Source organism: Pinus tabuliformis, chromosome 4_2, assembly GCF_031772625.1.
Source record: "Pinus tabuliformis cultivar Carrire ecotype Pingquan chromosome 4_2, CPIR1, whole genome shotgun sequence".
NCBI lineage: Eukaryota > Viridiplantae > Streptophyta > Pinopsida > Pinales > Pinaceae > Pinus > Pinus tabuliformis.
This window is the reverse complement of record NC_142304.1, coordinates 668,062,314-668,134,402: the sequence shown is the minus strand read 5'-3', so window position 1 is coordinate 668,134,402 and position 72,089 is coordinate 668,062,314. Positions and strand designations below refer to the sequence as shown.

Genomic DNA, 72,089 nt, shown 5'->3' with positions numbered 1-72,089 from the left:
ATACAACACAAATATAAGCATATAAAATTTATCATAATCAAACAAATAATAAAATTTAGGACCTGCAACGGTCTTAGTGATGCCCATAATCTGTAAGTACTCATAAATCCATGAGTACCAAGCACAAGAGGCTACTTTAGCCCAGAAAGGGACTTCTTCAACTTGCACACATGGGTATCCCATCCTAACAAAGATATTATATTTGAACCCAAGTTGAAACAAAACCATGAATCACTCTTCTTGCCACCTGCATCTCTGGCCCTGTCAAAATCCACTAAAGCATGCAACAACTCAAAGCACTGTGCCCATGTGCCCTTTAAGTACCTCGCATACCTCAGACCATGGAGCATATTTGCAGCAACCTCAGCTCAACCATATATTAGCATCCAAGCTGGATAATAAATTGGTGTCTGAGCCCCCCTTGTTTGTGAGACAATGGATCTCATGCACACAACAATTTGACTGCTAAATTCTACCAGATATGTTAGGGAGCCTATATACTTTTTGTACGCTGACAAATCAACCAAATTTGAATCTTAATCTACTGATAACTTCAAAATATGTATCATAAAAGTAGCCTATGGTTTATTGTCCATTATTGGAAACTTCTTCAGAATCTCAATTGCTTACTTACCCCTATTCGAGGACCACCTCACCTCAACTCAGCCAAACCTCCAAGACCAAGAAATAACACATGAGGTGTATGTCCTTCATGTTAACTTCACTTGCCAGTTTCTTCTTACACCATGGGATAGAATTTTTTAGCTAACTTTTAGGACTAGGTCATCTACATACAACACAAATATAAGCATATCAAATTGATCATAATCAAACAAATAATACAAGTTAGGACCTGCAATAGTCTTAGTGATGCCCATAATATGTAAGTACTCATCAATAAAACAAAGTATCTTCAAAATTTGTTTTGTTGCACACATAATTAGTTTATGTTTGGACCCTCACAACCTAGTGCACTCCTTAGAAGCTAGAGCGATGCACGTTCAAGTTATTAAAATTTAACACATATAAATCCTTTTTGTCCTCTTTTTAGGAGGCGCTACATTAATTGTGGGTGTGGGATGCTCATCACAATGAACACCCTCCTCATTATTTATGTCTCCCATTCGTTGAAATTTGACAATGGTTTCCTGCCAAGGTTCAGGAATGACTATTGGATGATTTTGTGCAACAAGCAAATAATCATGTGTGCTTGTATCTCCTCCCCATGCTCACTCCGAGATGTTTCACCTGATTCCTATACACAACACACTTTAACTTGTTATAATAACATTAAAACCTCCAATTGATTTATTGCACTATTCATATAATATTATAAACAACTAACCTCAGATCCATAACTAGTAATTATTTTTTCCCCTCGATTTATCATGTGTTGGCGAAGACCTTGGGAACCATGTAATATAGCATATTTTAGGTCTTCCTCTGAAGCTTCCTTTTGAAACTGGTAAACCTACATCAACAAAGATAATCATATCTATAAGGTAAAATAACTAATAAGATACAATTAACTCAACATGACCATGGTTACTTTGCCTAAAATAGAAAATATAATAGATGGAAATATCACTTACCATACCACCACGAATACTATAATATTCACCAGAGCCTAATTTGTGAGATCCAATTTTTGACACCCTAGCTCGGGTTGCTTTTCTTGTATCTCATAGGCGTCTCTTAGCTCCTCCTTGTGCAGATGCCGTATAGTTTGGATTTCTGAGGACTTTCCTCTTAAACTTGGCATCTTTCATAAGTTCATCCCACGTCACTTGGTCTGTGATCCAAGCTGGACGTGGATACATCAAGTTTTTTGTCAACTTTGTCTTTAATTTGGACCTCTTTGAGTGCATGTATTTACTTGCAATCTGTAAAATAAGTTCCTTATCAAATCCAGGATTACCAAATGCTATTACTACATCTTTAAATAGTTCCTCTTTTTTGGCATTGGCTTGTTTCCTCCAATCCATTTGGATGGTATTTCCAAATAATTGTTCTACACGACGAAAAAATAAAGTGATAAAATTTCAGCCCTGTTTCATCCTTCAAGACATTTCCTTCTGAAGTGAGCAGGATTGTAACTTCTTGCATTCCTTTTGTGGTCACCGATGATATTGTTGTAGTCTTGGGGATTGAGGAAGGTTCCCTTATAGATACATTAGGCACTATGTCACTTAATTCCTACATTTACAATGAAATTGTGGAACTATTAAGAACCCAACCAAAATATGAAACTATTTTTCATATCTAAAATAATGATCCTAAACATAACAAATGAAATTATAAAAAAAATAAAATAATTTTACCTGTTGATCTCTTGCAGGAGCTACACTCTCCAACAATCACATTTCCCATAACTGAATTTGTTCAATTATTTCCTGTCTGATTTGAACATTTGCAAGAATATCTGGTAGGAGCCTTAACATTCTTGTTTGTGAGTCTATAAGACTCAAAGAAACTTGTTCTGGTCCTGGTGGGAGAATGCTGACTAGACCCACATTTGATGTAGAGGGCATGTTATGGGGTTCTGGTCTAGGTGTAGATGGCATATCATGACCCTCTATACCAACAGATTGTGTAAAGGGCATGTTATGGGGTTCTGGTCTAGGTGTAGATGGCATAACATGACCCTCTATACCAATAGATTGTATACTTGTTGGAGTCACCCTAGAAACATCCTGCAAGGCACAAATATAAATAATAAGATGGAATAAAAAATGAATAATGTTGAAATATGTAACTAGGTTCGGTCTTCATAATGACATATCTAATCACAATGCTATGTAATTTATGTAAAAAAAGGAAAAAGAAGATTATTTTTGTTATGACTGAGGCATGGGTTTCATGAACACATGAAGAAGCAAGTCCCATTATAGAATGACAATATCTCGAAAGACTCATTAAAAGAAGGTCATGAAGGTGGCAAATGATCAATGAAATGTATAGTAAAGTTGCAAATAATCATGGTAACCAAAATACTAATCAGTACAGATAGGTGTCCATGAGGTATGTATAATAACTTTCTTTTAAAGGGTCCATCATAAGATGTAGTAGGGTTGAATTTATGGGTTTAGTATTTAGAAACCTTAATCTTAAGGTATTTGTTCCCTATGATTTGATTTCTAGGGCATGGGATAAACTCTAGAATGACATAAAGGGAATAGAGTATGATCTAAGGTTTGAATTTAAGAAACCCTAAAAGGGCCTTTGGATTACATAAAAACCCTAAAAAAGTAACTTGACATCATGTTTTGGAATAACATATTGCTTGGGTTACTTGTTAAAATAGTATTGTATGTACAAGAAGAAAAAAATGGATGGGGTGATCCATTTGAAGGCATGATGTAGCTCTTCGTAACACCTCATAAATCATGGAGTCGTTGTGCAAAAAATTTATTAAATATATGCCCTAGATTTCTCAACAAATAACATTATGAAACTCACATAAATAAATGGGGTAATCTTACATCTTTCATAACATTAGATGTATATGGGGGCATTAATGATCCTTGCATGCCAACATTGGTTGTATTGAGGGGCATAAATGAATCATGCATGCCAAAAAAATGCACGCTTAGTAAAAAACAAATATTAATAAATATATATAGTGAAATAAGTTAACTAAATGCACAAAAATATTGATCAAGTTTTACCACTATCATTACCTTAGATGTTTTATAAGGTGTTATAGGGGTTGGAATGACTTTAGCGATTTCCTGCATTCCACAAACATAAATTAGCATAATATAATGAGGAATATAAGATAATTGAACATATAAAATACAACATTCAAGCTTACCTCATGCATCATCATAGCAACATCTTGCCCTCGTGCATTTGTTAACATTTCCATAAAAGTAGTGAATATCATTGAATCCCCCATAGTAGCATCAGTAACACCCATGGGTACATTCTTAGAAAAACACATAATAACATAAAAATAAGAAAACCTTCATCAAAAAACTGATAAGAAAATAGAATCGGTAACACCAAATATGTGTTGAGTGAGCATTGAAGATCTGTCCAACACTTTGAGGCAAGCTTATCAAAGTGTTCCAACAAGCATTTAACTAGTCACAAACAAACTTTTGAAGTATCATTTTAAAGTTATTTCTAAAAACAAATCCAACATCTAACTAAATCAACAACATAAATAATACAAATACCAAAAGAAACATAAATACCTGGTCTGCCATTTTGTATAGAATAATGTAATAGAAATCTGCGAAGAAAAGTTTGTGGACACTAGTTAGGATCATTACATAAATAAATGTTGAAATATATGACACATGTAAAACCATAAAATTATTCTAAAATATGTTGGTTTAAACTTCTATGCATGTAATACTAATTCCATTGAGGAGTTCTCTGGATTATATTACAAAGGGTAATGCACTGTCTTAAATTGTTGTCGCATAATGCAAAGTAATCTCTGTAGAATATCTCCTTGCTACCTATAAACATTACTTCACTATCTCATTGCAGCCACAATCAACTCCAAACCAAACCTTGCTTGCCTCAAAACCCTATACCATACCTCAAGATGATTTTTTGCCACATAAAAACCTTAGGGGTGATTTTTTGTCACAAACAATCCCTTATAGGTGGTTCGCTGCCACAATTGATAACTCAGATGATCTATTGTCATCAGCAGTGCCTCAGAGGTATCTTTCTATCTCAGAATTGCTTCATAGACATATTGCTGCCACACTGAAGCCTAAGATTTAATGTGTTGCTATAGATAATGCCTTAGAGATAGGCCAATGCCTCAAGTAATGTCTCAGGGATGATTCGCTGCCCAGATAATGCCTCAAGATAGTTTGTTGCCACAGTTAGTGTCTGTTCGATCATTTATATAACAAGATTCAGAAGTTGGATTAAAGTGAGAGATTTTAGAAAATTAAATGAAAGTTTGGTTGGTTGACTCTCTGCAATTATGGATTGAAACCAATGAGGTTCCATATATGGTGCTCAAAAAATAAACAATGTTCCTAACAAACAAGCATCATTTTGTATATAAAATATTTAAATAAATTATCACCGATTTATATTAAACTGTGAAATCAACATTTGAAAAGCAATGCATATGAAGCACATTAAGCATGCATGGAAACTACTAATCGGAGTCCAAAGAATTATTATGGTAGATGAAGCGATATGGTGTGCTGCCTTAGAAGAGCACCAATATGCAATAAAGAACCCTGAAATATGCTTGGAAAATGAAAAGACATAAAATAATGTAGAGCACTGGTGGCAGAGAGGGTATAAAAACTCAGAATTATGTTTAACCCTCCAATATAGTTAACCACACATGGAATAAGTGAATTCAAATGAATGACAATGCAGTGAATGCCCATGAGCTCTGGTTTCATCAATTCATGAGTAAATGTTGGTGTGGGATTGAACCAAATAATGCCAATTTCATGCCTCATACTTCTCAAAGACCCAAGCTACAAATATCATGGCTTGTTATTATACCTATGCGCAGATTTGTGTAGATTTAAGATGTTCAGAGGAGAATCAATCATATTTCCATAACATCCCTCTCAAACCTATTTCATGCTAACGAATTAGAGTCTAGTGCCAAACACATGATCACATATCCAAGCAAAAGATCATCCCAGTGCATTTCCTAGAATGGTGGATATCAAGTGACTCAATGTGGCCATTTATTGCACAAAAGTTGAAATACATAACAATGAGCCAATCGGGCGTGCATTTTCATAAAAGGATGACCTCATTTCTCAAAACACACCCAAAGGAACTAGGATTGTTACAATGTTGTATGTTGGGTTAGGGTGCAACACTATCATGTTATAAGACACAATTGCATATAAAAGGTTATACTCCATGGGATACATAAAGAAAATTCCTTTTCTTGTCTTAATTAGAAAGGAGACAGTTTTTCATTGACAAGAAAGAATTGTTATTTAGAAAGGAGGCATCATCCAATGAAGTTTGAGATGGTGAAGAATGCACCATACAGTACATTTCAACTACTTCTGTTTAGGAAAAGGTTTTCTTTTTTTATTGGTTGGGGAGGGGGGAGATGGTGGGGGGGGGACCTGTAGGTGTTTATCTAGGTACCAGCATCCTCACCTTGAACACCCAATACGCAGGCGCAGGTAAGTGAGGAACTATATTTCTAAGGAAAAACAGAATTTAAAGATTATAAGAAACACTAAAAAATACCAAATAATGAAGAGAATGAGTGAGGAAAATAAACCCAAGAAGATATGCATGTCTACAATACACAGACAAAATGCCTTAAAATATGCTCTGTATTTCAACCCTGGGTATTCATAATTTCGTATGAATACAATTTTTATCTCCAAAAATTGTCCTGTACACTTCTGATTTCAAAGAGGGCTCAATATTGATGTAATAGCACCAAACAAATTCAAAGATAATAAATATCCATGTGAAGCTTGGGACCATAAATTATTTGGAATTCATTGGATTTAAATCTAATCTCAATAATCTCATTAAAGAGAACTGCTTTATGATAAACCTATATTGAGTCCAACAACATTAAATTCAAACCCATAAATTTGTAATCCACTAGACGAAATTTTTGGTACTAAAAATATCATTAAAGAAATTTCTTTATTAAGAAGCTCGTCAGCTCTCTGGGCCCTGGGGTCATAACAACAAGCCAGACAAGGGTCGGGCAGCTATGTCAACAATGGACTGGCCAAACAATCAGGGAAAGAAAAGAAATTTGGCAACTCGACCAACACTCCTAGGGCCATATTGGACTGGCCAAACAATCAGGGAAAGAAAAGAAATTTGGCAACTAGGCCAACACTCCTAGGGCCATATCAAAGGTGATCTGTAATTACGAAGTAGCCACATAGGCATTGGGGCCACAATGGCAAAATGACTCATTGGAAAAAACAATTATGAAGAATAATGGCTAAGAAGTTTCCCATTTAGGGAGTTTGGGCTCAATTCTTTGCCAGATAACCACTGGGAAAAAGCATAGAGATAAAGGAGGAAGAGATTTCAATCAAGACAAGATGCAGATTAGTGGAAGAGAGAAACCACCAAAGGAAAGATGAGGAGGTTGTAGTTAGACCAGCATAGATCCATCGCAACTCCAGATCCATCAAACACAGAAAGGATCAAATCCTTCTAATACAAACCTTTTTGATAGTGAAAAAACTTGAGGAAAAGTTTGCATCTGGAAGGATTTTCTCCTTCAAAAGCACTTGATAGATCCAGAGTTGAGATATATCTACTCTTGGTTTATGTATATGGCTAAACCAAAGGTGGTGACCAAGGTTAAAGTATGGAGACTAAAAAGAGAAGTGGGGGAATAGTGAAGAGTGGTGTGAAAATGAACCTTGAAACCTAAGATTTAGAGCTTAATGAAATGTTGCTACTAAGAAACTAGGATTTCACAAAAATAATTTAATGGTTATTGGGATGGAATTGTGTAAGGTTAGTTTTGAGAGTTGGGTGGATGAAAAATCACATGGATATGGAAAGTGCAAATGAGGTTGGAATGACCAGTCAAGGTGAGATGAGAACAATTCATTGTTGGGTGGATGTAAAGGAGTACATGAAAATTATGGATTGACACAGGTTCAAGATATATAGTGAGAAAAGTCTCATAACTACATGGGTAAAAGAAAATAGATGGAGTTGATGGTGGTGATGCCTAGCGAAGAAGTTAACATGGAGAGTTGCAATGATTAACACACTAGAGTGTTTAGTCCAAGTTGTAAAGCCTAGACACAAGTAGGACATATTCCTCAAGGTTTTTGAAAGACTTGTTATTGAGGCATGCATGTTTAAGTGTGGTAGCACATGGTGTCATCCCTCACATTCATAGAGAGGATGGAGTGTCAAGTTGTGGAATGAACCACTTAAATAGGTACAATAGCAGAAGGTGGATTTGTATGCTAATTTAAGCTTAATTTGTTGTAAGATCTATTATTGGAGTGTTGTGGCTCATGGAGTTATGTATGGAAGTTGTGGAATAGTCCACATGAATAGGTACGAGGGTGTCAAGATTATTATTATGTGAGCTTGAGGAGAGAATGTGAAATCTATAGATAATTGGAGCATATAAAAACTTGTTATCCATGTATTCAAGTGGTTAGTAATTTTTTTACATGAATATCAACAAAAATATTAAGACCATATTAACCTCCCTAAATGAAACTTAAATAGAAAAGTGTTAGGGTAGTTAAGCTAAATACAGATTAAATGAAGCTTAAGTAAAAAGGTGTTAGGGTAGTTAAGCTAAATAATGATTAACTGTTTAATATTAGCTATTTATGAAATTTAAGTTCCAACACCCATAATTATACTTCTAATATTTTAAACTAATATAACTTATTAAAATGCTCTACGACTTCATTATAATTATGAAAATTATGTGAATGCCCCATAGACTAACATAATAAAAATACATACAGAAAATTTTACTCACTGCTAATAATAAAAAGTATTGCCATTCTGCATGGATGACATATGAAAGCAACCACATATATTTTGTTTTTTTGTTATATCTATTATATCGTGTCCTTTTACACAACAATCTCGAGGATAATTTGTAATTGTTTCTATTATGTCGCTTTTTTTTCCTCTTTCATTACAAAACACTCAGTCCCATTAGAAATCCACCTACAATGTCAATCATATTAGGGAACGTATTCTAATTTTATATCCAATGACTCTCCTGTCCATTTTTATCTGAGCAATGATTTTATTGAACATTTAGGAATCAGGAATGTGTTTCCGATGGCATGGAGAAAAACCATGATAAACGAATAAAATTTTCAAAATGTCTTCATTTTGAAGCAAAGCTCGGGATAGAGATAAACATTAACTTTTAATGGAGAGATGCTAAAATCAGATGAAGCAAAGGCAGAAAGAAAATAGCATCCGAAGAGATAATGCTTTATCAAAGCAGGTGACAAAGTGATCTGATATATTGATCAACTGTAACAGAACTGATATTGCTAAAGTATTCGGTAAAGGATCCTTCAGATCAGATATACATTTTAGTACCAAGGTTACAGACAGTCGGAGTTTCCTCTACATAGAGGCAAAGTTCCAATGGGATTATCATGGTTCCCCACTCCCTTATTCAACGATATCTTGGCTTATGCAGTGACAACAGTTTCAATAGCTGCAGTTGCCCCTGTTGACTGTCGAACATTTATGGAGCTCTCTGCATCTTCTTCCCATATCTCAGGCAAAGCTTCTCTAATGTTGTGAATACTTTTGAGGGAAAAATCCACACCTTCTGTACGGACTGGAGTGCCCACCTATTGACAGTGAAATCTAATATTAATATTAGAAGAAGAGTGGATGACTTATATTTTGAGACATTATATTTTGAGAAATTATATTTCGAGATGGTGAAGAATGCACCATACAGTACATTTCAGCTACTTTTGTTCAGGAAAAAGTTTTTTTTTTATTGGTTGGGGAGGGGGGAGATGGTGGGGAGGGAACCTGCAAGTGTCTGTCAAGGTACCAGCATCCTCACCTTGAACACCTAATACGCAGGCGCAGGTAAGTGAGGAACTATATTTCTAAGGAAAAACAGAATTTAAAGATTATAAGAAACACTAAAAAATACCAAATAATGAAGAGAATGAGTGAGGAAAATAAACCCAAGAAGATATGCCTGTCTACAATACACAGACAAAATGCCTTAAAAGATGCTCTGTATTTCAGCCCTGGGTATTCATAATTTCGTATGAATACAATTTTTATCTCCAAAAATTGTCCTGTACACTTCTGTTTTCAAAGAGGGCTCAATATTGATGTAATAGCACCAAACAAATTCAAAAATAATAAATATCCATGTGAAGCTTGGGACCATAAATTATTTGCAATTCATTGGATTTGAATCTAATCTCAATAATCTCATTAAAGAGAACTACTTTATGATAAACCTATATCGAGTCTAGTAGCATAAAACTCAAACCCATAAATTTTTAGTACCAAAAATATCATTAAATAAATTTCTTTATTAAGAAGCTCATCAGCTCTCTGGGCCCTGGGGTCATAACAACAGGCGAGACAAGGGTCAGGTAGCTATGTCAACAATGGACCGGCCAAACAATTAGGGAAAGAAAAGAAATTTGGCAACTCGACCAACACTCCTAGGGCCATATTGGATTGGCCAAACAATCAGGGAAAGAAAATAAATTTGGGAACTAGGCCAACACTCCTAGGGCCATATCAAAGGTGATATGTAATTACAAAGTAGCCACATAGGCATTGGGGCTAGAATGGCAAAATGACTCATTGGAAAAAACAATTATGAATAATAATGGCTAAGAAGTTTCCCATTTAGGGAGTTTGGGCTCAATTCTTTGCCAGATAACCACTGGGAAAAAGCATAGAGATAAAGGAGGAAGAGATTTCAATCAAGACAAGATGCAGATTAGTGGAAGAGAGAAACCACCAAAGGAAAGACGAGGAGGTTGTAGTTAGACCAGCATAGATCCATCGCAACTCCAGATCCATCAAACACAGAAAGGATCAAATACTTCTAATACAAACCTTTTTGATAGTGAAAAAACTTGAGGAAAAGTTTGCATCTGGAAGGATTTTCTCCTTCAACAGCACTTGATAGATCCAGAGTTGAGATATATCTACTCTTGGTTTATGTATATGCATGTCTGTGTGAACTGATAATTTTTTATTTAAATTAAATAAAGGTAAATAAAAATAAAATAAAAGAATTGGCCATGTAAGCTAAGTGCAAATCTCCCCATTAACTCATCAATCGAGTCTTTTTACCCAGTGGAGGATTTTCTCCAGTTATCAATTTGCTTTATATTAATAATAGTGTAGAATACTATGTCTTCCATTGCTCAATATTTTCATTTCCGTAGCAGAAGTTTGATTGCGTATTTCAATTAGTATGAAAGCATGTTCACCATCAATGCCCAATATCTTTCAGGAATATATAGATTTCCAAACAATCGTATTAATCCCCACTATGTTTAAGTTACTTAAAATGAACTGCAAATAGTAACAGTTCTGCCCTGTTATGGGCATCCTGATAATGTTGGTTTCAGAAACTGGCTTCTATTACAGCCATTAAATTGGCAATACCTAATCGTGCTGTTAGTATGCCCTATTTTGGACGTTTTCACAATATGGGTTAGCTGTTTGGCTTTCCTATTATGTTCTCAGTACATATAGGTATTTCCAAAATAGACTCATTGTGTGATTTCAAACTAAGTGTTAATCTTGCTGGAGTTAAAACAACAATATTTTTCTCTCCCATACTCATCAATTTGGTATCCCGAAAATCCCATCTCACTTGTTAATAATGAAACTCACGAGTATGGGTTTAAGAATTCAGATGCAATTGAAAGATATCAAGATCATGTAGTTGAAAAAGAAGAGAAAATTGAACAGGTTTACAAAAGTGAAACTCACGATGATGAAGAATGAAAATCACATAAGAATTATAACAGTAGCCAAAATGATGGTTGTCCCATGTTGTCTAATGCAGTTTATTTGAAATTTGGAGATCATCAACTAATTCATTCATCATACAATGAACCTCAAGAAGCTTATGAGAATATTTGAGTTTCAGATGTTGGTCTGCAACCTCATAACTCAGCTATTGAGGATGAAGTTCATGAAGACAAATTTCATTATTCAGAGTCCAGACAATGACAAACAGTTTTATGGCCTTGATGAATTACATGGTTCGAAAGTGGACAGTGTCTCTAGTATGTATGAGCCAATGCCTAGTGTTTCCCAACATGCAAGTGAGTCATCTCATTACAAGGTTGATTGGATTCATGTCTACACACAAATAGAGAGCGATACTTCAAAGCAGAAATTAAGTTGTTCATGTAATTATAAAGAAACAGAACCAGACGCGGCTCAGGAAATTGTTGATTCTTCAAATAGTTTTGAAGGCAGTATTGATGTGTTCGCTAGTTCGGGAATGCCTTGACTCTATTCTAGTTCCCCTAGTATTAATATTAATGATGTGTTCCCTTTGCTATAATGATTTCAATACTCCATTAAACAAGCCCAACCTTACCGACAGTAATGATGTGTTCCTTGTTCAAGTATGGATGAATCTATTCTTGAAAAAGTAGCCACAACTGAGGAGACTGTTCAAAATAATCCAAATTCCTACAGCTATACCAATGAATACAGATACGCAAGGAAAATAATACCAATGCCAACATCTTTGCAAGGGAAATACATCAAATTGAAAGGAAAATACCTGTGGGAAATAAACCCTTTGTTGTCTTCCTTGAAACTTCTAGTTCAGCTTCGAGTTCCTTTGCAAAATAACAGTGAAAGCCCCATCATATAAAAACTAAAACAATTTAGTGCCAAAAATATTTTTGGCCTCTACACCAAAAACGTTTCGGTGGTTTCAGCGGTCTTGGTTCCATTTTAGGATGGCCTAGCCCGTTGTTTCCTGCTATTTCCCACCCATGTCTCCCACTTTTCATAATAATGAGGGTCTTAATATCTATCTCCCGCCACCCATGAATAAATGAGTATGTACTCTACTGCCATTGGGCCTCATGCCCTTAATGCCGATCACAGAAACCCTAGGCTCATGTCTTTAATAGATCAATAACTTAACACAAGCACATTATTGGCAACAAAACTGCAATTTCATAACAAAACCAAAATTCTGAAAACGAGGAATTATTCCTCTGAGTTTGGCCCAGTTCCTCTGAGTTATTATAACAAAACCCTCAGCCTTAAGCCAAAGAAACCTTTTAAAAATACATTACAAGGATAGTGTTCTGTCCAGTTCACGAATGAAGGATGTTAACTAATATCCCTAGCCTAGTTCGATAAATAAACACATACCTGGTAGTGGGCGCCAAGAAACTGGTAGACCCAACCGCAATTCGGCATGACTCCGAGGACTCACACCATAGCCAACCAGGGCTGCACATTCAAGTAGAAAACAAGATGAGTATGTGATGACGAAACAAGAGAAAATTTATAAAACTCAGAAACTATTTAATTTTAACACCTAAAACGAATATGCGCTTACCTGAAGAGACTATCCAAGTTGGAAACCCTTTCTGAAAACAGAGACTGTGTCTCAGCGCACATTGTGTTATACCACTGAAAAGAACCAATTTTGAAGGCAACCTGAAGTGGGCAGCTTGATCAAAGGCAAACTGTGGCAAGGTAAAGCAGCGGGTAGAGAACCATAACAGAGAAAGACAAAAGTGAACCATTTGAGGACTCGACGGACTAACACTCGTGGCTCAACAACCCTGGGAGATCACCTCAAGACACACAATGTACCAGGATCTAACACCACGACCGTTGGATTTGGAAGAGGCATCTGCACCATAGAACCGATGCATATTCCCATGGAAGGATTCCAACTGTAGGCTCCTTGGCAGTCGAACCACGCATAAACGTAGGCATACGACAACCAGGGTACCAACTGGAGGCTCCTTGGTAGTCGAACCATGCATAACCCTAGGCATATGACAACCAGGGTATTAATGTAAGGTTGAAAGTAGGCGGTATGGCCATAATTGCCATAACACTTAAACATTTATGGAAGGTTAATAAAATATCAGGTTATACGTTAAATCACACCAATAAACGTGAAGTTGCCAGCTGGATTATGGAACTTACAGTCATGTATAATGGTAAATTATATATGTGCTGAAAAACCATAGTCCAACATTTCATTGCAATTTAAATTAATGAATTACGCCATGTTCTTTTGAAAGTGAAAAACCATAATGCTATTGGTAATTCATGGATTATTATTAATACAGAAAATTTTTATTTTACTATAAGTTACCTTATTAGTTAGATGTGTGACATTAATACTTTTATTGTTTTTATTGTACCATAAAAAATAATAAAACTATGATTGAAATTACACTAATTTTATATATTTATATATTCTCTATCTATTTTACTATTTACACTCAACTTAATAATAATAATTAATAATTAGCACATATTTAACTTTATATATTTAGTTTATTTTCACTTATCTTAATACTTAATATATTCTAATTTAAATATTTTATGTTAAATTTATTAATAACAAACATATATTTAACTTAATTTGATTTCTTATAGGTTTAAGAATATTAAATTCCATAAGAATTTTTAAATGTTATGTTATTTTACATAGGTTAAGGTTCCATAAAAATAAGGTTTGAAGTTGCTTTTTTGAATTGAGTTATTATTGATCTACTTGTTGTACTATAGGTAGTGTATCTATTTTATAGTAAGTAATCATTGTACTATAGGTAGTGTCTAGTAATTTTTAAGGAGCATTCATCAAAACAAAGAAATCTAATGAACCATAATAAATATCATATTTATTGAAGGGATTTTATCATCATAAATTACCAAAATGTAATTTGAGTGACTAATAAAATTCTACTATTACAAATATATTAAAAAACTCATTCCACATTCATATACACTTCAAGGTGGAATGTGCTATTCTTTAGTAATTACACCTTATTATCTTAACATCTTTGCTTATGTAATGATTATCAATCCTTCACTCTTTATTTGATTATTGTGATTTATTGTAATTTTTTTGCATGTAGGTAAATTATTTAAATAGAAATGCCTCCAACAAGGAAGGGTCAATCAACTAATTTTTTTTTTTATGTATATTTTAAAACATCAAAGACTTATAATGTTAAAGATATTCCATATATACCTCATTTGAATGATGATGCTAATGAAGATATGAATGAAGAGTATTTTGTTGATATAGAAATTCTTGGCAATAAAAAGGAAGGACACGATGGTGGATCTAGTAGTTCGAGGAGGAAGGCCTTCTCAAAACGTGAGTTCCGAGAAGAGTGGATGATAAAATATCCTTGGGTGTATAGTATCAATGTTCAATGTCACAAGACTCATATGAAGTGTAAAATTTGTGAGAAATACAAGGCTCAAGGTCCATGGGGTATTGGAGATGGATTTAATACGATTCAATATGATGTTGTGAGAACTCATGCAAAATCCATTATTCATCAAACATCAACTCAGAGAAATTTGTATGACACTGAAAGGTTTGAAAATCCCATTAAAGAACACATAGTGGCTATAAGTGAGGCTAATAAGTAAATGATCAGAACTACCATTTAGTTAGCATATTTTATTGCAAAAAAAGATATTTCAATTTTTATTTATGAAGATATTTGTCATATTCAAATGCATCTATAGACGCCCAATATGCCTTCTCGAGTGGAGTATTCTTCCTACATAAATAGAAAAGAAGCTACTAAATTTATTCACTCTATATCAAATTATCTTGAAGAGGTGCAAACTAGAAAAGTGTTAGAAAATCCCTTTTTCTCTATAATGTTAGATGAAAGTATAGACAATGGTTTGGAACAACACCTTGTTGTGTATTCTACATATCTAGATTTAAAAGGTTTGGGCCCTCCAGTCACACAATTTATGAAAATGATTATTGTTCCTAGTGGAAAAGGAAAGACTATATATGATACAATCGTTAATTTAAAGGAAACAAGGTAGTTGGAAAATGAGAAACTAATAGCGGTTTCGACTGATGGTGCTTCATCTATGGTTGGATGTGAAAATGGATTTGTCACACTGCTAAAGAATGATTTAGCAAATTTGATTGGCACTCATTGCATTTCACATATTGAAGCACTTGTAGCATCATATGCTTTGAAAAATATACCTGAGTATTTGTATGTTGAGAAAATAACAAACAAGGTATACTCATGGGTTGGAAATTTAGCAAAGAGAAATAATAAGCTCATTTCCTTATTAGAGATAATGGAATTAGAATCCTTGCAGGTTCTTCAAATCCATGGGATTCTATGGCTCTCTATTTTGAGTGTGTAGAAGAGAGAAAGAAAGAATTCATTGTATCATAAGGCAAGGATTTGTATCATAAGGCAAGGATTTTTTTAATTCAATTTTGTTTAAAAATGCTTGCTGATGTTTTGAAGGAGTTGAATAATATAAACGAAAAATTTCAAGAAGATAATGTGGATGTCATGTTTCTTGGAATAGCTATTAACCATGCACTAAATACTCTTAAAAGATATTTTTGTATAGTAAATTCTTTTGCAGAAGGTGTTTTACATCTTACTAAATTTTTGAAAGACTCCAAAGATGGTTTCCTTGAAAATGCTGACAAAGAGGGGAATACCCATAGACATGATTTTTTGTATATTTCAATCCATGATGAACAATTGTCACAACCAATGGTATCTTGCATTGAGGGCTCCCTTCAGAGTTGCATACAACTTACAAGAAATTATGTCCAAGAATTTATCAAGAGTTTCGATTCAAGATTTATAGATCTTCATCTTTTTAATCCACAAATTTGTTTAGTCCTTGTCATTACCCATCAGATATTTATGTCAGAGAAAATAGTGTAAAGCATTGGCTTGAAATACGTTTTTCACATTTGCAACATAAAAAATGTAATGAAGGTGAAAATGTACTAATGTTTGATATTACAACTTGTAAAAGAGAATTATATCAATTTATTAACGTGGTTTATTTTAATAGAGAAAGATTCTCAATGGAAGATGCATGGAAAGTATTTTCTCAAACAAAGATTGGCACTTTAGGTATCCAAATATGCTAAAATTATGGCAAGCAATGCTTGTCATACCAATGAGCACCGTCGCATGTGAATGAGGGTTCTCTAAGAAAAATATGATCAAAGATATAAGGATAATAAGACTATCAATTAACACACTTGATGCATTGATACATATATCATTAATAGGTCCTAACACGACAGAGGTGAAATGGGAACAAATTTATGAGATTTGGAAAGTTACAAAGGAAAGAAGGCTTTTTGACATGTGAGGATTATTAAGTTATATGTTTTTTTACTTAGCACAAAGTTTATGTATATATATATGACTTTTGTTGTCCTTTACTATATGTATATTTTTGATATGAAATTTTAATATTCTTTGTGTATTGATGGAAGGTGGAATACATTCATGAATAATTACATGGATGATGGCTACTATAAGAAGAAATTGAAGATATCATTTGAAAGTTTTTTCATGTGCTATTGTTATTGGTTGATGACACATGAAAAATTCCATCAAGTTTGAAAAATGTCCACATCTTACCAACCTTTTAGAAAACGTAGTAAAATATGTGATGCATTTGGATTGAATCATTTTGGTACTATGGCATAGCTTTTCTACCTTTATGCTTCTCAAGATGCATTTAAATATGAGGAGATTCTTTTGCACAAATATTCAATTCCCCTCTTTCTTTGGCTTTAATGCATACCTTTCATGCAACTAGAGCCATTTCATTGCTTTTATTATCATTGGAGCAATAGAATTTAGAAACTTGTAAGTTGTGACATTATTTTGGTGTAACTGGATTTTTTAGTAAACCATCATTTAGAATAGTATGTATATGTATCAATTAATAATTTATTTCCTAATTCCTTTCTCTTATTGGATGGATTTGAAAGCTAAACGTTGGTGGCATGCTATTTTTCCTTCTTAGGGTGTCATATATTTATATTTTGTATCAAATATTATATTAGATAATGTCAAAAATTATCTTTGAATTTTCATGGAACTTAGTATTATTATGAATCTAAATATTTAGGTGACATAATATAATTTTTTAGTTTTAAATGATGATTTAAAGATATGCAATGGATAACCATCAAGTATTTTACCTATGACTAATTATATACTTTCAATAAGAAAATGTGTTCTTCTATGTTGAGTTCACTGACATTTATACTTCTCGGATTCTTAACTGAGATGATCTCAAGGGCAAGACCCCTTGCCTTGGTGCAAATGCTTTTAACAGTTGAGTCCTTATCCTTAAAAAGCTTATGGTTTCGTGCCAACCAAATATTCCATAGCATATTGTGGGGAAGAATGTCCCAGACTCTCTTCACTGTGTTATTTTTCCTGTGCTGCCAGGGGTAGTTTTTTTTCCATTTGTAAAGAATTTCTCCTATGGTGTTTTAGGTGTTCCATGGGATTTGATTGTTATGAGACAAGTTCCTCCAGTAGTTGATGGAAAAAGGGCATTCAATAAAGAGATGATGCATTGATTCTTCAGCAGCTAAGCAGTTAGGACAACGAGAGGGGCCATTAATTCCCCTCTTTTGCAAATTTTCGGCCGTGAGGGTTTTCCCTTTGAGGAGGGTCCAGAGAAAAAACTTGCTTTTTTGGAATTGCCTTGGATTTCCAAACCACGTTCCAGTGGTGCCAACTTGGCATGGGGTAGCTAATGTTGCAAATATAATGGTGAGCAGCTTGGATGGTGTAAGAGGATCCGGATGGGTCCCAACGAAACACATCAAGATCGTTTTTTTTGACAGGGGCTATATTGTGAAAAATGGATTGAAGGATAGAAATAATTGCATTAAGACTATTGGGTATGGCTGGGAAGGCCCAACCTGACCAAAGAAGGGTGTGAGGATCCCATTGGGAGATCTGGTCCAGGTAATGAATGACTGTTATTTCAAAAAGGGAAAGGATAGGGTGGACTCCGCCATGTCTGTTTATTTGTTGCTGACCCATGATTTTGTCTGCTCCAATATTGATGCTTGCACCTCCCTTGGGGATTTTTGAAGTATTTTGAGCAATTAGTGGAATTTCTCTCTTGCATAATCGCCAAATTTTGGAGGATTCTCTATTCAGAATATCTCGATCAAGAAGCTGTTGTCTAGGAAAATTGAGGTATTTAATTTCTAGAACTTTTTTCCACCATGCTGGGTGTCCAGTAATGAGTCTCCGGACAATTTTGCCTCCAAAGGCTAAATTGAGAAATTTAGGAGACCTAATTCCAATACCTCCTTAGTCTTGGGGCTAGATCACCTGCTTCCAGTTAAACAAGTTGAATTTATTTTTATCATTCCCCCCTCGCCATAGGAATTGGCGAAGGACGATTTCCATTTTCTTATGGAAGGAGGCTGGAGCTTGAAGAAGAGAAAAATGATATAGGGGGAAAGAAGATATACTTGACTTAAGAAGAGTGAGGCGACTAGCTGGGTTGAGCCAAATAGGTCCCCACTGCTGAACTTTTCTTTTCATTTTGTCGACTACTCTGTCCCAGACTTCTGCTGTCAAAGGTCCAGCACTTACAGGCATGCCCAAGTAAGAGAAGTGAGTCCAATCATACTTGCATGTGACTCCAAAGATGATGGAGATATTGTGAATCACCTGTACTGTTGTGTTCCAACCATATATGTATCTTTTCAAATTATTTACCATTCTTCCAGAGTAGCTCATGTATTTGTCAAGGAGAGATTTGAAGCGCTTGGATATCGTGGTGTAGACCCCTCCAATCAGCAGGGTGTCATCGGAAAATCGTGAATGATTTATGTTCTTGACCCCATCCCCAAATTTTATTCCTGTGATTAAGCCAACCCTCCGGCTGAAGTCCAACGCTCTACTGAAGGATTCAGCCATTAGAATGAAGAGATAAGGTGAGAGGGGGCAACCTTGTCGGAGGCCTCTGGAGGATTGGAAAACTTCTCTAGGCCTGCCATTTACAAGAGGGGAGATCTATGGCCCTGAAATGTAGGCTCGAATGAGGTTGAGAAAGCGGTCATCAAATCCCATCTTCTTCAAAGCTGCCAAGAGGAAGGAGTGTCTCACTCTGTCAAATGCATTGGCCAAATCAATCTTGAAGATAAACCCTTTCTCATTCATGGTTTGACTCGAATGGATGACTTCTTGCACAAGTAAAATGGAATCAGTTATTTGTCTGTTGGCTGAGAATCCCCCTTGATTTTCAGAAATGAGAGAAGGGAGCAAAGGCTTTAGGCGGGTAGCAATGATTTTTGTCAATATTTTATAGTAAGAGTTACAGAGTGATATGGGCCTGAAACAAGCAAAGGAAGATGGCATGTTTTCTTTGGGAATGAGTGCTAGATGAGTAGCATTGGTATATCCTCCTATTTTTCCTTTTCGTTAGATCAAATTGAGAATTTTTGTCAAGTCCTTTTTAATAATTCCCCAGAATGCTCGATAAAAGCAGATGGGAAAGCCATCCGGTCCCAGGGCTTTATCAGGTTGAAGAGTCGAGATTGATCTCCTGATTTCCTCCTCATCTATCTCCTTGCTTAAAATGTCATTCATTTCCCTGCTTATCCCTATTGAGAGATGCTGCAATAAATCTGTATAATCCTCTGCTTCCTTTGTTTCAGTTAGCAGGTCCCGATAGTGATTTATATCAACTCTTCAAATGGCTTCCCGAGTGCTTTGTCTATCACCTTCTGCATCTAGGATGGAGATAACATTATTCCTTATCTTTCTGCCTGTCGTTTGCTTGTGAAAAAAAACTGAGTTCTTGTCACCCCCTTGTAACCATTATTGTCTTGACTTGAGCCTCCATTTTGTTTCCTCTTCTCTGTTAACTCGGTAGAGCTGTAAGTAGAGTTCATTTTCTTGCTGTTTGTTCTCTTGGGAAAGGCCATTATCCTATATTACTCTTTGGATACTCTCCAGATTGTTCTTAATTTCTTTTTTTACCTTCTCTAGTTGTTGATACTTTGTTTTAGCCCATTCTTGATTGCTTGTTTTATTTTTTGTAGTTTTGTTTCCCAAATGAAACTGGGAGAGCCTTCGATGTGTTGGATCCAAGAGCTGTAAACAATTCCTGCAACTGCTGGTATATCATTCTAGAGAGAACTGTATCTGAATGGAATGGACCCAAGTGGCCCATGATTTTCGAGCGTTAGAGTTATTGGGAAGTGGTCAGAGGCAGAGCATGTTGATTTATTGTTTCTAGCAGTGTTGATTTATTATTTCCGAAATACAGTTCCATATACCTTGATTCCAAATTGTTGTTATTCCTCCTGAGGCTCCTCTTGCCTCACTAATGCTTCCTCTATACTGTCTCTACTGCTCAATGACTTTATTCATTTCCTTGTGGTTTTGTTTTGTTTCTTGTAACATAATAATTCCCGGCTTCTCAGAAATGATAAGATCCTTTAGGGCTGCTACCTTAGAGGGGTGACCATGTCCCTTGATGTTCCAAGATAATATTTTCATCATCGAATATACGGTATGCGGGGATGTGCTCGCCCCCCTTGGTCCTTGTTGATTTCTTTTTTGTCATGCTCCCCAGGATATAAGTTTCTATGGGTGTATGCGTTCCCATTTCTATGTCCTTTGCACGTTCTCATCCCTCTGCTGCTTAGTAGATTTCTTGCTTGGGCCAGGTTTCGTGGAGGGTTCACTAGAACCCCCATGATCTTTAAATGAGCTTTTGGTGATTCTGTTGAGGGAAGGATCAAGAAGAGGCTGAGAGGAAATAGTAAGAGGCAATGAGGATTCGATAGTGTCTTGGCATTGGATTTCAGGGAGAGGGGGCTCCTGGGGATCAGGAGGAGAGTGGGGGGATGAGGGGTCTTCTTCCTCCAAAGATTTGAAGGGGTCTGATGTAGAGGGTAATGACTGAGTCAAGATGGGAGGGGAGGAGAAGGATGCAGCTTGGATTTCTGGGGGAGGCTTTGGTTTTGGGCCAGACCATTTGGGGTTTGCTTTCTTTTTCTTCACTTGTTCCCATATGTCTTCATTCGCTTCAACATTTTCATTCATTTCATTTTCTTTTAGTTTACTACACCTATTAGCAAAATGACCATATTCATGGCATACCTTACATTTGAACGAGATTTTTTTGTAGTCCAGCTACTGAATATGGGTCCATTGGTCCACTTTGATCTTGATTGCTTCCGGAAGGCCCTTTCCTAAATTGAATTCAACACAGATCCTTTCACATGCATGCATGTTGTCCTTTGGTTCACATCTGTCGATGTATTTTCTAACAATGTTCCCAATGGCTTTGATTGATTCATCTCCCCAACAATGAAGAGGGAGATGGGGCAAGCGAACCCAAATCGGGACTGCATTAGGTATATCCATTTCTGGGTCGAAGTCAGGGGACCATCTGTTCAGATAGAGAGCTCTCAAATCCATGAAGTAGGGACCATTTCTAAAGATGATATTTTGGTATTCTTTGGTTTCAAAGAGGAATGTGTAGTAACCCCTTCCAAAAAATCTTATTGCGATTTTTCCTTGGATGTTCGTGTTCTAGTTGAGCTCCACCCATTTCTATATAGCTCTGGGAGAGGGCCACATGCCAGTAAATTGTCCAACCAGACCTCTCTCTGCTAGATATATTGCTGCCTTCCTTGGGAGACTAGGGGGAAGGGAGATTTCTTGGATGTCAGCCAATTTCTTAACGAACTTTGAAGATGTGGGTTTGTTTCAGATGGTAGCATTTTCAGAAATGAGAGAGGCGAAGATCTCAGCCTGGTTTTCATTGTCTTGCATCTGGGAGGGGTCGATCCTCGCCATGGAAAGGCTAGAAGGGAGCCAGTCATAGCACTGGTCGGAGGAGGAGGGCAGAGCCTGACTGCAGAGATGCTGAGGGGAAGACTGGAGACCCAACAGCAGGGGCTGAGAGGTAGGAGGCCTGCGGAGGGCCACAGGAGACGAGGTTTTAGGGGCGTGTGAGCTCCGGTTCAAAATCTCGCGCGTGATCAAAAGGTCAACATTGGAGCTTGTACATTTTTGCGCCTTCTCGTGGTGTGAAATTTCTCCATGTCTCTGTTATTAGGTTATGAAAATCAGGGTGATTCAGCCAAAAGGCTTCAAAGCGAAAGGGTCTGCGAACATTGTCTCCCAGTCTTTGCCAGTGAAGCCTAATAGGCCAATCGTCCGAGCCAGAGAGTGGCAATATAGAGACCAAGAGATCCCCGCCAAGATGTATTGCATTATCAGAGATCAGGAATCTGTCTAACTGAGATGCAATTTGGTGGGCATTTGCACACTTGTTGTTCCAAGTATAAACACCATTGTTGAATTCCATATCTATAAGCCTGTTGTTATGAATGTAGTTTTTGAAGTGCATGCTTTCACAGTCCAGCTTAATCCGTCCTCCTCTTTTTTCCTCCAATCTTGTAATCATGTTGAAGTCCCCACCTATGATCCAAAGTGGGTGGGATCTTTCTGAGTTGATCTGAGTTAGGGTGTTCAGTGTGTCTACTTTGTTTGTTGCCTCTTTGGGGAAGTAGACATTAGTTAAGTGTCCATGAACATTTGTCCCTGTTAAATGAAACTTGGCCTGAATAAAGTGCTTAATAGCATGTATTTTGGTAAGTGTTATAGCTCTATCATCCCAAACGATGACTAGCCCTCCTGAGGCTCCCATGGCTTCCACCGCCACTTCTTTGCTTCTTGGCCATGCTTTGGCAAGGATCTGATACAACGTTGTGGGAATTACGGTTGGTCTCCTGCAATAAGAGAATTTGAGGCTTTTCCTGTTGTAGCATGTTCTTTATTAATCGTCCCTTCCCCGAGCTGTTGAGCCCTCTGATTTTCCATGAGATGAGCTTCAAGATTCATGATTGGGATGTAGGTTTTAACCCTGTACAGAAATTACCTGCATACAAATTCTTAAACAAAGAAAATAAACAATGCGAGAGCATAACCCATAAAACACATATGCACAAAGATTTTTCCCTGGATCCCAAAATTGGGACTACCAGCTTGATTTTTCATTATATTCCTTTCAATGTTACAATACATATTTATACATGCCGAAGCATCCAATACCATGGACCGAAAACCATCGCATCCAATACCATGGACCGAAAACCATCGCATCCAAAAAACATGTGCGAAAATCATGCACAAAACCATAGGTGGGTCCGCCCAACCTAACATATGGTCCAAAACCAAAATTTTCTGGGGCGCTTGTTACACTAAAAAATGTCACCATGACTATTTACAGTTAGTATGGCTCAATCAACAGTCATGCTACCCTCTTAGGCAAGTCTTATGCCTCTGCTATCCATCTCAAACTCAAAGAAGAGAGAAAGTCTTGTAAAAAATGTGTTTATCTCTGGGGACGCAGGTTCTCTCAAGCCTTACCTGTGGGGACGCTCACAATGTTCACAAAGGCTGCGTCCTTGGACGCTCTGTATGTTAAGGGACAGGTGCGTCCTTCTGTAAAAGGCAAAATGCGCAAGTTTCATCTTAAAAAAGTTACTTGTGGTTACTTCTAGAACTTTCTAGAGGTCGGTTTGATGAAATGGATGCGCCTCCAGTTGGTTCATGTATCCCTATTAAGGAGGAACTTATCCCATCAATAAGGGAGCTATCCCACCCAAAGATGGGGATTATCCCATTGATGGTGGACCTGAATAACCTCTTTACAGCACTATAAATAAAGGCATTGAGCCAGAGGGAGAGGAGGTTGAAGCTATACATTTTCTTTGGGTAAATGCTGCAGGAATTAGGACTCCCATTTAGAACCTTGTGAGGAGAGATTGTCTTTGCTTGATTCTACTTGGAAGTGGGTGAGCTTTGACAAAGTAGAGGAAAACCCTTGATGGACCCTGGGAGGAACTTGCACAACACCAAGGCCAGGTTGTAAGAGTTTCTTTGTTTCGTTATTAATACAAACTGGTTCATTTTTCTCAATAGCTTGTGTTAATGAGTTATTTCATGTGTTCCTTTGTCTGCATGTTGAATATATGTTTTATTATATGAGATGCAAGTGCTTGGTAATTGTTTGATTGTTTGTGGTTGCAGGAATTGATGTGAAGGAGGATCTCATCCGGATCGGCAAGGACGGACTACAACAACAGCGTTTTGGAATAAGGTAAGCCTAAACACTTGTAGTTTTCATGTTTTAAAAGGTGTATTTAGAGAAAGATCGCTCCATTTTGTCTTGTTTGTCGCTAGAGAGTTTAGACTCCTAGGGAGGTCAGTTGTGTCCGCACAAACGACTTTTTCCGCCACGACAAATTGGCGACTCCACTGGGGAAGCCATTAATGTGAAAGTCTTTTCCTTTGTGTGAACTTTGCTCTAAGAAAATCATTTTTATTTTCTGGTTTTTGACTGTGAGAATTAGTATTTGGGTGGCTTAGCTTTAGATTTAGTTAGATTTGGTTTTTCTTAACTTTTCCAGAAGGACGCACCCTCTGAGTACTGCACAGTGCGTCTTTGGACGTGCTGTTGCCGTTTGCACAGAGCGGGCCCGCGCCTGTTCTAACGGGTTGCCTGCGTCTTCCTGTAAAAATTTAGGAAAACTCCATTTTTGCTTTAATTGCTTTTAGATTTTGTTTTTTCTTAGTGTTTTCTGCCCAGATCCTTTAGTACCCTGTCAAAAATTTTCACCTGAACTTGTTTTGTGAGCTTTGAGTGTTTTAGTGGATTTCAACGAAGTTTAGGCCTAGGGTTTGATTTTTGAATAGGTCCTGTAGTGACTTTGACGGTAGAAAGTTGTCCAGCCTTAGATCTCTCTGGTTTGTCAGCCTTCTTAGAAGTCGGGCCTGTCATAAAGTCTCCTTGTGTGAGCAGCTTGCCATTTAAGTTGTCTTTTGGGTCAAATTTCGAATTACTTGTTTATAAAGTGTTGATTTCCATTTTACAAAAGAACAAAAAGATTAGAGTTTTGTTTTGACTAGTTTTTGGTTCTGCAATAAGCTAGCCCTTGATTTGATTGTGATCAAGTAAAACACCTTAGAATAATCATTGTTGGCTTTGCCTCATTAGGTTTAATTAAGGTAATTTCCTTTTGATTTGTTTTTTTTTAGTGAATTTTCATAGATTTCATAGTTTGCAATTGATTTTTATTAAAATAGATTTATGTTTTTCGTTAAATAAGAAAAATACAAAAACATCTCCTTTTAAAAGTTTTGTTTCAAGTAGCATTTAAAGTTTTTGGAAGAAAAAGAGTTTTTTCGTGCAAGTAAAGAGCGGTCATGTTTTTATGCTTGGAAAAGACAAACGAATTGTTTCTTTGATTGTCTTTAATTAAGAAGTTGCTTTTATAAAAATTGCATTCTCTCAACTTTTTAGTTAAGCAATTCATCGAAAAAGTAAAGTAGTGGGTAAATCATCCTAGGTGCATTTTGTAGTGGTTTCGAGTCGAGTCAACACACCACTGGTTTCACTTCCATCACCTTTTGACTTAAGAAACAACCTTAAAAGTAACGCTTAAATTAAAATCAATCTAGTAATTTTTATTTTTCTAGGGCTCTGAAACACCAACATAGCTTAGGCTAGGGTCTTGGAGTAGGTGAGTACTTAACTCTCCAAGACTACAAAACCAAACAGATAGTTTATCTTGAGTAGAATAAATCCAATTGTTTCAATTGCACTCTGGGAAAGCTCCTCTTAAAGGAGAAGCACGAGCTCGTGTCCGAACCAGTGAGGGGATCATTCCCCCCTCGTTGGGAACGACGCCAGACAGTACGTATTACAAACGGTAAACCTCGGATTAACCATTGTCGAGGAGCCAGGGGTCACTTATCGGTAAACCTTGGATTACTGTCAAGGAGCCGGTAAGGGGATTGAGCTTGTTACTCTGCCCTTGCGTGCTGTCGGAGTTTAGACTGTTCCCCCAGGTGTAATTGTTGTGATTGGTAACTTTAGTGACCATAATCTTTAGGGTTCTACCGAGGTGACGGTGGAGGGAAGGTCCCACTGTACCTGGAGCAGACGTCGGTTATACTCACTTGGATTTTCCGGGGGGTTCACTTCACTTCGAGACGGTTAAAGTGGAGGAACTTGTGCCGGTCTATTCATTAAGCAGGTTGCCGGGTAACTGTTCCACCCGCCATTTCTGTACTGAATCCTGCGAGGTTGGGCCTAATCACCAACTAGCGCTTTTGGTCCGGAATACTACTGTTTGTGTTTGGTTTGACGCTCTAGATTCTTTAGGCGTGTGCTTCAAATTTGTTTGCTTCTTTAGAAGACTTTAGGTGGTTTGATTTGAAATTTTTACTTTGTTTTCGTGTGTTGTAGTTAAAAATCTTTAATTGTGGCGGAATTACCGAGACAGTCCCGTCGACTTCGGGGCAAGTCTCCTGAGATTGTTACCGGAATAGATTTGTTAAGAAAACTCCGTAAATCGCGGGGTGAATCTCCTGAAGACATTCCGGGTCAGTACGAAGGGTTAAAGGTCCTTGTAACTCCTCCTAGTGACAGTAGAGTAGGTTCACCTGAAGAAGGAGAATCTTCCTTGGTAGTCCATCCAGATTACCAAAGTTTAGAGACAGGTTATAATCCCGAAGCTGTTTCAGTTTCTGAGCTTGTTGGTAGTTTTTCGTCTGCTAGTGATACAGGCGAAGAACCTGAAATATCTGAACCTGTTACTCCAACTTCTAGTGTTCCAGATTCACCAAGAATAGAAAGAATTATCACCGAAAATCTACCTTCTGGTTTGATTGCTATAGAAGAACTTGCTCCAGAAGAGGATATAGGTGTCTCTCACCTTGAAGGTCAACTTACTATTGATCTAAAGGAGCGTGAATCCATCTTTTACAGTCCTCCTAGAAGTACTTCTTGGTACCTTGCGTTAACCAATTTTTTAGACAACTCAGTAGGTTTTTCTACACCTCGTACTCCTTTTCCACCTGGAGGTATTTATACTCCTGTAAATATGTCTGGTCAGTCGTCCGTGTTTACTCAAAGTCCTGAATCTTTTTTACACGGCGGTCCTTCTGTTCCCACTGGGTATCAGTCACTTTCTGGTACCTTTGCAGGGGCATCTCCTCAACCCGTTGATCATGGGTTATTTGCTGGAAACAGTGGTAATATACCATTTGGTGTAGGAGACATTTACATGATGTCAGGTTCAGTTCCCGTTTCCCAACCTCAAGGTGGCCAATTACCGCCTGGGGGGCAACCGCCGTTAACGCCTGGGGGGCAACCTCAAGGTACACAAATCGTGTCTGGGGGGAAACCTCAAAGTCAGTATGTACCTATGGTGCAATACGTGCCTCAAGGTCAACCTCAGCCTCAATATGTACCCCAAGGTCAACCTCAGTATCAATATCAACCTCAAGGATGGCAACCTCAAGGGTATCAACCCCAAGGTTATCAACCTCAAGGGTACCAACCTCAAGGTCAAGGTCAACCCCAGTATCAGTATTTACCCCAAGGTTATCAACCCCAAGGTCAATACTCGACTCAAGGTTATCAACCGCCTCAAGGTCAGTCATATGTTCCAAGTATTGGAACTGCACCTTACAATTATCAATCCTACCCTCAATCTGGTTATGGATCTCAGTATCCTCAACCTGTTACGGGTCAATACCCTGGAATGTTAGTGTGGGATCCATCACAGGGTCAACAGGTGTTGCAGCCAAGTGTACAGATGGTTCCTCAAGCTGGACAACCCGTAGTTTCTGGTCCAACCCAGCAACCGCAACCTGTCCAGCCAAATGTTCAAACTTCTGTAACTTCGGTAGTTACTCAGCCGTCAATTGCACCTAGTACTCCATCTCAAACGGCTGCTGCAACTACCGCTACATCTACCATACTTACTTCTGGAGTATCGACGGCTCCAGTTTCTACTGTCCCTGTTACCACACCTCAGACATCTTTACCGTTGTCTGGATCTACGATTCAAACCACGGTCCAGATGCCTGTAGGTCAGCCTGGTATAAGTACGGTTGTCACTACTCAACCTCAATTTGTTCAACCTCCGTACCAGGGACAGTACCAACATGGGCAAGCTGTCCAACAACCGGTTTACCAGTATCAACCGTATCCTGGGTACACTTATCAACAACCTCAACAACCCCAGTACGGTCCGGTTAATCCTGGTTTTCCAGGAGGATATAATATCCCAAATGCGACTCCTGTTCCTAGTTATCCTGGATATCCTCCTCCTGGGGCTGGTATTGTGACCCAGAGTTTTAGAGATCCTAACCGGCAGTTACCGTTTATTGCAACTTTGGATTTACCCGACTTGACGCGCCTAACGAACGATCCAATTCAATATCTTCAGTTCTGGCCGCCAATGCCAAATAAGTTGCCCAGCGATATACCCAAGTTCGAAGGTAAGTCTGGAGAGGATCCGTCCAATCATGTGATGACTTACCACCTCTGGTGTGCTTCGAATTCTATCTCGGATGATTCGATCCGCTTACGTCTTTTCCAGCGTACACTCATTGGTCTCGCGGCCAAGTGGTACATTGAGTTACCACGGGCCTCTTTTTACAACTTTAGCCAGTTAGCTACCTCGTTCTTAACTCACTTTCAGTTGCCGGTCAGATACGATAACGGCACGGAGTTATTAACTTCACTAAAACAATCGACGTCCACGTATATTTCTGATCACATTCATGAGTGGAGACGTCGAAGGAGATTAGTGAAAGTTTTTATCCCGGACCAAATCTTAGCTGAATGGTTTGTCAAATCATTATTACCGAAGATTACTGAAGATGTAGCTAAGGCCGGAGTAGTTACTGAGGAGCAAGTCATTGCTCAGGCACAATACCTTGACTTAGTTTACACTCAGTCGGGTACGTTACACGAGAAGATTCCGGATCTTCCAAAGTCGAATCAAATCGCTGCTGCTCCTTCGGGATCTCATGCCGCTGATGGTATGATTGGTATCGTGACTACGAAGAGCAAGAAGAAGTCTTCCAAGGCTTCAACTACTCCAATTATCACTTTGCCTGATTCTCCGACAGGAGAGTCTCCTCCTGAACTTACCGCCGACATTCACGCTGTAGAGTCATCTACGGCCAAATCAAAAAACGGTGGGAAGAAGAAAGGAAAGAAGAAGGCTAAAGCAGACAAGGCTCCAAAGGAGAAAACTGAAAAGTCGGAAACCAATGACGAAAAGCGCAAACCTCGATATCCTTGTCTTATTTGTGAAGAGGATCATTTTACGAGAGATTGCCCTCATCGGGCCGAGGTTGTGAAAATAGTCAAAGGTTCTCCCACTCCTGCTGTGTTAAAAAATCCATTTCCAGAGCAGGAAAATAAGATGATAGGTTCTTCTTCGAATGCCAGTGAAGAACCCATTTTGATGATGTCTCATGTGAGGATTGCGACTCGATCGCAAGATTATGGTAGTAAGGCTCCTGTTGATGGTAAGGAAGCAGAATCTTCTCACTCTAACCCATCAACCTCAGCTCCTGGTTCCGATCCACTACAGATCGAAAAACCTAACCCAGACTTAGTGATTAAACCGCCCGCCAAGGGTGTACTTCGAAGGTCTGCTTTCAATCCACATGCGAGAGCAGCCCAGAATTACAACATTGTTGAGGACTTAGCTGTTTCACCCTCAGCAATGTCGGCGTTAGAAGTGCTGCAATCATGCCCAGCACAACGAAAATTGCTTTTGTCGGCTATCGGAGCTGTTGATGTTCAGGACCCGAACCTAATGATCTTTGATCTAGAAAATAGTACGCCACGTCTCCCCCATCAAATGGCTTTCCAAATTCCAGTGATAGTCAAAAACAGGCCTATTCATCGGACTGTGATTGATGAGGGAGCTTCTACGTGTATTATGTCGATTCAATGTTGGAGATCGCTTGGTTCTCCTTCGTTGAACCAATCCCCCACCATCCTTAAGGCCTTTGATGGCCGTGGGTTCCGTCCGTTTGGTATTCTACAAGAATTGCCTATAGGGGTAGAAGGTAAAACCGTTAGTCTGGATGTGGAAGTGGTTGATGCCCCTCTAGACTACAACCTTCTTTTGGGTCGAAGTTGGTCATATGCTATGACAGCGGTCGTTTCATCGGTCTTCAGAGTAATTAAGTTTCCACATAACGGTAAGATCGTGACTATTGATCAGCTGACATACTTTTCATCCGACCCAGCCTCTTCAGAGAGTATCCAGCATGTCGGTAAGACGACAATCCCTTATAGGGACGTTGGTGTAGGTTTAGTTAAGGATTCCGGTTTACTGGGAACTTTTCCTCTCCCTCCACTCAACGTAGACCCTTCATTTGCAAAATTCATATGATTACATCAGAAAACATTATTTATGATGATCCTTGGATTGTCCCATCTGACTCTGAGATAGACTCATTCGGTGATGCTATGCCTTTGAGTCCATATGAAATTGCTTATGAAGCTGTCATGTCTTTTACCGACTCGCATTCAACCGAAATCGACCAAATGAATGTGGTCAGTGAAGAATCACTTTTCACCTCAACCTTAGAACGGATAGCGTTTCCCGAAGTCGTGTCATCTGACGAACAACTTCGCGAAATCCTAAGTGTAGATGATCTACCATGGGAGGATCTCCATCACAGATCTTCGTTTTTACCTAAGGATGATGCATTTGAAAATGATTTTTCATCTATCTTTACCGCTGAATATGTCAAAGACGCTCAGGATCCAACGAAACATTCTGATTCAGAGTTGAATTTAGGGAATATTTCTCGTACTATTCCCATTGATATTTCAGTGAAGCCCGGAATCGAGGAAAACATTCATATAGGTGCCGCATGTACAGAAGAAGAAATCCAAACTTACAAGGCCCTATTCCAAGAATTCCGCGACGTGTTTGCCTGGTCTTACGAGGAAATGCCGGGAATTGATCCTGCCATTGTTGTTCATGAAATAAAGACCTACCCGGATGCTAAACCCGTCCGGCAACGGTTGCGTCAGATTCACCCTCGAAAAGCGGCTGCGATTAAAGCAGAAGTCGAAAAGCTGTTGAAAGCAGGTTTCATTTATCCGATCCCGTTAACGGATTGGGTATCGAATATTGTTCCAGTCAACAAGAAACAAGGAACAATAAGAATCTGTATCGACTATAGGGATATAAATCGAGCTTGTCCAAAAGACAACTATCCTACGCCTTATATCGATCAAATTATTGATGATTGTGCCGGAAGTGAAATGTTTTCCTTCATGGATGGTTTTCAGGCTATAATCAAATCAATATTCTACCTGCCGACCAACCAAAAACGGCATTCATTTGTCCATGGGGGACATTTGCTTATTGCAAGTTACCTTTTGGGCTTAAGAATGCCGGGGCCACTTTTCAACGGGCGATGTCTTATGCATTTCATGACATCAAGCACATTGTGCAACCCTATCTCGATGATTTGCCTGCTCATTCTTTACATCGAGCTGATCACCTTGTCCACCTACGAGCAATCTTTATGAGGTGTAGGCATTATCGAATTCGGTTGAATCCCCACAAGTGTGTTTTCTGTATAGAAACAGGTCGATTGCTGGGATTTGTTGTTTCAAAAGCCGGCATTCGCGTCGATCCCTCGAAAGTCGAAGCTATCATCAAATTGCCTCCTCCTTCGAGTTTGCGCCAACTCCAAAGTTTGCAAGGGAAAGCGAACTTTTTACGCCGATTCATCCCAAACTACGCCGAGGTCACTAAAGGTTTTACACGGTTGTTGAAACAGAACGCACAATTCTTTTGGGACGAGATTGCCCAACAATCTTTTGATGCACTTAAACACGCGTTGACCCATGCACCGTTGTTGCATCCTCCCAACTACAACCAGGACTACTTCTTATACCTCGCAGCTTCGCATTCCACCATTGGAATGGTGTTAGTTCAAGAAGATGAATTCGGAGCGGAACATGTGATATATTATCTTAGTAGGACCTTAAATCCCACTGAGTTAAAATATTCGCATGTGGAGAAATTGGCCCTGGCAGCCGTTCAAGCTGTCCAGCGTTTTCGTCACTACATTCTCCTCCGTAAAACTACAGTTATTTCGGATTGCAACCCTATGATTTATATCTTGACAAAACAATTGCTAGGGGGCAAGTACTCTAAATGGATTGTCATCCTGCAAGAGTTCGACTTGGAGTTCGAGAAGTCTAAGTCTAAGAAATCCTTAGTTTTTGCGGAATTGATGTGTGATTTCCCGAGTGCTGACACAGAGACTGTGGCAGAGGAGTCCATTGCGGACGAATCTTTGTTTCTTATCAGTACTTTAGATCCGTGGTACGGGGATATAATCATCTATCTCCAAACCCAAACCTTTCGGCCTGAAGCTTCCAAAGAAGAACGTCGAAAAATTCGGTTTCAATCCCAGCAATTTAAAATTATTGGAGATACACTTTATCGCCGGGGGGCAGACTTAGTTTTTCGACGTTGTTTAACTCACGAAGAGGCTGAGAGAGTTTTGAATGATTGTCACTCTGGAGCATGTGGCGGTCATATGTCTGGGTATGCCACAGCTCAGAAGGTGTTGCGCGCTGGCTATTTCTGGCCGTCTATGTTTAAGGATTGTATCATTGCCGTCAGGAAATGCCACAACTGTCAAGTGTTTGATCGCAAGATGCGCGCTCCACCTGCTCCTCTCCACCCTATAATTGCCGCTGGTCCATTCGCCAAATGGGGTATCGACTTTATTACTTGTAACCCTCACTCGGCCGGGGGGCATGCGTATATCATCCTTGCGGTTGATTATTTTACTAAGTGGGCCGAGGCGATGCCTACATTCGACGCAAGCGGCAAAACAGCTGCAGTTTTCGTATTCAATCATATCATAACTAGGTTTGGTGTCCCACAAGCAATCATTACTGACCATGGGAGCCATTTTCGAAACATCATGATGACTGAGCTTACAAGCCAGCTTGGTTTGCGCCACGATAGCTCTACTCCTTATTATCCGCAAGCCAACGGTTTGGTTGAGTCTATCAACAAAGTTCTAGTCATCATGATTCGACGGATCATTGGTATCCATCGAACGAATTGGCACAACATGTTATTTTCGGCGCTATGGGCATATCGAACCTCAGTGAAAAATTCAACAGGGTTCACTCCTTTCCAGCTAGTTTATGGCTTAGAAGCTGTGTTACCCATTGAATGCGAAATCCCATCACTTCAAATGGCTGTCGAATTACTTCCAGCTACTTCCGAAGAGGAGAAACGGTTATTGTACTTGGCTAAATTAGATGAGACTCGACGTGACGCTACATTAGCTATCGAGACTCACGCGAAACGAATGAAAGCTCAGTATGATAAAAATGTAACCCCTCGAAGTTTTTCGGAAGGAGACCTAGTACTATTATATGATCAAGCTAACGATAAGCTAGGTGCCGGAAAATTCGTTCCCATGTGGCATGGGCCCTACATTGTAAAGCGAAAGCTAGCAAAAGGGGCTTATGAGCTAGTTGAATTTGATGGGGACTCTTTGGGTAAACCCAGAAATGGACTTTACCTAAAGAGGTATTATGCTTAAATGATGGGTATGGAGAAATTTTTAGATAGGTTAGATTTTCTTTCTAGCTAGCGAGTGTGTTAGTTTAGTCAGTGTGCTTAGCTTAGAGAGTGTGGTTTTTCGTCGTTATTCTGGCTTATCTTGGTTTTACTCTTGATATTGCAGATGTCGACGCCTCTCCAAACATACATTGGATTTGCTGATGGTGCTTGTCGTAGTACACGGAATATCTCTTCCGCAGCTTGGGTTATCTATTCGCCCTCTGACGAGTTAGTTTCTATGCATGGGGTAAGCCTCGGTCAAACAACGAACAACATTGCAGAATACAGTGCAGTGATTGAATTATTATCCGAATCTATTTCATTTGGAATTCGACGTTTGATAGTGAGGTTAGATTCTGAACTTGTTGTATTACAGCTTAATAGAGTTTATGCCATTAGAAATCCTGTGTTATTAAGGTTGTTTTTGAGAGTGCGTCTCTTGGAACGTGAATTTGATTACATTGAATATCAACATATTCCAAGGTCTTTGAATACATTAGCAGATGCAATTGCTTCTCGAATGTTGGACAGACATTTACGATAATCATGCAAGTAAATTTAAAAACATTTCATCACATATGTTAAACAGGATAAGCCGGTAATAGTGATATATATAGATAGAAGTGTGTCAAAAAATATATACATCGTCTTCGATCATAGGTTGAAAACACCTTATGATCGGCAAAATGATAGTACAAAAAGTCAAAATGTCACATGTGACTACAAAAGTGACTAGTCAATCACTGGTGGTGCTCTCTGTATGACACCACTGCGCGGGCTACCTTACGCAAAAATCTCCTAAACGGTCCAGGGACCGCGACTACGAAGCGCTGAAGCCTGGTAGGAATGTCGTCCATAGTAGTCTCAGGTATATCTGCCGTGAGACGCTCTAGATCATGCTCCAACTCAGCTAGTACTTCTGCAGCCGCGTCCTGTGGGGCCGGTACCGGTGCAGCTGGATGTAGTCTATCAAAAGGCCGGAGGTTGGCTGGACGCTGTGGACCAACATCTGCATTTTGAAAATTTTACTGTTAGTTTTGAGACGATATATATGAAAAATAAAAAAATACATAATTAGAAAACTTGTGAAAAATAAAGTACCTCTGTCATCCCATTGTTCTCCCGGTGGAAGAACCATGTCCGGATCACCTCTAAAATCCACTCCGGCATACGGAAAGTCCTGTATCGAAAAAACCTGGTCCTCTAACCAGTGAAAGTAACTATCTGAGAATCGAACCACCGCCGTGCCCTCGTCAGGATGCCGGGCCATCACCGCAACCCATCGTATCAGCTTTGGCTCCCGAGGACCCAAGATATCAACAGTGAGTTGCTGAGGGATCAGCATTGGAACTCTCTCCAAGGCAAAGCTCACGACTAGAGGCCCATATCCAAAAGTATTTAGTCGTCCGTTCTTTGCCTTGGTCAGTTGGCTCTTCATATGAGCCGACACAGCTTCACACCAGTTGAAAATGGTGCCTTGGTAACAGTCAATTGCCATCCGCATTTGGGATCCGGAAGCAATGTGTAAAGCGGTCGCGCCGCAAATTCTGGTAACCGTGAATGCTATGACTTTGAGTTCACGCAGAATGATGTGTTTTATCTCTATGCCTTTCGAATGGTGAGCCCCAGGTGTGCACCACTCGTCGCGGAGACTATCAAGGGATTGGCCACCCGGCCTAGTCCCCGCAAGACTAAGTTGCTCGCCTCTGTTCGGCAAGCCAGTGAGAAAGTATACATCCGAGGGCTCTATCTCGAGCTGGTGCCCTCCTATGTAAAAGCATTGTTCTTGAACGTTCCATCGCTCAACCAGCCATTCCAAGAATCTTACCTGGCCCCTCATGCCCGGTATGGTCCAGTATTTGTATAACCCGCATGCTCTTAGGGCATCCAGGGAAGGTTGATGATTTATTGCAGCTTCATCATCCTCTACATGCTCTCTTTCTCTCCAATCTAACATGGTTAATGCCCTGCACACCAGAAATAGTCATTAGAAATTGATTTGGGAATTTTTAGATAGTTATTTGAGGGGGTTGGGGTTTTGAAATGCGCGTTTCACGGAAGACGCACCCCGCCTTTACAGCACAGGGCGCCCGGACGCGGCTGGCCTGAAGGCGGACTGCGTCTTCCGACCATTTTCCTGTATAGGAAAAAGTCGGGGGACGCGGGTCACCCAAAGGGCACCCGCGTCCGCCAAGAGGCGCATTCCAAAACCAAAACCCCCCCAAAAAATGAAACTAAGACCTAAAAATTAATTCTAAACGGATAGAAATGCAGAGTAGGATGTGTAAAATACCTGGATAAGACGGCGTTCGGTTCCGACGGTCGGATTTTCCGCAGCGACCATGGGAAGTTTCTTGTCAAAAGCTCCTTTTTCAACCTCAACAGTCAAACGGTAAAAATGACATGGTAAAAGGTCTTTTTATAGGTTTTTTGGATGAATTAGTTCATTTTTTACCATGAAAAGATGTTTTTCGATGTATTTTTGCCTATTTTAAACAGGTATGAGTAATGTGTTGCTTTTGTGCAGGACAAAGGGATTTCGAGGGAAATTGTCATTTTTCACAAACAAAAATATCAGAGTCATCTTTTAAGCCCTTTTCTGACTCCTAAAACATGAAAAGATCGCCGAGCGTTTCTTTTACACTCGTTAAAACGGAATTAAAAGACGGTCCCCTTTTAGCTCTTTTCTGACCGCAAAATCAGGAAAAGATTGCCGGGTTTTTGTCGTTTCAAACTCGATAAGGAAATAAAACGACGTGTCCTTGATCGCTTTTTACTTTTCAGGTCAACGACACTATTATGAAAGTACTCCTTGGTCGCAAGATCAAGCGGTTCCCCCAGGTATTATTTTATACTTTTTCAGGCTTGAAGGACACAAATGTACGAAAAAGTTCAACGTGGAGTCTCCTTTAGTTTTTTTAGACTCTCTAAAATTGAAAAACGCCGAGTTTCTCCTATACTGGGCTCGTTAAACTTTTACAGTAGAGGACATGTTCAATTACAAACATGAATGAACCACTCCTTCCTAGGGTTCGAATTTAAACTAGGTTGGACTCGTCCGAAGGATGAGCTTATAATCAAGCATATGTTATCCTCCTCAAGCTTGTTAAAAATAAAGAGGTACTTGCCAGAAATGGTGGGGGAAAAGAGAGAAGAATGAACCTGTTTGTTACCTTTTGTCTCAAAAGAAACTTTATTACCACTCTTGAACACGACACTTTTTCATTCACCTGGGTTGGGAAATCTTTTACCTCACAGTTGATCAAACCACTTTGAAAGTCTTTAACTGGGTTCCGGGGATTAACTTTGAGTTATTCTTCACCAAGCCATCTGTCGTGTCGTTATGTGTTCAAGAGGTCTGCAAGCAAAACTTTCATCTGCAAAATACTTGTCATCCATTTGACCATCCCTGAGTCAGTCCTTACAGCAACATTTCTTCAACTTGAACAATGATTTCGTGTTGCGGGCTTGCCTGCAACGGGTCGCTTTCTATCGACATCGACACATTATCTAGAAAGATGACTTAGGAATCGACAGTACCTTGAAGTCTGCATGCATCAATGGCAGGTTTCTCGCCTTTGACGTCAGTTTACATCATTGACTTTCGATCAAAGGATTCCGTGAAGTGTTCGACATCAAAACATCTATTCACATTTCACGGGTTGTGCTTGGTACTTTGAGAACCATTGACATTACTGGTGGTCTCTCTCACGCTTGTTAACAGTTTACATCATCGACTGGTAATCAAGTGGTTTCTAACATGTTCGACATCAAATCATTTAATCACATGGCTAGAATCGTACCAATTCGGGAAGTAGAAGTGAAGACCCTGGATCTAGTTTCTACCATCCAGGCTGCGAGGAGTTTTGTATTCATTATCTATGTAGACTAATCATAAACAGATGGCTGCGTCCATACTGTGTCTACAAAAGTCTATAAAAATGATGTACTGCAAGATCATTCCTGTATCAGAGTAGTTAGTCCATTAGTTAAAGTTTTGAATCTGAGTATGGGAATGCCTACCTCAGTGATGATATAATCTTATACATGTATTTTGTGTTGAAAATTGCAGGTTCCAACCAGGTCATCCACAAGACAATCCTTGAAATGATAAAGCGCTTCACCCTTCCTAGAATTACAAAACCCTAATCTATTCCAGGCTTCGCACTTTAGGGGGCAATCTGTTACACTAAAAAATGTCACCATGACTATTTACAGTTAGTATGGCTCAATCAACAGTCATGCTACCCTCTTAGGCAAGTCTTATGCCTCTGCTATCCATCTCAAACTCAAAGAAGAGAGAAAGTCTTGTAAAAAATGTGTTTATCTCTGGGGACGCAGGTTCTCTCAAGCCTTACCTGCGGGGACGCTCACAATGTTCACAAAGGCTGCGTCCTTGGACGCTCTGTATGTTAAGGGACAGGTGCGTCCTTCTGTAAAAGGCAAAATGCGCAAGTTTCATCTTAAAAAAGTTACTTGTGGTTACTTCTAGAACTTTCTAGAGGTCAGTTTGATGAAATGGATGCGCCTCCAGTTGGTTCATGTATCCCTATTAAGGAGGAACTTATCCCATCAATAAGGGAGCTATCCCACCCAAAGAGGGGGATTATCCCATTGATGGTGGACCTGAATAACCTCTTTACAACACTATAAATAAAGGCATTGAGCCAGAGGGAGAGGAGGTTGAAGCTATACATTTTCTTTGGGTAAATGCTGCAGGAATTAGGACTCCCATTTAGAACCTTGTGAGGAGAGATTGTCTTTGCTTGATTCTACTTGGAAGTGGGTGAGCTTTGTCAAAGTAGAGGAAAACCCTTGATGGACCCTGGGAGGAACTTGCACAACACCAAGGCCAGGTTGTAAGAGTTTCTTTGTTTCGTTATTAATACAAACTGGTTCATTTTTCTCAATAGCTTGTGTTAATGAGTTATTTCATGTGTTCCTTGGTCTGCATGTTGAATATATGTTTTATTATATGAGATGCAAGTGCTTGGTAATTGTTTGATTGTTTGTGGTTGTAGGAATTGATGTGAAGGAGGAGCTCATCCGGATCAGCAAGGACGGACTACAACAACAGCGTTTTGGAATAAGGTAAGCCTAAACACTTGTAGTTTTCATGTTTTAAAAGGTGTATTTAGAGAAATATCGCTCCATTTTGTCTTGTTTGTCGCTAGAGAGTTTAGACTCCTAGGGAGGTCAGTTGTGTCCGCACAAACGACTTTTTCTGCCACGACAGCGCTGCCCCGGACCCCATAAAGTGGGGTTACGGGTGCCCTTCAAACCCCCTATTAACTACGTGGAAAGAATATAACACAACCCAACAATCTCCCACTTGTTGTTTTCTTTCCACAGGGGGCCACAGGAGAGCTTAGTCATTTTTCAGCCCTGAGATTCCCATTGCTTCTCTACACCAAGAGAACTTCTCAGAGCTCACAGATTTTGTCAATGCATCTGCAGTATTCTTCAAAGTTTCCACCTTTACCAGCAACACCTTTCTGTCTTCTATCATATCCCTCACAAAGTGATACTAAACATCAATGTGCTTTGTCTTTGAATGATAAGCAGGGTTCTTTGCCAAGAAAATTGCACTTTGGCTGTCACAATATATTCTTATAGCTCCCTGTACTAACCCCATACTTGAACACAATCTCTGCAACCAAACTGCTTCCTTGCTTGCATGAGTGGCTGCCATGTATTCTGCCTCTATAGTTGATAGTGCCACTACAGATTGTTTCTTACTCATCCAACTGACTGCACCTCCAAATAGGTTAAACACATACCCACTTGTAGATCTTCTCTGATCCAGATCTCTAGCCCAGTCTGCATCAAAAAAGCCATGAATATCCAACACTCTATCCAATCCTGGTCTTCCTTGGTAGCACAAACCATAATCACTAGTGTCACACAAATACCTGAAAACCCGCTTCACTGCTGTCCAGTGCTCCTTCCCAGGTTTTGACATAAACCTGCTCAATACTCCCACTGCATGTGCAATGTCTGGTCTAGTACAGACCATTGCATACATCAGGCTACCCACTGCACTTGCATATGGAACATGGGACATGTCCTCTTCCTCTTCTTGTGTCTTGGGACACTGTTCAGTAGATAACCTCACACCTACAGGAATAGGAACCTTAACCGGTTTACTATCCTGCATATTAAACCTCTGGAGTATTGTCTCGACATACTTCCTCTACTTTAACCAGAGCTTCCTCTTTGACCAATCTCTTTTAATTTCCATGCCCAAAATATAGTTTGCAGCACCAAGATCTTTCATGTCGAATTTGGAGGACAATTGGGTCTTCAAATCCTGGATAATTTCTTTGTCATTTCCAACCAGCAACATATCATCCACATACAAGACCAGATAAATAATACGGTCACCAATTAATTTAAAATACACACAATGATCTGCTTTGCTTCTGGTGAAGCCAAGTCCCCGTATAAATGTATCAAATTTCTGATACCACATCCTTGGTGACTGTTTTAACCCATACAACGACTTCTTTAACTTGCATACAAGTTCTTTCTTACCCTTCACCGCAAAGCCTTCAGGTTGCTTCATGTAGATTTCCTCTTCCAAATCCCCGTGAAGAAATGCTGTCTTCACATCCATCTGTTCTACCTCAAAATCAAAAGCAGCAGTAATAGATAAAAGTAATCTAATAGAAGTTAGCTTGGCAACAGGAGAAAAAATATCACCAAAATCAATTCCCGGCACCTGGGAATAACCTTTTGCTACCAACCGAGCTTTGTATTTCTCCACCTTTCCTTCTGCATTTGTCTTCTTTTTGAACACCCATTTGCTACCAATGGGTTTCCTTCCAGCCGGAAACTCCACCAGATCCCAAGCCTCATTTTTGTGCAAAGATGCCATTTCATTGACCATGGCCTCTTTCCAGAGTTTTCCATCCTCTGAATCCGCTGCTTCCTTCACAGTTCTGGGATCATTATCAGTAACAGACAAAGCAAAATTTGAACTGAAAGCAGATGGACTATACCTTTCTGGCTGCCTTCTTTCTCGAACTGATCTTCTCACAACCGGAGTTTGTGGCTCTTCATCTTCTGATTCCTCCTCTGCTGCAGAGTCTGATTCTTCCTCCTTTGGCTCAAACTCTATCTTCTCAGGTTCCTTTGGTTGGACTTCATGTTGAATAACATCTTTTACCTCTCTGAACAACACATCTCGGTTGTACACAACCTTCCATGTGACTGGGTTCCAAATCTTATAACCCTTTAAACCATCCTTATACCCAATAAATATGCACTTTTCAGATTTACTATCCAACTTGGTTCGTTTCTCCTTTGGAACATGTACATATGCATCACATCCAAATACCCTTAGATGTGAAAGAGAGGGTTTCTTACCAGTCCATACTTCTTGTGGAGTCTTATCCTCCAACGCTGATGAAGGTGATCTGTTGATCAGGTAACATGCAGTATCCACCGCCTCTGCCCAAAATTCCTGTCCTAACCCGGCACCACTGAGCATGCTTCTTGCCCTTTCCATCAACGTCTTGTTCATTCTTTCTGCGACTCCATTTTGCTGAGGTGTATATGGAGTAGTCTTCTACCGTGCTATACCACACTTCTTACAAAATTCTTCAAATTCCTTGCTGCAAAATTCTCCACCATTATCTATCCTCAACACCTTTATCTTCTTCTCTGTCTGATTTTCCACCAAAGCCTTAAATTCTTTAAACCTGTCAAAGACTTCCGATTTCTTCTTAAGGAAATATATCCATGTATTCCTTGAGAAGTCATCTATGAATGATACATAGTACACAGACTTAGCCAGTGATGGAACCTTCACAGGTCCAAACACATCACTGTGCACAAGCTCTAATATCTGTTTCGTCCTCTTACCACCAGAGGGGAAACTCACCCGATTCTGCTTCCCAAATACACAATTTTCACAGAAATCAAAATCCAGAGAGCTATTATTCATACCTTCTACCATACCTTTACCATGAAGTATTCGAAGGCCCTTCTCTCTAATATGTCCAAGCCTTTGATGCCACAACATGGTCTTCTCTCCAGAGACCACTAGATTCTCTACTCCATTTTCAGGAACCATAGAACTATTGCATCCATCAACAACAGTGCTACCTTGCAGCTTGTACAGAGTTCCAATCCGAACTCCCCGCATTAATATCAGTGCTCCTCGAACCATCTTGCAGGCATCTTTCTCGAACACCGTCTTTACACCTGCATCATCCAACTTGCTTACAAAAATCAGATTTCTGGCCAATGCAGGAATATGTAGAACACCCGGAAGTGTTCTAACCCTTCCACCTTGCAACTTCAACTTTACTTTTCCCCGACCAATGATTCTAGCCTTCCTATCATCTCCTAAGAAAACATCACCACCATCGTATTTCTCATACTCGCAGAACCACTCTCTATGGGGAGTGAAGTGAAAGGATGCACCTGAGTGAATCAACCATGCCTCATGATCTACATGTGTACTTGAAGAAGCCAAGTACACATCCCCACCTTCATCTGAGGTGGTTTTCGCCTCTGCAGAAGGAGCATCATCAGATCCCTTTCCTTTATCAGGAGCTTTAGATTTACAATCCCTTCTGAAGTGCCCTTCCTTTCCGCATTTCTAGCACACCACCTTTGTAGGTTTCCCTGGAGATTTAGATCTCCCTCTAGATTTAGATCTCCCACTCGATGACTTATTTTTGTTTCTGTTATGGGACCGTCCTCGTAAAGACAAGGCATCACCATTCTAGTTGTCCATATTTTTCCGTCTCATCTCCTCTGTCAGCAAGGCTGAGACTATTTCATCAAACTGCAAAGCAGTTGCATTGCTACCTATTGCAATAACCAGACTATCCCACGAATCTGGTAGAGAACACAATAGACTGATGCACTTATCTTCATCTGAAATTTTAATATCAACAGATAATAACTGACTTACCACAGTATTAAACGCATTCAGATGCTCTGTCACCGAGTCTCCATCTTTCATCCTCAGGTTATACAACTTTTTCCGCAGGAAGAGTTTATTCACCAGAGACTTAGATTGGTACAAAGTCCCTAACTTGACCCACAAAGCCTTTGCCGTAGCTTCCCCTGATACATTCAGCAATACTGAATCCGAGACACACATTCATATTGTGCTCTTTGCCTTCCGATCCAACTTCTTCCATTCTTCATCGGTCACTCCTGATGGTTTAGTACCCGGATCTACCGCGATCCACTGATCTTTATCCACCAACAGATCCTCTATCTTGAGTTTCCACAACTCAAAATTCTGACCATTGAACTTCTCAATCTCTATCTTTCCACTGCTTTCCATCTTCTTTCACCACCAGAATCGATCTCGCAGATCTCCCACTGAACAGGGTCTACCACAGGCCCGAGCGAAACCCCTCAGCAACAAAGGCGTCCCCTTGAAGCCAAAACAACTCTGATACCAAATTTAGGTTTTAACCCTGTACAGAAATTACCTGCATACGAATTCTTAAACAAAGAAAATAAACAATGCGAGAGCATAACCCATAAAACACATATGCACAGAGATTTTTCCCTGGATCCCAAAACCGGGACTACCATCTTGACTTTTCATTATATTCCTTTCAATGTTACAATACATATTTATACATGCCGAAGCATCCAATACCATGGACCGAAAACCATCACGTCCAATACCATGGACCGAAAACCATCGCGTCCAAAAAACATGTGCAAAAATCATGCACAAAACCATAGGTGGGTCCGCCCAACCTAACATATGGTCCAAAACCAAAATTTTCCGGGGCGCTGCCCCGGACCCCATAAAGTGGGGTTACGGGTGCCCTTCAAACCCCCTATTAACTACGTGGAAAGAATATAACACAACCCAACATGGGAAGGGGATTATAGTATTTGGTGAGCTTGGGGTATCTTCCAGATTCCACCAGCATCTCCCCTATGCGGATGGTTCTCTGAAGATCGGTTTTCCATCCTCGTTTCTTGTTGTCTTTGAAGATATTTCTTCCATCCCATTGACTGCCAGTTTGGACGCCTAATGATCTTTGCTTCTGTGCTCTTGAGAGAATTACTTCTAAGTTCTCTAGCTGTTGCTCAAGAATTTTTTCATATTCCTTTTTCTTACAAGCCTGTTCAAGTCCCAGTATATCTAGATCTCCGATGTTGAAGCTCTCCGGTTCCTCTTCCATGTGCTGTACTATGTCCTACTCTACCTCTGTATCATCTACAATCGTGAGCTGCATCTGAGTGCTATCTACCTCCATACCTTGAGCAGTCCTTTTTTGCATTTTACTAGGAGAGGGCGTTTTGGTGTCCGCGGGTTGCTTAGAATTGAGGGCTTTATTTGAGCTTGATGGAGCAGAATGGGTGGAAGTCTTAGGAATGGCTTCAGGTTGTTTCTGATTATTAAAATATGAACCTTCGGCTGGAGCAGGATTTCAAAGTTGTTGCTTGTTGAAGGCAAGGAGGTGCTTGTGACAGGTTTTTTGACTGAGGTAGAGGGATTTTTATGGGTCTTTTTGCGATTGGAAACTTTTGTGAACCCATCTGGATCAGATTTGTCCATTGAAGGGGTGGCTGTGGATTTCATATTGGAGTGACAGTCTTGGAATAAATGGCCCAGGGTGTGGCATTTTCGACAGCGGAATGGTACATGCTCGTAATATATTATTTGTAACCATTCATAATCATCGTGGTAGAGGCTTATCGCGTCCGGGAGAGCTTTGCTAAGGTGCATGTATACATAGATACGCGCATAGGAGGTGTATCACTTCAGCTTTGTCTCCTCTGCCTCTTTGATGAATTCGCCTAAACCATTCCTAATGTCTCGCAAAGAGTCTTCGTCCCATTACCTTGCCAAACATCTGGAACCTGCAAGGTAGAAGTTGTATGGAAACCCTACAAAAAATAGCACAAATGAACATCGACCAGCATGGATTGGGTGGTTAGTTACCATGACCAATCTCAAGAAAACCTTCACCATCGGATGGGCATCCATGTCCTGGACCATTGATGAGATCCAACTCCCGAGATAGAGACAGGTGTAAGGATTAGAAAATATCTCCATAAGTTTCCATTGCATGAATTCACTGCGGGGTAATGTCTATAATAATATGATAAAAATTCATCTTAATTCCTTGAATCCAAAACCATCAAGGTAAGTTAATATGATATGGTAATCATTTTATGGAAAGATAAACTCTTGTTCCTTTTCCTCTTCAAGGGAAACCTCCCAATGAACTGATGCTCAAATACAATCACTATACTTAATAAATTTAATAAGGAGGACCCAAATATTATTCATTTATAAAACCTAAATTTTAACCACTATTGGTGCCTATGCTAATGAATAGGCCATATTACATTTATCACATGAAAACTACCTAGTATAGTGAGACCTGAAAATCGAAGCAAAATAGAAACAGAAGGGTTATATAAATTACCTGAGTGTGACCGGACCAAGGAGTTCATGGAACAGAGCCACTGATGAATCGAAAGAGCCTGAGATAGAAGGAGTAGGCCTGGTCAGAGTCTACGCCAGAAGAAGGTCGAATTAAATCAAGGAGAGGACCATTTACCTGTTTGTAGCCGTGGAAGTCCATCACCCTGTTACCTGAGTTCAAGGGCACCAGCAGTTAAACCATTTTACATACCGAGCAGAGACCAGAAGTAATAAGAACAACAACAAGGGGCAATTATCGGACGAGAGACCAGATTCCAAAACCAAACCACAGAAGAATGGCAGAATGAGACAAGGGAACTTACTATTTGAAAAGAGTTCAAGCAAGCGCACCTTCAAAGCCAAGGCAGACTCGTGCCACAGGAGAAACCCACAGGAAACGGCATAATCAAGTTTTGAAGGCCATAATTCTTTCACAGCCACACCCAAAGGAAAACTAGAGATTACCATATTCGTTGGAACAAGAACCATACAGTGTAACCAACAAACCCTCACAGAGCCGCACAGCAAAACCGAACAATCGCGAATGACTGGGAAGCCAAGGTGTTTTGGGCAAATATCAACCAGAGGGAACTAGGCCCGAGGATTGTAGGTGAACATTGAATGAAGCATTAACTCACTCACAGTTGCCTAACCAAAATATCTACTACCCATATTGCATGCAACCGCCGAAAACAATAACTGGACATTCCACGTCATAAAGCCCATAACAGGTGTAAAGGCGAGGCTAAGTGGAAGCGTGGGCTGGGTCACATCACTAGGGATGGTAGATATATAACATAGCAAAACAATACCAATTTTCCGACCAAACCCTAGGTAAATATAAATCGAGACTGCAATCAAAGATTTCACGCTTGGAAAACAAATAATAAATATGGAATTGAATTTTACCTGTTAATAGTAACCAGAACAATGAGGGTAAAATCCAAAGTGATGCAGGTCCATAAATTTTGTTGGGTATTATACGGAAGTATAGTCTGGAGAAATAACGTTGGTTATATATAAATGTATACATCTCATTTACAATTAACATGCTGGAAACACAGATAAGTTGTAAACATATATGGCATACAAAACGTAGAAAATTTTCTGCCTCAGGTTGTAACCGAAGATGGACCACAAAAAATTGTGGAGAGAGAAAACTTTGTATCATGCAAACGAGCCCGTAAGGGGTTACCTTGCACATGGACTTCCAGAACCTTACGGGTGGGGTTTCACAATAAATCATTAACTAAGAAATCTTGCGTATAAGATTTAACTACCAGAAATAAACATGGAAGCAGTGAGAACCAGTAAAGAACCTAATCTTATAGTATAGAGGAATGAACTAGCGTCAGGCAGTGCTAAACATTCATCTAAATTTCGGTTCAATTATTAGGACGAATGGTAATCTGGGTGGAGACTATTATCATTCACAAATTTAAACAACTGAATAGAAAATTAAGGTGTGGAAACAATACCATTATACCATACAGCTGTATATAGCTTGAGAACAACATCTATTTTAGTAGTTGGTTATAAAATTGTAACAAAGGTTATGCGAATACATATGAAAATTCAAAGAAGAGAATAAGTTTAACCAAGGCGCTTCCAACAGCTTCACCCAGGATTTTCCTGAGAGTTGCTTCATAGCACATTGCAATCTCACATAGTACAACCAGATAAGCCATGGGATAAACCATGGCAGGTAAAAAAAATATACATAGCTACGATAGAATAACCACTGTTCAACTCGACGCTAGAGAGCTAAAACAAAACCCTCTACCCGAGCAAAAGGGTACAGGTCTCAACCCCTACAGCTCTCGGCTGTACAAGAAAATTACCCTGCTAACTCAACAAGCCTTCAAAACTTTCGGAACTCAGAAAGGCTGTGCAACAGAACCAGTATAGTCGACCATCTCAGATTCGAATCATCTGAAGAGCCAAACCCAGTCAAAGAATAGCTATCCGGAAGCAATTCCTTACCTGGGCTTCTTGAACAAGGAAGACAGGTGAGATGCCGACCCTGCAGCCTCGCCTGAGAGTCTTGGATTCTCGAGGCGAGTTCTACAACTAGAACGCACCATTACAACCTTAGTTAGTAGAGAGTTGTGGGAATGTTCAGCAGAAAATAAAATTCCAGAGACGAAAATGTCAAATATCAGAAAAAAAAACATACACGGATTCTTCCATGTGATAGGGTCACCATATTCCCACATCTAGTGGCCTTCCAACTTGTTTCAAGGCCTGGAAATAGATAGAGCAGACCTGCGGAAAACTAAACCAAGCCAGAGCCAAGTGGTGGAAGCGATAATTCAACCGGATAACCAAGAGATGAATGAACCAAACCATGAAAGAGCTGAACCATCGGATCATAACCCAACCCATCCTCCGTTGATGTGGCGAAAGGCTCAAGGTAAATGACTATGGATAGAAGGGCCTGCTCGTGCCACGTAGAGGGCAGAGCAAGGAGAATTAACACCGATAGCCAGAGCATTAACCCAAACAGTACAATATAACCATAGCATATTCAATGAAATTTCCAAGTGTAACATATATCCGCCAAGTTTATCAATCGCAAGGAGGTGGGAGATTTCCAAGGTACGTATAGAGTTAATGAACCTTAGTCCTTGTTATGAAACCAACTCAAGAAAAGATGGAAAAGATAGATCAATGCCTTAGAATTCAGCCTCTTCGAGGGGGCAACCTCCTTTACATTACATAAACGAACAATTCTTGGATGATACAAATGAAAATACCTCCTTTCTATATATAGGAGTCTAAGGGGTCATAACATAATCAGAGTCGACATAACAATAATAATGTAAGGGCACAATAATAACAATAATGGGTTTATATGGGGCACGATAGTAACAATATGGGCACTACATGGGTACATCAATATAATAAGTGGGTTATACTAATAACAATAAGGGGTTACACTAGTAGTATAGGGGCCTAACATGCCCCTCTCCTTCAAAAAGCGTTGTCCTCAACGCTTGAGTAGTTCTTGATGCTTCTGTATAAAATTCTTGTCCTCCCATGTGGAATCTTCAACGGGTAAGTTCTTCCACTTGATGAGATACTATGAAATTGATCGATTTCGTAGCTGTCGGGTTCTTGTTTCTGTGAGTGCTCTAGGTTCCAATATGATTTTTCCTTCCTCTTCAATTTCTGGCAATATTGTTTGAATTGGGATCTTTTGCAACTTTTGAATAAGTGGCCATACTTCTTCGTCCTTCTTCCATTCATCCCTTGCTTCATTTATCCAATCTGGTTGGATAATAGAAATAACACAAAACAATGCTTCCACATCCTCATCCTTGAAGAGTCTTCCCATTCGGTAAGGTCGCCATTTTTTAAGTGCATGCAGTATTGCCAACATTTCCTTCTCTTAAATAGCTTTCTTGAGATGTAGCTGTAAAAATACCCAATCACCTACATCAAAACATTTTTCACTACGATGTTTATCTACCTGTTGTTTCGTTTGATTTTGCACCGAAGTTGCGTTATCCTTTAAAAGTTGGAGAAATTGTTGTTGATGCTCGATGTGATCTTTCACTGCTTGAACCTTTTTCTTCTTGATATGTCCTTCTATCTCTAGAGTTTGAGGAGTGGTAATTTCTTCCAATCCTTTACAAGATATGGTCGGATTCATTTCTTGATGCTCGATGTGATCTTTCACTTCTTGAACATTTTTCTTCTTGATATGTCCTTCTATCTTGATAGTTTGAGGAGTGGTAATTTCGAACAATGAATTACAAGATATGGTTGGATTCATTTCTTCTTTCTGGATGTGATCTTTCACTTCTTGCACATTTTTCTTCTTGATATGTCCTTCTATCTTGAGAGTTTGAGGAGTGGTATTTCTTGCCAATGCTTTACAAGATATGGTCTGATTCATTTCTTCTTTCTCTGGGGTGGGGTCCTGGCGTATATCTTCTTCTTTTGATGTTTCTTGATCCTTTTATTCCTCCTCTTCATATTCTATGTAGAATAATTTCTTCTCAGCACACTTATGACCTTTAGTGCATTTGCTATCACAATTGTAAGAAAGCCCTTTTTCTCTTTTTTCTTCCAATTGTTGTGGTGTAACCCTTGTAGGTTGTGGAAGGCTAGGAGAAACAACACTTCCATCTTTATAGTTGTGAGGGGTACGCTTCCTCGTTTCCATAATTTTTCTTTCCACTATGTCACAAAGCCCTTTTACTCTTTCCAATTGTTGTGGTGTTGCTCTAAAGAAGGTGTTGCTCTTTGTATCCTCATAATGTGCTATCATTTCCTCCGTGAAAATTGACCACGTAACAAGTTGTTTACGAGAACAAAGCCCTTCGTACCATAAAAATTGATCTGGTTCTAAATATGAAGATGCAATACATACCTTTTGTAACAGTTATACACCATGTAGATCAAAATATTGCTCCATCTGAAGTATCCAATTTACCAGATCCTTGCCATCAAACTTCCTCATCTTGCTTTTTCTTGATTTTAGGAGCTCGACCTTGAAACGACTGTAACTATGTACTTTCAGATTTATAAGTTCTAAAATTGCAACCTATAGTAGCCCTCTGTGTCCTCTTTCCAATGCCACCAGTCTGATCCAAATTGGATTCTCTAAGAAAGAGTTATGCACAATCTCCCAAGATGACCTGATTATAGACCTTTCCAGAAGAGCGAACTTGTATGAAGTGCCACGTGTCAGTGTTTCTACCTTTGGATCTGAAAAAGATATAAAAACAAACTATAGTCTGTCCTCTTTCTGTACCTTCTTACGAAATTTCAATCCGATCCCCAGAGAGAAAGTTATGACAATTTTCCCCAGGTCACCTATTTTGAATGTAATTCAGGAGTCTGCAAAAAGACCAACTTCCTCAGATCATATCTCCACAAATATTGCGCTAAAATCTCTGAAATTCGGACCCAAGGTTTAGCATGATTTCTTCTCAAATGGGTTTTTTTGCAAATTCTGAAACGTCACAGAAAAAAAGTTATAGTGAAAATGCCACGATGACCTGTTTGGAGCAGCGAAACCCTAGAATCCAAAGCTCTAATACCAAATGTTATGAAACTAGCTCAAGAAAAGATAGATCAACGCCTTAGAATTCAGCCTCTTCGAGGGGGAAACCTCCTTTACATTACATAAATGAACAATTCTTGGATGATACAAATGAAAATACCTCCTTTCTATATATAGGAGTCTAAGGGGTCATAACATAATCAGAGCCGACATAACAATAATAATGTAAGGGCACAATAATAACAATAATGGGTTTCTATGGGGCACAATAGTAAAAATATGGGCACTACATGGGTACATCAATGTAATAAGTGGGTTATACTAATAACAATAAGGGGTTACACTAGTAGTATAGGGGCCTAATGGTCCTATAGTACCAAGCCGATAACATCACCATGAACCAACAATCTGGTTGCCAGAAAACTTCACCAATGACTGGAGTAGTAAGGATGGTAGGAGGGTTTCCGACTTAATAGTTTCCATAGAGGTATTTAACAAAAAAAAAAAAAAAATATGGTAGAGTGTGGGAGACATGATAGAACTCTTCAACTAACAAAGGAAAAACTTCCTTAAGAGACCCTAACCCTTCGGCGCTAGCATGCTTTTAATAGAAAAGCCAAAAAAACTGTGATGAGCCGAGGCCAGATGGCAGGCAGGGGCCATAATTTCCCAACCAGAATGATTCTTACCTGGTCGTTGTCGAAACCTGACACTGGAGGAGCGCCTTCCCCACTGGTATAGGTGCGAGCCTCAGAACGGTAACCAGACACCCTGCAAGGTTATAATCCCACATAAAAGGAGTAAGGAAACTGGCGAACAATAACGCAAATAACAGGGTTACCTGAAAACAGTCTTGACCACCTCTGGACCATGAGCTCAAACTGCAAAGACATCAATTCCACCGTGCCAAGTGTGTCTAGTTGCATAGGGGGCTAAGGTAAGGGCCACAACAGAGTAGGCTTCGCAGGGAAGCTACCAGAAGAATGAGGTCAATACCATTGCTTTCCGGAGAAGAGTAGAACCTTGGGGTAGTGCCACCGTAGGATCGCAAGGAATGTGCTACATCGTTGATGAGGCAAAGATTCCAAGAAAAGCGAACGAGGATGGACAGTCTTCTCACGCCACGTACAGGGCGGGAGAAGAGGATTTAATGGCAATCACTATGAGCATGGAAGGCCATGTGATGGAAACAGAGTGAAACACCTTGGGGTGTTGTGCATCAAGCCGTGTGGAATGTCAACATTAAAAAAAAACATAAACCATTGCAATTAGTCTAGCTAGCTAAATAGCCAAGTCATCAAACATTAATTTGTTTAATAAGTGTGACGAGATGGTAGAAACAAAAACCATTAAAGTTGTAGCAGCGTCATACGTCGAAATAGGTGCCAATAATCAAGTTATGCATTGTACAACAATTTTTTTTTATGTGATGGTGAAAATAGTAAATTAATATAGTAGAGACATGACACTAATGGTCTCACCACCATTTATCAGAGGTTCAAGTAAAATATGAGCCCCTTCATCACAAACTCAAGTAAAGCATGAGCCCCTTTACTTGAGTGCATGTACTTGAGTGCATGATGAGTGATGAGACCACTACTCGAAACCTAGAACATCAAGAACATTAGTAAACTTGGGCACAACATATATCCAAAAAATAGTCTCAAATTTAATCTTCAGGAAAACTCACCGTGAGTTGTTGGCGCAATGTTGAAATAAGATAGTCTATGAAATCATCGAGAGCATATTGCCAGGAATCAGCCTCCACAGGGAGCAAATAATTGTTGATGTAGTTGTTGCTTCTGATGGACATTAAATAGATGGATTCACTAAAGAATTTCTCCGCTCTGGCATGCCTGATTTTATTGGAAATGGACATATTGGTCCCTTGAAACACCTCTATTTGGCTCCAAAAACAAAATCGTTGAATCTACGTGAGCATACAGTCAATAGGTGAGAAAATGAAATTAGCCAAAAAAAAAAAAAAAACTAGAGGAGTGAGTAATGTTGAGTAGTTATTACAAAAATATATCCTGTTTCGTTTAGAATGCCTCCTCCACCCGAAGCATAGTTGACACCTTGTATCAACACGGTGTTGTCATCAGTGGATGGATCTAGGATCGGCATCGAGATTGGAAAACCTGTTTTCTCAGCTGCAATATTAGCAACACCCAATCAAATCAATACCTCCAAAATTCCCAATATACAAATAAATATTTACAAGGTGAAACAAGTTGAATTATGGAAGTTGAGGGATGTAAGAAATACCAACTATATCACAAATGGTTCGGCCATTAGTGTATTTACCGGTAGGCATTCTGTTACCATAATCAATGCCATACCATGGATAATTGGACTTGGCTAGACTCCGTGGTAGGTGATTGTTGTTTCCAACATCTGACAAAGAGTCCCCGAATATAAAGGATATAGGCTTTATCTCTCTTTTTGCTTCACCTGTGACAGTGTTTAACGCCACCACCATCATGATTTCCATGAAACATGTACTCACTGCCTCAATCACAAGCCTTTCCATTACTCCCCTCATATACTCAAAATCCTCTATTGCAATTTTTGTTGTGTTCGAATTACACGTCGCGATCCTCTGGTATTTATAATAAAAGGTGGTGATTTTAGTATTGTTGTCCGATACATAGAGTCAAGTTTGAATATGACAAGAAATAGACGAAAAGTGGAGGAGGAAGTATTAGAATGAATAATCGTTAAGGTGTACTATTCAGAACAGCTTCCACATAACCACAGACTTGCATGCAGAGGGTGGCGGAGTAGTCTTCATGAACTGCTGATATCTTTTACATCGTAGGAAATCATCCCCACCACCTTCCTTTTTCCGTGTCATATGGATAGGAGGTATAACTGTGTTTGCCACCTCAGATTTCCAATCTTTACGTAATGATCCACTACCAAAGGCTTTCTCTGCCTCTATAACAGCCTGCACCAAGGCTGACGAAGCAGACACATCAGATGGGATTTCCATATGCACTACAGAGAGGGAAAAAGAAAGTACTGGAGATAGCTCGTCCTAAAAAAGAATGACACACGTAGCTCAGAAAGTTAGGAGGATAATAAAAGCTATAGGAAATATAGAGGGATCAGATATACGGATAGATATTGAAATGGTAGTGAGAAAATCCTATCAGATTCGGTTAAGTGGAAATTTTTGAAAGCTGAATATTTTCAGGGAATTACGTACAACCTTATGCACTTACGATATATATATATATATATATATATATATATATATATATATATATATATATATATATATATATATATCTGTGTGTGTGTGTGTGTGAGGGTATAAAAACCGATAGAGCTAATTAAAAATTTAAAATTAGCTGATGAAAGAGATCACGTCATAGCCAAAATCATGGTTAAGAAAGTCATTTGGAATGTGCCAACCCATGTGTCACGAGTACCAAAACATGAAAACTCGAGTCCATACCATTCCAGAGAATTCCAGAGCAAGGAGTTGAAAAACCGAAACCTTACCGGAAATTAAACCCAGAAAAACCAGGAGACCTGCAAACCTAAGGACCCATCTAGAACCTTGAACCTAAGAGCTGTCCAAGTGAAACGAAAATGGAAAAGCCTTAGACTGTAGCAGGAAATATGCTGAAAAAAAAAAATACCATAGTATCATGGAAATCAGGAACAATCAAGACAACAACATATACAGCTATAGCATATACACCAGGAATTCCCTATTTTATAGTGAGCATCAGTGCATGGTTGGGAAATAATGAAATGGTTTGTAAATATTGTGCATGGGAATTTCAAAACAAAGATTTCCTTAAATATCAGGTAAGAACTCTGCAATATTAATTCTAACTGAGCAAAAAGCATTTCAGCTTTACCATATCAATTGCAAGGAGTAAGGAACCACTCAGACTGAAACTAAAAAAACACAAAGAGGATATGGAAAAAAATGAAATATAGTAGCATAACTCATCAAATACAGGAAGGAGAATTGATACCATACCTATGTGCTTCACGCGAGGCCTTCATTGCAAAAAAGAGAAGCCTGAACCATCAATACCGCCCGCAAATCCAAACCCAATGAAGAATTCTCCTCTTCAACACGAAATCTCAAAACTGAAATAAGACTGATACTCACTTAAACGAGGAAATAAGGTTATCAAATACCCATCCAAAGCAGAATTAAGATGACTAGAACCATACTTTCTCCTGATATACTCCAAAGAGTAAGACAGAAAGAAAAGGTTCAGTCCATGCTAAACATGGATGAGAAAAGAAACCCGCTCAGGATGATGAGAAGAGGATTAAAACCGGCAGGCATCTATAATCATGGAGACTCAAATCTATGGTCATGGATGCGAGTAAGGAAAAAGGTGAAAGTTCAATGAATGAAATGAAAATGCAAGAAAGTCCTGCAATTGTCAGGCCATAACTAGTATGCGAGGCACCAAAAAAGATCTAACCAATTTAGAATCATACCACGCGCCAGGAAAAACAGAAAGGGAAAGGCCATACGCTAGACTAAAGATGGCCACGTGCAGCTACAAGGATAAAAACTGAGATCCACTCGTCTAGGTAGGAAACATTAATGGTAGACTAACTAGACCAAAATGATGTTATGAATCATGAAGACATATTACCTGAAAATCAAAAGACACGCGTAGGGTAGCTAGATATAGGGAATGCCACGTGTAGAGACATGGGTCGTAGCCATAAATCAAATGCAAAGAGATATTCCGCATTCAAAGCCACGCGCCGAGAGATGGTTCAAGGCATAAGGCCTCGCACAGAGCAGCAGATTTCTCATGTTGTGCTTCAACTTCCATTTTCACTCAAACAACTTTATCCATCGCTGCGAGCCACTGAAATCCTACAATTAAAGTCATAGAATTAGAGAATGCGAATCTTTATTACAATATCTCCCACTTCCAAAACTTGCTCCGGTTAGTATTGGAGATTTGTGAAAATTTCTTTAAAGAGTCAAAAATTAGCACTCAGAAATAGAAAACTAGGTTTCCTTAGAGAAATCTTGGAATAGGGCTCAATATCAGTATACAAATTTCCTTGGACTACCAATGAAATTACCTCAAAAAATAGTGAAGATTCCTTGATTATGCCAGTGAGTTAAGCCACAATAGAATATGAAATTATTCCATAGAGGTGATTCAAATTAGGCCTCAAAATAGATAAAAGAACTCCACAAAAAACCTCAAGTATACTCCTCAGAAAATCCACAATAGCTTTAGATCAATCTTAATAGCTCACAATGAAATTCATCCTCATCCATAGGTGAATGCAACTATTCCTCACCTACTAGAATAGAGATAATTCTAGGATTGGATAAAATTTCAATGCACTCCAAGGAGATGTCAAGCTCAAATATAAAGTGGAGAAATCTTCTAGAGGGGTGAACATCATCCTAACACATGGCGCCAACATAGACAAAATGAAACTTGAATTTTTAAGTTTTGGAGCCAAAAAAATCATCCTTAAAAGCTAACATGGGATTCAAAGTATTTAATCAATAATCCCTTTACAAAGTCTTTCTTTGGAAGTTAAAATTAACTAGGATGATCCTTAATAATCCCAATATTAATGTTAATCAACCATTTGAGAATAAGTTTCATTAATTCACCACAACATCAAGTTTCCTTCATCAACTCATTTTGGGGATATTTACCATACTTTTGAGGCACTAAATTTGATCAAGCATATCTCGTTAAACATGAGGAGTTATGTGGCATTCCACCTACCACTGGAATCGACACAATTAGGATAATCAAATGAAGATGGTCTTGGACCCAAAAACATTGATTCTTGCACCCAAATTCCTAAATGCAGAGTATCAGGGCTACACTACAACGGCTTCCTTTCTTCTCTTCCTTTTAGGGTTTTGTGACCATTGGGTATTCCTATCAATGCAATCCATAGACGGATATTAAGAGTGTTTCAAAGACTGAGGTTGGGATAAATGACAACAACATTCAACAATTGATTACGTCAATTATTTGATTAAGCCATCTACATATGCTATAGTTCTAACTATATCCATCCATTTATGTTTAGACTGAGATAAGACAATAATATAATTGTGATCTGTATTTTCTAAAACATTTATATAAATTTTTTTTGTAGGCTAGAAGTGATGGGGGATTTTAACTGTTGGCCTAACGCAAGGGGTGCCTTAACAATGGACCCATTAACCATCAATCCAAAGCTAAGTGAGAAAAACGTTTCTATAACTTAATGTTGATAGATATTATTAATTTGTTGATTTTGTGTATAACCATATTTATTCTTAAATATGCCTATAGATAAATTTTAAGGAAACCCATTAGATACCTTTAATGTTAATCAACCATTTGAGAATAAGTTCCATTAATTCACCACAACACCAAGTTGCCTTCATCAACTCATTTTGGGGATATTTACCATACTTTTGAGGCACTAAATTTGATCAAGCATATATCGCCAAACATGAGGAGTTATGTGGCATTCCACCTACCATTGGAATCGACACAATGAGGAGAATCAAATGAAGATGGTCTTCGACCCAAAAACATTGATTCTTGCATCCAAATCTATCTCGATGGATAGAGCTCATTTGCCGGGATTTTATCTTTTGGCCCTAGGATAGAGATACATTTTGATTGAACTAATAGAGATCTCTTTCAACCCTCTTTGGTAGGGGAAATCTAAGCCCTAATTCTCACAAGTCAAAGCCCTATGTTAGACACTATTCTGAGGCCTAGAGAAGCCTTTGCTAAGGATCTTTCACAAGAAATTAGGTGGCTATGTTTTGAGTCTCATTCAACCCTCTGTGGAATTTAATATAAAACTACTTCATTCCTTATAAATTTGTTCAGTGGCATCTTAATGAGTGTAGAAATGTGGTTTCATTTCAAACCTCCTAAGGTAGCTTGAGCCTATGTTTCAAATATTTTTGGGAGGGTCTTGTACTTCACTAAATATTCCTCTTCTCACTAAAGTGGGGCATCCATGTGTTCTCTTATGTTGGATTGGATATTGGAGTGATGTCACTTGAAAGTGTTGTTCAAAGTTCTTTCTAAGGTTGGATAGAGGCCTAATTAGAGGTGGGTCTAATGATCATTTATTATAAAGGTCTTCCAAAGGGTTTCCTTAAAAGTTATCTATAGACTTTGTCAGCTGATGGAATTTTAATGAGTTGTCATTTAAAACTCCACAAATCTCCGGTTAGTATTGGAGATTTTCACCTTATTACAATATGGCTCTCTAGAATTAGAATATGGGTCGATATTGAAGTCAAAATCCTCCCTTAATCCTTTAGCCAAAAGGATGTCTCCTCAAGTATATCCAATAATATCATATGAAGAATCATAATATTTAACTTGGAATTATGGCCCACCATGATCATCTAATAATTAATTGAAATAGTAGTGGACCCCAATTTAGGGATTGGGTGGATCATATGGTGGGACTATGCTAGTGGGAACCCTAAATAAATGACTTGAAACCCCCTTGATTTTCTACCTTGATGGCATTCATCTCCCAAATTTCTTGTTGGATACACAAGTCCTGAAAACATGACAAGGAAGATGAGAGGAAGTTGACAAGGACATTAGGTTGTCGTAGAACATCATAAAGTGTGTCCACATGGATGAACATGGAATGGGAATTAAGGTCATAAAGTCATAAAGGTCACAAAGGTGCATCAAAATATTTTTGGAGTGTCCCAAAGGTAAATATACAATTCTTGTCTCGTATAAAATAAAATATACATTTATTGTGGTGATAGTATCCACAAGATTCTTAGAACTAGTGGTATAGTGTTTGGCAATGAATGAATAAGCAAGAAAAGGGGGAAAGTATCTAACACCTGTACACTCAAGGCTAGTCTACAATTGATGTTACATTGCCTTGGAATCTCCACCATATTTGGGTAACTCGAATTCTCCATGCACTAGATATTTTGGGTTGATTGATCAATTAATTGGATGATCACTAAGTTTCACTAAAGTCCCACTGCACAATTGGCCTTCCACTAGTATGGGCTCTGAAATGTTCCATGATAAGTGCTTATTCTTGGGGCTTGGTTTTCAAGGCAAAGTCCAATGTTCACTCTAGACTAACTATGATCATCAATAACCACTTGGTTAATGCTAGTAGTCAACCAGTAAACCAACCACACAAGAATTTGAAACCAAATACGTCAAAATGAAAATTAAGTATGTTAACACAAGAGTTCAATAAGAACTTGAATTTAGTTACTCGTGCCTACTAGGGAGATATTTCCGTTAAAGGAAATCATAACACAAGAAACAACACAACAAAGTATAAGTGATCTGAATGATGATGTTACCAAATATGTAAGTGAAGGACTCTGAAATTTATAGTGATCATGGGAATGATAGATATCGAACAGAGCATTATGATGTTGTTGGGGAGGGATATATCATTTTGGGGGGATGGATTTAGTTTCTAAAAGGGTCTCAACTCAATCTACCCAGTTGGATGGATTGTTTATCTCAGATACATTGAGATTGGTTAAATTCAGCTTATCGGGTTCATGAGGGTAGGAGAGGGAGACGAAATAGAGATGGGAAGCTTACCAATGATCCAGAAGGAAAATATATGCTTGCATTTAAAGGTAAAGGGAATGCTAGGGGGTAATTTGATTCAAACAAAGGGTGAATTATGCTTCCCTGAATGGACATCATGAGACTGTTTTTAAGATTCACCATTCTGAAGCTGCGAGAAGACTAGAGTGTAAGCACAAGAGAGAAGCTAAACATATTGTGGGTTGTGAAGAGCGCCAAGAAGGCCCTTTCTGGTTCTTCCTCTTTTATATTGGAGACACAAGATTTAAGAGTGTTTATAAGGTAGCAGTAAAGATGAGATGGATTGTCAAGCATATGCTGGCAGGGGTGTTGTTGGACTGTCACAGTGGAAGAAATGATCTAATGGATAAAATGAATGTCTACTGAAAAATAAAATTTCAATGTTGAGGTGTAACTTGGGAGGGGTAGCTGATGGTTCCCTATGCTAGGTCAAGTGCTTGCAATGGATTAAAGATCAACTTCTACTGCAAAGTCTCACAAGGAATATGATTATGCAATAACTGCATCTGAAGAATTGAAAGTCAAAGTCTAGGACTCATTATAAAGAAGTAGTTCAAATAATAACCACTAACTTTTGAATGGGATCTAAAATTTGACTTTCTCAAAATTGAATGAAGTTGGAACCACTCTAAAACAACTCAAAACAATTAATGTTAATATTAAAAATTTAAGTAAAAGATGACATTATCCTTATCTTTCCTTTTCAAAAAGGAAAGAAAAGGAGAATGTCAACTTTCGCTTTAACTTTAAAAATTAAATATTACCATTAATTACTAGGGTTAGGTTGTGTAGGCCCCTCGAGTTAATAATTTTTCTTTTTCCTTTTCAGTATTTTTTATTAAAAAATTATTATTTGGTGGTCATTAGCTATGTTGCACTACATTCTTCAAAATTGGTCAGTTTATTACAGAACTAGTGAATTTGGTGTTTTAAGGTCAGTTCAATACAAGACTGACCTTAGCCAATCTGAACCACCAAACTAGATTAGTACAACTCTAAAACCATTGGGAGCAACCAATTCCACTAGTTCTAGGCTAGTTCCAATAAGAGTTTTCCCTTCTCATCTTCCTCTAAAGTCATTTTGTTGGATCCTTTCAGGAATGGTGATTTGGAAAGTGCCATAAACTGTCGAATTTTTGTGAGCACCTAAGATCATAAGTAGTTAAGCCTTGGAAAACAAAAATTTACAAGGACCTAGTACAAACATCCCAAAAGATATCCACCCTCAAAAACCATGCCCAAAACATTTAAGTGTGGTGCAAAACAAATTGCTAGTAGGCTATTAATGCTACCAACAATCATTCACTCTCTAATTTCACAAGAAGATCCTAATCAAGCTACCTCCTCCACTATGGTTATAGCAAGTTCTTGCAACTGCGTGAGCTACAAGAAATTAAAACTACCTTCGAATCTCCACCAATTTTAGGGGACTTGATTTCTCTTCATGCCCCAACTATTTTGGGTTGATTGATCAGTTAACTAGATGATCGCTGAGTTTGACTGAAGTCCCACTACTTAAATGACCTTCCACTAGTTCCTCCAAAAGTTAGAACTAGTTTATCTGACAACAACCTGAGATAATTGACCTTTATTGCCACAAGTTAGCAATCACATATGCAGAACTGAACTCTAACTCCTCCAACTCGAATTTATTGAGTAAACTAGGTGACACAAGCCATGTCACACAAGTTAACATCATCCAAGTTGTCTATTGATGTGGAAATTTTAATTTTTTCAATTTAATCAAGGAAACATCAAATTGAGAATTTCTTGCTACATTTTTCAACACATAGTTCATTGGAATGTATTACTTTCACTATGAACTTGGCATAGTTCACATGTTAAGTTCATAAGGTTTTGGTCTGATGTGGTTCTATGTGTTGTGTATATAAATAATAGGTGTCCAACTCTTGCTATTAGAAACAAGACTCCCTATGGAATGTGGTATGGCCACATTCCTTCAGTGAGGCATCTCATGGTTTTTGGTTACTCATATTATGCCTTCATACCTAAGGAACAGATAAAAAAAATCAGTGCAAGGAATCACAAATGTATCTTCTTTGGGTACTCATACCTCCAAAGCATACCATCTCTATGATGAAGTGAATAAGAAGTTTATAATATCTAGAGATGTGATCTTTCTTGAGTCTTCCAAGATTGACAATGTTGTTGAGTGGTAGCTTAATTTGTTTGGATATATTCAAACAAGCAAAGTTTTTTCAAGAGTTTTATAGTGAGATTCCACATCTCCTTCTCTTAGTTCTATAATTTCTATGAAGAGCCTTGAAGAAATCAGGTTGAAGGAAATTCCTTCACCTGCTTTTTCAAGAAAGAGCTAAGAGACTATTGGTAGCAAGTAGCCAAATCTGACAAGCGGTGAGGGTACATGCAAGATACAAAGCAAGGATTAATGCAATGGAGTAATGCAGAGGAGTTTACTAACTACATACATATCATCAAACATCTTTCATCCTTCTTTGAAGATATTTCTTCCATCCCACTGACTACCGGTTTGGACGCCTAGTGATCTTTGCTTCTGTGCTCTTGAGAGAATTACTTCTAAGTTCTCTACCTGTCACTCAAGAATTTTGTCATATTCCTTTTTCTTACAAGCCTGTTCAAGTCCCAGTATATCTAGATCTTCGATGTCGAAGCTCTCTGGTTCCTCTTCCATGTGGTGTACTATTTCCTGCTCTACCGTTGTATCATCTACAATCGTGAGCTGCATTTGAGTGCTATCTACCTCCATACCTTGAGAAGTCCTTTTCTGCATGTTACTGGGAGAGGGGGTTTTGGTGTCCGCAGGTTTCTTAGAAGTGAGGGCTTTCTTTGATCTTGATGGAGTAGAATGGGTGAAGTCTTAGGAATGGCTTCAGGTTGTTTCTGATTATCTAAAATATGAACCTCCGGCTAGAGCAGGATTTCAAAGTTGTTGCTTGTTGAAGGCAAGGAGGTGCTGGTTACAGGTTTTTTCACTGAGATAAAGGGATTTTTATGGGTGTTTTTGCGATTGGGAACATTTGTGAACCCATCCAAGTCGGATTTGTCCATTGAAGGGGTGGTCATGGATTTCATATTGGAGGGAAAGTCTCGGAATAAATGGCCCAGGGTGTGGCATTTTCGATAATGGAATGGTACATGATCATAATCTATTGTTTGTAACCATTCATAATCATCATGGTAGAGGCTTACCATGTCCGAGAGAGCTTTGCTGAGGTGCATGTATACACAGATCCACACATAGGAGGTGTATCGCTTCAGCCTTGTCTCCTCTGCCACTTTGATGAATTCGCCTAAACCATTCCCAATGTATTGCAAAGAGTCTTTGTCCCAATACTCTAGAGGGAGAGAATAAAGGTGCAACCACACTGGGTTTGTCTAGGTTAAAGTGCTTGATCCATCCTCTTAGGTATAGCCCTGCTGCGTTGAAGAAATATGTTCCTCCATCCAATACCTTGTTTTGGTCCTCCAAACAATTGGAAATGGCAATAAAGAAGCCCTTAGGCCCTAACTGCAGTGTTATGTGCCCTTTTGGCTTCCATTTGGTTGTGATCCAGCCATGCAAAGCTTTCTCCATTGGCCAAAGGCCTATGAACTTTCCTATCAAAGCATGATCCCTCATAAACTGGATCTGAGTGTTGATGCATAAACTTGGGAGCTCGATTTTGGGTCTGTCAACTGCTATCGGCTTGCAGGTGTTTGATGTCACTCATGGTTCTTCATTTGTGTTGTTATTCATTGGTGTATTTTCATTCTCTATTGTTGTATCTTTTGGATAGTCCATCCTGACATTTTTAGTCTGTCGCAGGCCGCTTTTCGTATCAGCGAGGTGAGGCATCATGTCCTCCCCCTGAGGGGGTTCCATTGCACGATAACTATTCCTTATTGTGTTGTAGCTACCTTATGGTTGAAGGTTAATGGAAGAACGGTGCAGTCTGTGAAGGTCTTCCAGTTGTAGAGCAGCGTCAAACCCTAAGCGCTCCGCTCTCCATTTTTTTTTGACATAAACAGTTAATTTTTATTTAAAATTCAGCAAATCAGCTATCGAGGACTTTAACACTAAAACCCTGTATTTCCTTATTACAGTCGGCGGGGAAAGAAAATTTTTCTTTTGAATAGTGTTATCAGGAAAAGTGTCTATCTAGATCTGCTCTATCCCACTAAGGTGTGACAGCTACCTTAGAAACAAACAGAGAAAACTACCTTTGTATTCTTCTTTATGAACTATAAACAAAGAGGATTAGGATGAACCAACCTGTGTCTTGCGCTAGTCCTTCGATCCAATCTCTCTTCTCTTTGACAGCTTTCAGCTACATGCTCCTTCACTTGCCCAGCTTCACCAAGTACCTGCAAGATCACAGAAGAAGGAAACTATACAAAGACATGGGTTTATACTCATAAATAACTTAGGATCAGATTTAAGTTAACCATACAATTGTAACAAGCATCAATGAAACACAAGCATGGAGAAGAAACTCAAATAGTTTTATTGATATACAAGAAGATCCAGGAGGAGTTAAAACCGATGATTCCTGACCCAGCATCAACCTCCCAGCAAAGAAGTCCCTTCTTCAACCCCAACAAAGCATAGATCACCCAATTCTCTGATATGTATCTCAAAACAAACAACAATTCCTTACAATGTGAAAAATTCCAGCCTCTGGATCTCTGGGATGAGGGATCCATATATAGATGTATGCAAGGAGGATGAGTCAGCTCATGAATTGATTAGTGGCTTCTCTCTGTCAGTTCCTTCTTCCATTTGGAGACTGAGAGCCTCTTACTCATCCTTGGTCGAATTCAGTGAGGCAAGTGTCATTGGAGAAGATTCTGGAAGCTTCCATTGTCTCTCCACCTCGTGGAATGACTCTGCCACTTGTCATTTCCCGCTCAACGCACCCTGGTAGTGCATTTAGGTGCGTTGCAACGCACCTAGCTAGTGGACTTAGGTGCTATGCAACGCACTTGGCTAGTGGAGCAGTTGAAATGATCCTGATTTGACTAGTTCTGAGCAGTTTCTGGTGGAGAACTTCTGGGAGAAGCTGTAATTTGTTGACCTTGTTCCTTTAGGAGTTAGAACAACACTTTTAGGGACTTAGGAGCCCTTGGTTTATGGACATTTCATGCTTAGAGCTGTAAGGCACAAAAATGTCTATAACAGTTGCCCCCTAAAGTATGAGGCCGTTTATCGGGTGAAATGCTTTATTAGGAGGATCCGAAGTTCTTTCAATGCTGGGAGGAGATCTGTAATAAGATACAATACAATACATTATCTTCATACTGTTTTCATGATCTAGCTGAGGCGGGCATTCCCATGCTCAGCTTTATAAATTCATTTTCATGTACATAGGACAGACAATCGTCTGATGGTAGACTGATGATTCTGATAGAGCCATCATCTTTTTGGTAGGATGATTATCTGTGCTGCAATGCTGTACATTTCAATGTCTTTATTTTCCTGAATATATATCGCAGCCCGGATGGATGAAACTAGATCCGGGGTCTTCAATCTCGTCCGATCTTCACTCGAAGTACAAGTCGATCCATGTGAGAAATGTTTTGAAGTCGAACATGGAAAGACATCGCTTGATTACGAGTCAATGATGTAAACTGTTAACAAGTGCGAGAGGAATCACCGATAATGATAATGACCCTCAAGGTACTGTAGTACAATTCACGTGGTGTGAATAAAGGACTTGGTGTCAAACACCACGCAAAATCTTTCGGTCGAAGGTCATTGATGTATACCTGTCGCCGGAAGTGAGAAACTTGCCATTGAGGCATGCAAGCTTCAAAGTACTGAATGGGGTGTTCCTAGATCAACTTCTTGGATAATGAGCTGATGTCGACAAGAAGTGATCTGTCACAGGAGGGCCTTAATGAATCCCACATCAATGACACGGAACGGAGCAAATTATTTTGATGGAGGTGAAAACGATCTGATGATATATGGTTCAGGGTGGCGGTCATGAAAGAATGGAGTATAATGTATGGTAGTGGGCAGGACACAGGTGGCTTTTCTGGATGACTTCTCTTGAACATGTCGGCGACACTTATGTGATGGATTGGTAGCATTAACCCCAAATGTGGATGGTATGGCAAGACCATGGCGATGTGACCGGTGAATGAAACAACCCAACCCGACTCGGGCACGGAGCGGAAGTGTCATGTTCAAGAGCGACTTGCTACCAATAAAGATTCTTTGAGTTTTCTTCCCAATTTTTCCCCAGTCATTGCTGACCAGTACCTCTTTATTTTTGTCAAGCTTGAGGAGGATAACATATGCTTGTTCTATAATTTGCCCTTCGGGCAAACCCATCGCTATGTTTTAACGAGCCTAGCGATAGTGAAACTCGTTCTCGTCTAAAGACAAGTTTGTCGCTATTAATGATTTTTAACGAGTCTAACGACAAAGATAACTCGGTCCTTTTCATTTTTAGAGAGTCTGAAAAGGTACGTAAAGGTAACTCCAAAATTCCTTTTTCGTCATCTAATCCCTTAAGTCCGAAAAAGTATAAAACAATACAGAAGGGATGAATTTTCGATTATCTTTAACGAGCCGAACAAAACAAGCGCTCGATCTTTTTGTGCAATAATCCCTCAGGTCCAAAAAGATTAAAATCTAGAGGAGGGATAGCACTTCCTGTCGCTTTAACGAGCTGGAAGGCCAAAACTTGGCAATCTTTTCATATTTTATGAGTCAGTTGAAAAGAGCTTAAAGAAGACTCGTCTTTTGAGGAACGAGTGATAAAACGGGTAGCAGCTGATTCCAAGTAAGGTTTGGAATTTTCCAATCACGGCAGTGTCACAAGGATGGCTAGCGAAATCACTCTTCGCAGCTGTTCCTCAAAATGGGTAAACAATCAAATGGAGGTGAATGATCGGCCAATGGAAAAGTGGAGGTGACGGTGCAAACACGACCAAGGCTTTAATGGCTGAAATGCTTCATTCACGGTGGTTATTTACAGGGGAATAGTTCATTTTTTAACGAGCTTAAACGCGGGTGGGAACATTTGCTCATGTCTTATGTTTATTTTTTAACGAGCTTGAACTATGTGCTAAAACTGCTCGATTAATCCAGTCATATGATAAGAATGTCTCATATAAAAACGACAACTTTTAGATTTTTGCCCCACATCCTTTCTTTATGCAAGTTAGGAAATGACTAATCCAAAAAACAGATAAATAATCGCTCTTTGCTTGCATTCCAAAAGGTTTGCATGCCCTCAGGTATAAAATATGGTTTCAAGGTTCCACCTCAATTTGCAGACAAAAAATTTGTTCTATCGGGAGAGGCCTACCTCTTACAGGTCACCCAAAGATTGTTCTATTCGCGGTGCAAACAAAACACTTCTTCGGCGATGTATACCGAGATAAACAAAGGTGAGTGGAGGCGCTCGCCAACTCACATAACTTTGACAAAAGAATCTTATTCTAGAATAACCCCTCTTCCACTGACGGATGGGGTATAGACTAGTCATATTCTCCCGCGGAAACCTACCCTATACCCGAAGTTTTCTTGCCGAAGCAGACCAGGACGCATGCCCCTTGGGTTTCAGTCATATCCCTCCGAATTACTCGCGCTCATCGGGAGGACGGACTGGGGATGGAGACATTTCTTGCGTGAAGAGACCGTTTAGGGATGGTATATGACTATTTGCTATGCGTGATCCGGGAAATGAAAGCTGGTCCACGAGCTTGACCACTCTTCCTTCGTGCGGAAAACACATTACTCTAAAGAGTGAGGAGACGATGGCTCCCATGCAATAAATATAGTCTTGTCCAAGGAGTAGGTTATAATCCAAGGGTCCTTGAACTACCATTACGCTCATTCGAACTGTCTTCCTTCTCAATGTTATGGGCACATCGGGAAGGATCCCTAAAGGTCGACTGGTTCCTTTATCAACGCCTGTCAGATTTCTCATCTCAGGAAAAAGCGATGGCGAACCAAGTGCTTTCCAAGTAGTAGAGGAAAGGATACTCACAGAAGCCCCTCATCTATGATGGTACCAGCCATGACCATTCTATATATTTGAACGATAATTCGGAATGGTATGCTTGTTGGTAAACGGGGTCTGCCTAGTTGATTCCAGTCGAAGGAGACAACTAGGTTGCTTGGAGGTGCGACCGAATAGACGACCGGGTATGGCTCTGACGAACTTCCTTCCTGTGGTAAAGGAACGGGTAGATTGCCCCCATGTTCGTCGGAGTCTATGTTTATGAAGAGAATTTGAACAGTGTCATCCTTGTTCTCTTCAGTGATTGTATCATCTGAAGATAAAACCTCTGAAGGCACGACCGGGTCAACTGCCACCTCGACCTTTTGACTTTCGTCTGGTATGGATTCAGTTGGTTTATATTCAATGATAGACGCTTCAGCCGACCACCTGAGCGGGCCAGCTGGATTCTCAACTAGTGACGGACTCGGCAAGAGTTTTTTATATCCAGGAGGAAGTCGTAACGGTGAAACCGGACGATCATCCAAAACTCTTTTAGCTTCGTCTAAGAAGGGACAACGGTGGAGGGCATGGTCTCCTTCGCATAGTTTACAAGGAAATCTAGTTTTCCCTTTTCGTCTTGGGGCTTCACTTTCACTAGTTGACGGTGTGCTTTCAACATGATCACCAGAGGTTGACGACACCGGGTTGTGCAAACGAGGAGACCAGTCCCTTAGTATCCGGGGGATGCAAGGACAATCTCTGTGAAAGTGGTCTCCTTTGTAAATGACACATGGCGATTTAGGCCTGGTCGGTGCAGTGTGTGGATTTTCGTTAGACGACACTCGTTTGCCCCCATTCGCCTATGGCTCCTCTTCTTCTTCTCTTTCTTCTTCTTTTCCTTCTTCTCCTTAGGAACTTGGCTTTTAGCTTTACCAGTTCCATCAAGCGAAGAGGAAGGAGGAGAGGAAGAATTAGAGGAAGTAGAAGGCTGGTTGGCAACTCTGGACTCGTCTAATTGCTGATTCGATTGTTCAGGAATGGTGGTGTTCTGAACGACATTGGTTGAGAAGAGCCATACTGGCAAGCCAATTTTCAGTCCTGGAAGCGACAATGTGGCCGTATGGGGCGCACCAACATCTCCACAAGAGGAGAAGGGACTAGGATTTCCACCAAGGGGAATTCCTTGGTTGGTAGGCTCCATTTTCTCAACCCAAGATCAACGTAGGAAAAAGGTATGAATATTCCGTTTAAAATAAATTTTAACACGCTTTGACACAACTTGTTTTTTCAGTTTTTAAGAGTCGAGAAAAAACAAAAGATGACTCTAGTCTCCTTCGATTTTTAATGAGCCTGAAGTGACAAGTGCTCAGATGGACCTTTTCCGTTAAGGAGTCTGAAAAGGAACGAAAGGGACTACTCTGGAGGTCTAGGTAGAGGGAGTACCAAACCAATCGCAAAAATGCAGAATACTTTTTACGGTACGGCAGTCAATCTTCCCGAATGCTGTGTTCGGTGCATTGCGATCAGTAGGGCGGCTGACACGGCTTCCTATGGATAAAGGATTTAAGCCTATAGGGGTCTCCCAATATATACTCGATGTTACGTGGGAGCACAAGTCTGTACTGGCACTTATCGTCTCAAAGTGGAGGAATCACCCAACCATCAATGAGGACAACAGTTACCAGGCTTTACGACGCCAGAATACGTCTCTAGCCTAGACCTCTAAATGTTGTGCGTTAAGTTCCAAAGCGTTGTTAAGTTCATTGAATTTATTTTAGGTTGATCTTTCTTATGAAGTTTTCCTTTTGGGATCACCACGAGATGTAGATGTAATTCCTAAAATGTAATCTAAAGATGATAAACAAACTTTTATCTCTCTTCAGCAATGAAAATCCTAGCTACTAAGGGAAAAGAAAGACACAATCTTTTCGCAAAGAGCAAAGAGCACACTGTAAATGCACTTTTCCTAAATCAAGCCAAACAGACTGCCAATATGCAAATGCATATGCATGTGTTTTGTTTTTCCACTTTCTTAATATTGATGCCTAAAAAGAAAGTTGTTGTACAAATCTGAATTTGCTTTCAAGTGACAAACACAAACAAGCCTCTTTTCGAAATCAAAAGGTAGAGACGATTACGACACTTTATGATTTTGAAATAAATACTCGTTTCGAAACTAGAAAGTGACAAATTCAAGCCAAAGGAAAAATTAAAAGCATAACCGACTATCAACAGCAAATAAACTTTCTCCTATGATCAAAATCGACACTTGCGACAGATCTAAATCAAAGGACGACAGTACGACTATTCTACTTTTGCAATGGAAAACTGTAAACGACGCCAAAAACACATAAAAACATCTACAGTTTCTTTTGTACAACTGAGGCGGAATATCAGTAAGGAAAAGGGGTTTGAAACAGTGAAATACTGATCACAGGCTGCAAAAATCAGAGACAAAACTGAAAAAAATGAAGCAAAGAACCTCAGCTGCACAAGGCTAGGCTGATCAGCGCACCTGTTACACAGAGAAACTACATTTCAGTGCAGGTATCCCTCTCGGGAAGTGCGTTGAAATGCAGAACCTTTTCACAGAGCCTGCGCTGGGGTAGAAATGAGAGTTCTATCCGGGTTCTGGGTCACGGTTTGCAGTTTAATCTTTGGTTTTTGGCCGAGTAAAAGCAATCAATAATACACAATCAGAGGTAGATCTAAGGGGGGTTCTAAGAGCTATCACAAGGGCAATCAGTTGGTCTATGAATCAGCTGTTCAAATCATAAACAAATCCAGTGAATGGATTGAAGCAGCAGATGCCTAATTTGCATTTGTTAATGGCAAATGCAGTTCGATTGCTACTTCTAAGTTTATGAAACAAACAACAAGAGAAACACAAACAAACTAACTAGACACGCTCCCCAGCGGAGTCGCCATTTTGCTATCGGGAAAAGTGTCTATCTAGATCTGCTCTATCCCACTAAGGTGTGACAACTACCTTAGAAACAAACAGAGAAAACTACCTTTGTATTCTTCTTTATGAACTATAAACAAAGAGGATTAGGATGAACCAACCTGTGTCTTGTGCTAGTCCTTCGATCCAATCTCTCTTCTCTTTGACAGCTTCCAGCTACCTGCTCCTTCACTTGCCCAGCTTCACCAAGTACCTGCAAGATCACAGAAGAAGGAAACTATACAAAGACATGGGTTTATACTCATAAATAACTTAGGATCAGATTTAAGTTAACCATACAAATGTAACAAGCATCAATGAAACACAAGCATGGAGAAGAAACTCAAATAGTTTTATTGATATACAAGAAGATCCAGGAGGAGTTACAACCGATGATTCCTGACCCAGCATCAACCTCCCAACAAAGAAGTCCCTTCTTCAACCCCAACAAAGCATAGATCACCCAATTCTCTGATATGTATCTCAAAACCAACAACAATTCCTTACAATGTGCAAAATTCCAGCCTTTGGATCTCTGGGATGAGGGATCCATATATAGATGTATGCAAGGAGGATGAGTCAGCTCATAAATTGACTAGTGGCTTCTCTCTGTCAGTTCCTACTTCCATTTGGAGACTGAGAGCCTCTTACTCATCCTTGGTCGAATTCAGTGAGGCAAGTGACATTGGAGAAGATTCTGGAAGCTTCCATTGTCTCTCCACCTCGTGGAATGACTCTGCCACTTGTCATTTCCCGCTCAACGCACCCTGGTAGTGCATTTAGGTGCGTTGCAATGCACCTAGCTAGTGGACTTAGGTGCTATGCAACGCACTTGGCTAGTGGAGTAGCTGAAATGATCCTGATTTGACTAGTTCTGAGCAGTTTCTGGTGGAGAACTTCTGGGAGAAGCTGTAATTTGTTGACCTTGTTCCTTTAGGAGTTAGAACAACAATTTTAGGGACTTAGGAGCCCTTGGTTTATGGAAATTTCATGCTTAGAGCTGTAAGGCACAAAAATGTCTATAACAAATAGTCCGCTGAATGAGTTACACTGTGAATGTAGATAGAGGCTTGAAAAAGAACTTGATTTGATTCCAGAATGGTGCCTTGAAATTCCGTTGCTTTTTCTTTCTGTGGCATAGCTCTGCTTCCTAGCTTGCAGAGAGGAGATCCAATGCACCGGAGTGCCGGATCATCCCAAGAACCACTGCATTTTCTTTTTGAAATGCCTGGCGGAGTGTTATATAGTGTTCAAGAATGCCAAGAGCAGTAAATTTGCCTTGAAGAGGCCCTCGTGAACTCCCCAGCACCTACCGAGACGCAACAGTGAGTTCCAATGACGAACAGAGATAAAAAATGCCACGGTTGTGTTCTGAATTTTCCCTTGTGGATGAGTCCGTGTTTCCTAACAACAGCCATCTCAAAATGGTTCGGTCCCGAAGTTTGGAGAATCTGAATCAGCAAAATGCTCAAAGGAACAGAGGCCCAGACAACTCCAGAATTAAGGAATGCTACAGTCCGATCCAACATCATTTACTAACAGAGATCACCTGCTCCTAAGAGAGCCTAGCTTGGCTGCCAAGTCCACCTGTGAGTTTAACTTCCTTAGAACATGATAGAAGGAGATTTTGTGGAACTTGGGCAATAGTAGTCTGATTTTTTTGAGGATGGGGGCTAACTGCACCTGAGAAGGGATCTTTTGAGAGTTCATAGCCTCTATAATTAGTTTGGTGTCTCCAAATACTGAGATGGAGAGGAGATTCCTCTTGATAGCCAGATTTAGACCCTGCCACAAAGCAAGAGCCTCTGCTCTATTATTTTTTTCATGCCCCAGAACCCAAGCAAAGCGTAGCTTAGTTGAGCCACCTGGGCTTAAGATAACTCCCTCACCACCCGCCTTTCGTGGGTTACCTTTCGAGGCCCCATTGAAGAATAGGCAGTGATCATCCAAAGCAGATCTCCATTTGATGAATTCTTGTTCTTCCAGATGAATTTTCCAATGAGAAGGGGCTTTAGCAGGAGGAATGGATCTATTCTGATGATTTGGAACAAGCTCTTTTAACCATTTATCTTCCTCGCTGTCCAAAATCATGCCATTTCTTATGGTGGGTTTGGTTTTTTAGGCCTCCCCCAACAAAGCTTTGATCTTAGTGATAATTCTGACTAGGTTACAACTCTCCTCCCTAAATATTTTGTTGTTCCT

The 72,089-nt window shown here is 39.4% G+C and overlaps 1 protein-coding gene across 1 annotated transcript; it reads right to left on the bottom strand.

The window, feature by feature from the left end:
* Nucleotides 1-44,758: 44,758 nt before the first annotated feature.
* LOC149171190 (GDSL esterase/lipase At1g74460-like) lies at nucleotides 44,759-52,939 on the bottom strand. Its single transcript, XM_089425877.1, has 6 exons — nucleotides 52,675-52,939; nucleotides 52,429-52,559; nucleotides 52,097-52,336; nucleotides 51,976-52,013; nucleotides 51,096-51,177; nucleotides 44,759-44,848 (listed from the first exon to the last, which is right to left on the bottom strand). The coding sequence occupies exons 1-6, from the start codon at nucleotides 52,937-52,939 to the stop codon at nucleotides 44,759-44,761; spliced, it is 846 nt and encodes a 281-aa protein (XP_089282003.1).
* Between the last annotated feature and the right edge of the window lie 19,150 nt (nucleotides 52,940-72,089).

What these genes read in the sequence shown, in the direction of transcription:
- LOC149171190 (XM_089425877.1), bottom strand. Translation starts at nt 52,939, where the DNA reads ATGGAAAGGCTTGTGATTGAGGCAGTGAGTACATGTTTCATGGAAATC. An exon ending in ATCACTCATCATGCACTCAA is followed by an intron (nt 51,178 to 51,975) that starts GTACATGCACTC and finishes ATAACCTTGCAG; the next exon opens with GGTGTCTGGTTACCGTTCTG. An exon ending in CAGGTTTCGACAACGACCAG is followed by an intron (nt 44,849 to 51,095) that starts GTAAGAATCATT and finishes TATTTTTTGTAG; the next exon opens with GGTTTCCATACAACTTCTAC.